The sequence below is a fragment of the Ochotona curzoniae genome, unplaced genomic scaffold, assembly GCF_017591425.1.
Source record: "Ochotona curzoniae isolate NIBS_2020 unplaced genomic scaffold, NIBS_Ocur_1.0 contig_2982, whole genome shotgun sequence".
NCBI lineage: Eukaryota > Metazoa > Chordata > Mammalia > Lagomorpha > Ochotonidae > Ochotona > Ochotona curzoniae.
In genome coordinates, this window is record NW_024465673.1 from 14,029 (window position 1) to 86,117 (window position 72,089).

The 72,089-nt window shown below is 40.5% G+C and overlaps 1 protein-coding gene and 1 pseudogene across 1 annotated transcript; both read right to left on the reverse strand.

Moving 5' to 3' along the window:
* Positions 1 to 7,520: 7,520 nt before the first annotated feature.
* On the reverse strand, positions 7,521 to 56,531 carry LOC121155660 (beta-galactosidase-1-like protein 3). Its single transcript, XM_040979099.1, has 19 exons — positions 56,347 to 56,531; positions 55,951 to 56,163; positions 48,256 to 48,324; positions 47,568 to 47,663; positions 45,863 to 45,971; positions 43,425 to 43,517; positions 39,476 to 39,557; positions 38,493 to 38,557; positions 24,512 to 24,596; positions 22,720 to 22,860; positions 21,962 to 22,042; positions 21,183 to 21,289; positions 20,226 to 20,366; positions 19,841 to 19,912; positions 19,282 to 19,360; positions 18,784 to 18,871; positions 16,339 to 16,450; positions 7,755 to 7,871; positions 7,521 to 7,601 (listed from the first exon to the last, which is right to left on the reverse strand). Exons 1-19 carry the CDS (start codon positions 56,529 to 56,531, stop codon positions 7,536 to 7,538), a joined length of 2,001 nt encoding a protein of 666 aa, XP_040835033.1. The 3' UTR covers positions 7,521 to 7,535.
* Positions 56,532 to 63,256: 6,725 nt separating this feature from the next.
* Positions 63,257 to 64,974, reverse strand: LOC121155661 (annotated as a pseudogene).
* Between the last annotated feature and the right edge of the window lie 7,115 nt (positions 64,975 to 72,089).

Below are 72,089 nucleotides of genomic sequence, written 5' to 3' on the forward strand. Positions count from 1 at the left end.
GGCCATGCAAGACTGGGCCAAACCATAGCACACTGGCCCGATGGGGTGTGGACCATGCCAGGCTAGGGTACCACACCTACTAGTTTACATGAAAGATAGAGATGGGAGTAGACTGGGTAGGGCTAGGCTGCAATACCCACCCTAGCCCAGCCTAGCCCATCCCAAGACCCAGCTCTTATGTGACTGGTCAGTGCTATGACATAGCCTAGCCAGTCCCACACCCATTTTGGCTCTCATTCAATTTAACTTTGTTAGTCACAGGTATCTGGCAGGTCAAATTATACAAAGTCACCAAGACTAGTCATCAGAAGTTCATTGACACTTTATGTAACTAACATAAGTTGCAATAAAGGAAGTTTACTGATAAATTTTAAGGGAAAAACGGGGGGGGGGAATACATTTTTAAAGATTTATTTATTTTTACTGCAAAAAAACAGATTTATAGAGAAGGAGAGACTCATAGAAAGCTCTTTTTTTTTTCTTGTGGTTCACTCCCGAAATGTCTACACAGCCAGAGCTGAGTTGATCTGAGCCCAGTAACCAGGGGCCCCTTCCAGGTCTCCTATGGAGGGACAGGGTCCCAAGGCTATGAGATCCAACGCTGCATGACAGAGGGTTAGCCAGTTGAGCCACCATGCCGGCCCTCACAAAGTTCTACTTTACAAAGGAAGACTTGTAAACAGCAGTGTCTCAAGTGCCAAAGGACCCACAGATCTCTGTTTCAAGAAGCAGCTGTCCAGGGCCAAGAGAAGGAAGTGTTTTGTGTTTTGGGCTGTAATGCAGGCATGAAGGAAAACAGGCTTCTGTGTTCTGGTGAGGTCTGCATGATGGCGAGGTGTGAAGAGTTCTACAAAAGAAGACTCAGAGAAAACAAAAATAAATAAATAAATAAAATCGTGGCCATGCGTAAATCTCTGATTTGAACAGAGGGGATCCTTTTCCATGAACAATTATTAAATTTGCTTCAGGCAGTAAGTCTTCAAAGTTTTAGGGGGGACTTTTCCCACATCACATTTTCATGAGGAGGAAAAATTATAAAATCGTGGGATGTATCATCTAAGGCAGACTATTCTTATCCACACAAAAGAAAGAGTGACCAAAATGAAAGGGGTGAACAAAGTCAGGGACACTTTGCTCCAACTCATCACACATTACAGGGAAGAGCTATAATAAGATCTTCAGAACATGAGTTTTGATTGCTTTGATCTGTGGAGCATAAACAGACCCCACTCAGAATCATTGCTGTGTCTTTTTTGGTTGTTGTTAAATTTTTATTTTGAATTTTTGAATTTTAGGATACAATTTTGTATAGACTGGGATTTCCTTCTCCCCCCAAAAACAATACTGTATCTTTTGTTCAGGATTTTTGTTTTGTTTTTCTTTTCTTTATTTATTTATATTTTTATTTATTTATTTATTTAATTTTTGCTCAAGGGGGAGCTGCTAAAGAATTTTTTGAAATCTCACATTTTCTTTCTTGGTTAGCAAGTTTCTTCTGCAAAACCTGTTACTGAACTCTTTTTTCCTGACTTATAAATTTCTGTGCTTATGTGCTATTATTTAATATCTGCATCTTGAATATCAGATATTCAGATATAAAGAAACGTGGAAGCTGTCTGGAAGTTTGGTGATGAAATTAGTCACATTCTGTCTCTTTTATAAAATTAAAGTTTAGTCTAGTTCTAAGTCCAGCAGGATAAAATAGGAATACTTATAGGATACTTACAGTTGTACATACGTGTATCATGCTTATGTTGCACGATTGGTTAGCTATTTGGAACATATTTTGAAGCACAAAATGAACAGGGCCAAGTGAATTTTTTTGTTAGAGAGATACAAAAAGCTTTTCTATCCCATGTTCCACTGAGCAGCTTGCACAACTGGTATTGGATCAGGACAAAACCATGAGCTGGGAGCTCTGGCAGAGGCTCCCTCTTAGGTACTCTATTCATAAGCTGCTTCCTCCGGGAAGGTGCATAAACAGGGAGCTGGAGTCAGAAACACGGCCAGGACTAACCTCAAGGCACTGTCGCACAGGGTGTGGAATCCCAACCGGTATCTTACCTCCCGCACCACAACCTTCATGACACCAAGAGATTTGGTGGGAAGAGGGAATTGAAATTCATTAAAAACATGAGGTATATAGAAATGCAGTGGGTTAGTTACAACAGGTAACAACCCTGGTTGGATTTCCTGCTCCACTCCTGATCCTGCTTACTACTAATTAAAAACCTGGAAGGCACCGTGGATGAAGTACTTGCATCCTTGCCTGGAAAATCAATCTGGGATTCCTTGCTCCTGCCTTTGATATGTCCTAACCCAATGCTTTCTTTCAAATAAACAATTTGTAAATGCCATTCTAGTGGCAGTTTTGGCTTAGTGATATACACTTCTGCTTAGGCTCATTCCACCACTCCCAGCTACATATGCTAGTTTCCTGCTAATTCAGACTCTAAGGGGCATTGCTAATGGTCCAAGTACATAACTTTCTGTTATCCAAGTGGGCAACCTGTGCCAAGTTCCCAGATTCCAGCTTCAGCCCAGTAAATAGTTGTAGGCATTTTTCGAGTGAACCAGCAGGTGGCAGTCTTATGTCCTTCTGAATTCCTCTGTCTCCTGCGTGAATGCATGAGTGAATAAATAAAGTCCAAAAGTTCATGCTGGCTAAACAGAGCAATGCAAACGCAACAGAGACTTAGCCAGGTACTTAGCTGTGTAAGAATTGAAAAAACTATATGATATTCTGTATAAAAAAAATAAGAAGTACTACAGGGCCATTTGAGGATAAGACATCAATGGAGTAATTTTCATATGCATCATAACGCTTCGTTGTTTTGGATCCCTTAATAAGAAAAGCTAAATAATCTAGAACTAGGTATGGTTAGAGGTAGCGTATGGAATAGGGTAAGAAATCAGTGAGATTACCCTTTGCCGGATATGACTGAACTAAGTGTGCAAATATTTGTCTCTCTTACAAGATAGTGAGAATAGTAAATGGTCTGAGAAAAGAACACCAATGCCTTCATTGACTGTGATTTCAGTATAAATCGAAGCATTGAAGTTTAAACTATTATCCATGGATTCTTTTCATACATCACACAGTATCTAATACCGTCATGGAATAGGTGGATATGCTTTGAAGATATAAGCTTCTGGGTGCAGAATTCCTTGGATTGGATTGGAATAGATCCCATCGGATTTAATTCTGAGGACACAATCAGCATCTGCAGTTACTCTGTGTAACAGGATCATAGAAGTTTTGGATCTAACTGTCATCTTGACCTTTTTGTAAACTTGATGATCACCCCGAGTTTCATAGCATAAATGAAGTGGTTAAGACAATTTACTATTCATAATTGATGCTCTTGTCTGAGGTTAAGATGTATTTTATCTTATACTGGGATTGCCTCTTATGCTGTTAAGTTTTTTTTTTAAAAGGGCCAGGCCTATTTCATCAATCAAAGAACCAATTTCTGCTATAAAACATTTTCTTTCTAGTGGCACCAGGGCCATATGTCCTGCAGCCACCCCAGACCCTACTTTACCCATGCATCCCCCAGTAAGCTGCATCATTTGCAGTCTCAGATTTATCCCCTTGTTGATCTCATGGCCCTTTGCACGATAAAGCAGGATTTCTGCAACAATTACTGAGTCAGCAGAGACACAGAGGAAATGGGCAAAACAAAGGAAAATTGCCGGTGAAATTACAGCTTGGCTGTTTATGTGGACCCCGTAGCTTGTCTGCTAGATTCTGAGTCCCTAGTTCACAAGTAAAAGAAACTATGCCCAATTTGAAAAAAAAAACTGAGTGTGTTCCCAATTGGGTGCACCTATCTCTTAGTTGCATAAGAGAGGAAAATAAACTCAGCTTGGAGATGCAGAAATAAAGCAGCTAAGTAGAAGACAAGCATGGGAAAAGCCTCTAGGTGTTTATGCTCCTCAGTGAAATATGAAGTGTGAATAATGCTATGTTGGTTGCTTTAGGGAAAGATTTAAGGAACAATCAAAAGTTATGATCTTCCCATCAATGAATGTGGGCAACCCTTGCAGATTGTTTCCCTGCATTCTCTTTGGAGTGGGTTCAGGTTTCATCCGAAAGGGAGGTCTCATATAGAACACAGGACAGCCTGAGGTCTCATATAGATCTCACAGTTGCGGGCTTGCGTGATGGCTCAATTGGCTAATTCTCTATCTATAAAATAAAATAGCCAGACTATAATGTATGAGCACCAGATCACCTCCTGGCTGTTTCATTTCCCATGCAGCTCCCTGTTTGTGGTCTGGGAAAGCAGTGAAGAATAGCCCCAAACCTTGCAAACCTTTACTCACATGGGAAACCTGCAAGAAGCTCCTTCCTCCTGGATTCAGATTGGCTCAACTGTGGACACTGAGTCCTCTAGGCAATGAAGAACACATTCATGCCTTGGGTGTTTCAAATGGAAAACAAGTAAGCCAAAATCTAATAACCTATTTTAATTGATGCTTGAAGACCAACACCACGCTCAGAAAAATAGGAAGAACCTTTCTATTTTTCCTAGTGGTGCTTCATGTTTATTTTCTATGCATAGAGAAGCTTCCATTACCAGTAATAATCAGTATATATGTTGTACAGTCACAAAACATACATAAGTTACACTTTGTAATATGAAGCATAAATGTTTTTCTGTCAATTCCAAGTCAGAAAGTTATTGCATGTTTGTGTGTGCAACCATTTATGTGAACTTGCACCATGAAAGGCCAACAGGACTGACACCAAACCAAAACTCAGGCCTCATTTTTGTGCTGTTTTCATTCTTCTTGTGAAGCCATTCCTTAGAGCCTATTTTGCTACCTATTTCTAGATGAAACTCTCCTTTCCCAAAGCAATTGAAATAATTAATATAATTTATTCTGATGTTTAAGTTATACATTGATTTTCTAAATTTGTTTTCATTTTATTTGGAAAATAGAGAAACACATAGAATGAAAGAAAAGAGGAGAGGAAGAGAAAAACATGTTTATGCTCTGATTCACTCTTCAAAATATCTACTGGGCCAGCACTGGGTAAGGCCAAATGCAGGAATGTAATTGGCTCTTCCTCTTGAATGGCAGGGATACTGGCAAAAGAATGCGTGCTAACAGGAAAAGGTATGTGAAGCAGAGTAGGGGAGCCCCAGATCAGGGACTCTGATATGGGACGCAGGCACATCTTGTAGCCAAAGGTCTAGTCACGAAGACCAAGGCATCTTAGCTATTATACCAAATGTTCCACAGGTAAAAAGTACAAAATTGATATCATCTTGCAGAAGTAAGAAACAAAATGGCCACATTTTAACCTTATAAAAAAATCGGATTTAAATAAATCAAGGACCTAAATGTGCACCCAGAAAACACCAGATTATTAAAGGAAAACATAGGAAGAAAATCTTCACAGAGTACACAACTGATAGAGGACTGGTATTTAGGACTTAACAAAGAGCCTCAAAAATTCAGTGACAACCAAACAACCCTGTGAGTAAATGGACAAAGGAAATGAGCAGGCATTTTTCAAAAGAACAAATTCAAATGGCTAACAGACATAAGAAAACTGTTCTGGCTCCCTAGCTATTAGGGAAATACAAATAAAAACCACATTGAGATTCCACCTAACTCTGGCCTACATTTGGAAATGTACAAACAACACCTACTGGTGTGCATGTGGGGAAAAGGTACCCTCCTCCACTGTTGATGGAAATCTAGGCTAGTGCAGCCACTATGGAATTGATCCACTATAGAATTCAGCTTTCCCATTTCTGGGAACATAGCAAATGGGAGTGAAATAGCTAAATCTACATTGTCAGTATGATACTAAATGTTCTTTCTCTATACCTACAATGCCATGATAAACTTAAATAACAGAGTATGAAGCTTGTAACTATTATACAGGACTATACTACTGTAACAAAATGGAGGAAATAATGAGAGGAGGAAATAGGGAGAAAAGGAATGGGAAGGGGGAATCCCTCTACCTACAAAAATGTTTCAGGGAAAATAGTAAAAATAATACAAAAACTCTTTAAAAATAACATAAATTCCTGATAATAATGGCAATACAGAATCCTTACACACATGCAATGCTTTATTTGCTTAAACTGGCATAGTATGTGAATACACTGATGTGCCTGCCTTGAGAATACAGGGTACTTTTCATGATCCTTGCTGAAAGACATGACTATTCTTCCACAGGTACAAAAGCTGAGAGCACACAGCAATTTAGAGAGAATTTCTATGATCTTAAAATGCAATATTACTCCACAGACATATTTTTGGATCTCATGGTTAAGGTTTTTTTGTTTTAAGGGATTTCAGGTAAACAATACAGTGGTACCTTAAGTCTGCCACCATTGTTATTATTTAGAGAGCATAAAACAAGTTTTGCCTACAATATGAAGAACTTGGATGCTTCATGTTACTGGAGGAATGGAAATGGTGCATTTTTGAGTAGTGAAGCCAATGCTTGTGTCACGTCTGAACTGCAATGTCATCATCAGCAGCATAAGCTGTTTTTCTCTTTCATGTTAGTCCCACAGAGTTCCTAACTTAGAAGCTACACACCCAGAGAATCAATATTTATGCAAGAACTGAGTGATCACATGGTCCAGTTCTTCAGTGACACAGCCATGCAGCTGAGGAAGTACAGAGAAAGTAATCTGACTCTGTTGTCATTTCTAAAGGTGATTCCTTCGTTATTGTAGGTACCAGTATTTTCTAAATAATCTTAAGTCCTACCACAGAACCATATTTACTAAAATATCATTCACTTGTTATTATACAATCATTTGAATTTCGAGCAAGTACTGTATCTTGTTTAGAAGAACTTTTTAGCTTCTTATGACCATTTGACAATGGCTTGATTACTGATATGAATCACAAATATGTGAAAAGTCTCAGTAAGTCTTGACTACATCCTGTCAACTAATGAGGTAAGACATGGAGGGCTCTACGGTGGCTTCGGACGTATCTTAAATGAAGTAGCAAATTTCACTGTCTTCTCTGATAACTTTCCACTATGTACGTTTGCAGAGAAATCCCTAGGGACTCTGTCCATTGTTCATTGTTCTCTCCATCCTTGCTCCTATATCAGGTGCACGCCTGCACACACACACACACACACACACACACACACACACACACACACACACACTTGCCAGTCATGAGGTTCTGTACTGTCCCTGGCATGAGGACAACAGCACCACTACTCTCCTCCACTCTGGAGACCTTCACCCATTTGTCCACTTGAATATCATGAAGCAGAATAAAATTTTTATCTTGTTTTTATTCATAGCTGACTTGACAGCACATTCGATTAAAGATAAGCAAGTAATGAGCAATAAATTTTCACTAGAAAATCCTGTCATTAATGACGCTGAAGCCTTCTAAAGTCTGAAAACAGGTACACGCAGGTGCACTATAAAGCACATTTAGATCTCATTGGTTCTAGATCATTTTTGCATTTTTCTTGTTATAAAAAATTCCAACTAGATGTCTTCTTCCTCAGAAACATTTTAAAAACACTCTTACACAACATGTTTATTTGTAAATTCGATTGATGTGCCGGCCTCTAATTTCTCCAGCAGTATAATCTAGGAACAACAACAACAACAACAAAAAGGTCAACAGTAAGAAAGGCTAAAGCTATTTATTACATGATGAGCAAGAAATAGAGATTCCCATTTGGGCAATGAAGGGCAATGTGAAGTTGTGTGCATCACTAGGTAAGGGTTCAGTAGCCTCACCTCGTTATCTCCTGGATGAAGCCAGACACCAGGAAGATAAAGTGTCTCCTGGGGTCCGATGTTCCAATATCGTCCAAGGTTCCGTCCATTGATGAACACAAAGCCATTATTCCAGTCCTAAAAACAATGGAGAAGAGTCATAGGACAGGATTCATTCAAGCACGGGAAAATGTAAGGCATCTGGGGAGAGGAAAGCAAGACTGAGGTGCTTTGCAACAATGAAAACTGGTACTGAGTTTAGAATGCGATGTAATCTAGAAATCCAGCCCTGCTGCTCACGAATAAAAGAGAGAAATGTATGTGGAATGAGCAAGGTAGATAATGGTACCGTTCTTCCTTCCTCTAAGTATTATTACCAGAGGTGAACAATGCTACTGATAAAAATCTAGACAATCTTTACTGATCAACAAGTAATAGCATGAGAAATTGCAGGAATACAGGAAGAACAGAGAGAAGAAACTAAGGAACCATCCGGGTGGTTAGGACCAGCCTTCCTTTCAGAAAGAGCTTTCTGAAAAATAGAGAAGAGCTACTCATAGCTCAGTAAGATTAAAGGAATAAAAATTGAATAACAGAGAAATTTTTAATTATGCCCTTGGTTATTGGTGGTAGGGAAGGCTTGAAATGCTGCTCATCCCCCAGGAAAGACAAAGTTCTATGCCCTGAATGGGATCCTGGGACAGATTCCCCCATACCCTCAGTCCAGGCAAAAGTCTTATCTCAAATCTGAGGATGGTGAAGGCAAGCTAGACAGCTGCAGCTAGGCTTCAAGCTGACAGCTCCTGGAACTAAAGGCCCTCATTTACTGAACAATGACATGTGCTTTGCTTAACTGGTGCAAACCACATTTTTTTTTTTTTACAGATTTACTTATTTTTATTGGCAAAGCATGTTAACAGGGAGCAAGCTCTTTTGCCTGCTGGTCCACTCCCCGAATGGCCACAATGTCTGCAACTGAGACAATCTGAAGCCAGGAGCCTGGATCCTCTTCCAGGTGCCCATGCAGGTGCAGGATCCCAAGGCTTTGGTACCTCCTCTGCCGTTTTTTCCCAGGTCATAAGCAGGGGGCTGGATGGTAGAGCAGGCAGGACATGAACTGGTGCCCATATGGGATCTTGGCACATGTAAGGATTTAGCCACTGAGCCATTGTACCAGGTTCAAACTACAAATCTTGTATTCACATTTTTTCCCGGTTGCTCTGTAAATCCTTTCTTTCTTTCTTAAACTTCAGTTCCAGTTTGATGATATTCTGAGTTGGTAACACTTGATTCTTTTGTATATTCCTTGTTATCTCATTTTGGGGGGCTTATTTTATTATTTTTATTCAAAAGATATACAGAGAGGAGAGATAGAAAGGAAGATCTTCCATCTGTTGATTCACACACACACACAAATCGCCAAGTAGCTGCAGTGGCCAAGATGAGCCGATCCAATGCCAGGAGCCAGGAGCTTCTTCTGAGTCTCCCACATGGGTGCAGGTCCCAAGGCTTTAGGCCATTCCTCTACTGCTTTCCCAAGGCACAAGCACGGAGCTGGATGCGAAGTGGGGCCTCCAGGATTAGAACCGGGTCCCATATGGGATCCTGGGCTTGCAAGTCAAAGACTTTAGCCTCTAGGCTACCATGCCGGGCCCTCCTTTTTAATCTCAATTTTGTGTTCTTATTTCAAAATAACTTGTTATATTCTAAAGAAGCTTTTGTAAACTTCTTGGTAGCCAGAAAAAAAATAGTAAAAATAAAAGCAAAGAATTAAAGTATGTCACTAATAATTCACTTGACTACATTTAAAGACAATAATGTATGAAGAAATAAGGAAAACAATAAATGAAGGAAGGGAGGAAGGAAGAGAGGAAAGAGACAAAGAAAAAAGAAAACAGTATCAAAATGGCAATAATAGAACTGTGACTTAAATGTCACTTGACCAAATGTTCCTACAAAACTCCGTAAAATGACTTGACGAATATGAAAGTAAGATTCACCTTGAGTTGATTTTTTTATATGGTGAGTTGCATGTAAATAATTTGATTCTCTTCATATCTGCATCCAGTTTTGTAAACCTCATTTGCTGAAGATTATCCTTACTCCAATGTATAGTCTCAGCACTTTTGTCAAAAATCAGTAGGCTAGAAAAATGATGGTGATATTTCTTGTCTTTATTTGTTCCATTGACCTATGTCTTCAGGGTTTACACCTTTACCATGCTGGTTTCATTATTAGAGTTTTGAAGGCAGAGACTGATTCCTCCAGCCTGATTTTTCTTGCTCAGCTTCACCCTGGGTTTGGGGGGACTCTTTATAAATCTTAGTTTGTTTCCCTAATTTTGTAAAGAAGTTATGTATCCATAAGGATTGCACTGAATCTGTAGATTTCTCAAAGTAATAAATACATTTTAATTAGCTTAACTTTTAATCTGTGAGCAAAGAACATTTTTTAAATTTTTTTGTTTCCTTGATCTCTTAACTCTTCATTTTCATAGTAAAGATTTCATTTGTTTAGGCAAATTTATCATTAGATATTTTATTTTTTCTGGCTATTCTGAATGAAATCTCTTCCTTAGTTTTTCTTACAGTGAGTTCACCATTAATGTATTAAATCTACAGACTGTGGTATGCTTATTTTGTAATCTGCAACTTACTATAATAACTTTCTGGTGGAGTGTTTAGGTTTTTGTATGCATAACGTTATGTGCAAACAGAGACCATTTGAACTTTCATTTCCAATTTCAAAGCCCTTTCTTTCATCTCCCTAAATGCTCTTGCTAAAACTCCCTATTCTACATCCAATAACAGTGACAAAGAGGATTTTAAAAAGTAGCAACATTTTCTGATCTGAAGAGAGATGCTCTAAATGTTTAGTCATTTACTGCAATATTGGCTATTGCTTTGTCACAAAGTGTCCATGATTTTTGATATGCATACCTCCTATATCTAACTTGTGGATGTTTCTATCACAAAACAGCATTGAATCTTATGGCAAGCTTTCTCTGTATGTATGGAAAGGAACCTAGGCCTTGTGTCCTGTTATTCTTGGTATGATTGACAAGGTCTCTCGATTGTGAATGCATTTCTTGGATAAATCCTGCCTGATCACCATGTATGATCTATTTATGTGACTTTTGGATTTGGTTTGCCTGCATTACTTGTAACAAAATGGTGCCAACAGGAAACGATTATGTTCCGTGAAGTAAGTCAATCCCCAAAATAAAAATAGCATACATTCTCTCTGGTAGAAGGCAACATTCATGCAAAATTCAAACCAAGTGGATATATAAGGGAACATGTATATACATATGTTCTTACAGATGAACTATATAACAGACTAACATCACAGGAAGTTAAGATAGATTGTTGAATGCATCTCTGCTCCTGAATAAAGGAGGACTCACAGTGCAACTGTTTACGGTACCTTGACAATATGACACTGGAACTTCTACCGCTGCCTACACCTACAAGGCCAGGATAAACTTGCATAGCAGAATGTTGGGCTTGTGACTCTTGCTGAAGGACTATACATGTAATAATACGGGGGAAAAGAGTGAGGGGAGCATGGCCTGGCGTGATAGCATAGCAGTTATAAAGTCTTCACCTTGAATGCACTGGGATCCCATATGGGCACCAGTTCTAATCCCAGCAGCCCCACTTCCCATCCAGTTCCTGCTACTGGCCTAGGAAAGTAGTCAAGGATGGCCCAAAGCCTTGGGACCCTGCACCTATATGGGAGACCCGGAAAAGACTCCTGGCTTAGGATTGGCTCAGTTCCAGCCGTTGTGGCCGCTTGGGAATGAATCAATGGACAGAAGATCTACCTTTCTGCCTCTCCTCCTCTCTGTATATCTGCTTTTCCATAAAAATAAATAAAATTTAAAAACAAAAGAGTTCGGGGGGAGAATGGGGATGGAGGAAAGGGAGGTGAGGGGGGAATCCCTACACCTACAAAACCACATCATGAAAAAAAATTAACAAAAAGAAATGTCTAAAAATGAGATGCACTACACACAAAAACAGAGAATAACCACCATCAAGAAAGATTACGAAAACTGAAAGTTTCCTAGTAAAACTACCTTTGAGGGCGCAGTGTGCTAGCGTAGTGATTCAGGTCCTCGCCTTGCACACCCGGGATCCCCTATGGTCCAGGTTCTAATTCCAGAGGCCCTGCTTTCCATCCAGCTCCCTGCCTGTGGCCCGGGAAAGCAGTCGAGGATGGCCCAGGGGACTCTGCACCCACGTGAGAGACCCAGAACAGCTCCTGGCTCCTGGCTTCAGATCAGCACAGCACCGGATATTGCGGTCACTTGGGGAGTGAACCATCAGACAGAAGATCTTCCTCTCTGTCTCTCTTCCTTTCTGTATATCCACCTTTCCAATAAAAATAAATAAATCTTAAAAAAAAAAAAACTACCTTTGAAATCCAAAGTAAGCAATGAGAATACATGGAAAATGAGAGGAACAATTCATTACATGTTAGCAGCAACTCTGAATGCGAATGTCTTAAATGATCCAATCTAAAGACACAGACTGGCAAGAAACATCTGCTTGCTAAACAAGGAACCCTTCACTAACAAAGATATATGAATGAACATGACAGAACATGTGAAAACTTAGTGAATACAGAAAAATCAGTATGAAGAGAGAAGTTCATGTCAAATAGTGCTTATAAAAAGAAATCAAATCAGGGTCGCTCCAGAGCCTCCCACCCCCACAAAAATTAGATTAGATGGACAAAGACCAATAAGGAAAGCTTAGAATCAGACAGGAAACAGCTTGGACTCATATATACCTTACTAGTTAGGACACAAAGATGAGTTACTTCTCACTAATGTATTGAAGATTTCTCTGCACATCCTTCCTAAAACTGTTCTGTGCCTCAATTGTTGACATATGCCTAGTTAGAGTTATAAGCCAGTTTGGACTATCCTAAAATTCACCAAGTTCAGTAAAGATTATGCTTCAATGCTATAAACTGCTATATATAAAAATGAAAATAGACACGAGACAGCTGAATATAACCATTCTAAGGTATATAGCAGCCAGTCGCGTATAAACCAAAATTGAAATGTCAATGAAGTAGTCACAGGATATGGTTAAGAACTTGTGTTTTTTTTAACATATGGGTCACTCAATACCATGTCAATTAACTCCATAATGTTGTAAATTGTTGTTGATGTTATGTTGTGGCTTTTAATTGATCGGGATGATATTCTGCCAACTCTACTTTCAGACCACAGACAGTCTCCCAAGGAAACTGTTGAATTTATCTGGACAATAAGATGCTGGACTTTCTGCATGGTCCACACCTGCAATGAAGGAATCATTGCTGAATATGAACTATAATACTGCAACAATGTGGATGAATCCACCATTGGGGGAGGGCACAGGGAGGGGTTGGGGGAATCCTATAGCCTATGAAACTGTGTCATAAAACCAAATTAAATAAAAATAATAATAATAAAACAAATATATTTTTAAAAGGAAATCAGAAAGGCATCAAATGAATTATCTATTCAAGCATTTCAAAGATCATGAAAACAACAAATCAAACCCTAAAATAGATAAAAGAAAAATACTTAAAATTAAATAATAAAACAAATTGAAACAGAAAGTATACATAACACCAGTGAATTCACTATTTTTTAAATATATATGAGCAAAATAGATGCACCATTGGCAGAACAAACCCAAAAAAGACATAGAAAACAGATACAAATAAAAGATGACATATAAAAGGAGATATAACAACAAACATTACAGATAATAAAAAAGAATCATTAGGAATTGCTACAAGCAGCTTTCTGTCAACAAATTGGAAAATAGTGAAAATGAATAGATTTCTAAACACATAAAATCTACCTAAATTAGGTCAGCATGACATAGAAAACCCAGCTAGACAAATTATTATGGCGATATCGGATCAGTAACAGAGAACCTCCCAACAATGAAAAGGCTAGTACTAGATGGCTGAATTTCACCAAAGTTCTCAAAAAGAAATGACTGTAGTCCTCAAACTATTAAAAACAACTGACAGGCAGTAAATCCACCCAAACTCACCTAATATTAATTCCCAAAACAAAAAAAAATATATGCAACAAAGAAAAAATATCCTTGATAAAAACAAGGGTAAAAACTATCAACAAAATTCTAGCTAACTGAATCCAGCAACACATCAGAAAGGTCATTCACTGAGAGCAAGTGGGATTTATCTCTGATATCCAGGAATGATCCAGCATATGCAAATCAATAGATGTAACATTAATTAATAAGTTGAAGAAGAAAACCATACAATTATCTCAATAGATACAGAGGACACATTTGGTAAAATAGAACAATCTTGTATGATTAAAAAAAAAAAAACCTTAAGCCAACTGGATATACAAGGAATGTTTCTTTACACAACCAAGGCCATATATGAAAAACATAAAATGCCAATGTCATATTGAAAGGGGAAGGTTTGGAAGCATTTCTGCTGATGTCCAGAACCAACATTCATCCCTGCTATTCAGGACAGTCTTGAACGTCTTAGCCAGATCCATTGGGCCAGAAAAACAAATTCAGCTGATATAAATGTAAAGTAGGAAGTCAACATTTTCCTGTTTCCAGATGACATGATTCTCTATATAGACCTAAAATTCTTCTAAGAAAATATAAGATCACTTATAAGAAAGGTTAGTAATCTTGGAGGATATAAATCAGCACACAAAATAAATAACTTCTGTATACACAAATAATTCTATGGTGAAAATCTAATAAGATCAGCTCCACATAGAATAGCTGAAAAAAATATAAATATCTCCGAATAAGTGAAACTAAGGATGACAGAGACCTCCACAATAAAAACCGTAAAATGTTAAATAAGGAAATAGACTAAAACATCAAATACTACAAAAATATCCCATGTTCATGGAATAGAATCTTTCCATACTATCATATGATCCGAAGCAAGCCCAATCAAAATACCTGTGGCATCATTTGCATTTCCAGAAAAAATGATGTTAAAATTCACTTTGCATCATAGATATCCAAAGTAGGTAGAACAACAATGTAAAGAAAGCAAGGCTCATCAAAACACCAGACTTCAAGATGTAATATGGTGCATTTGTAACCAAAAAAGCCTGCCACTGGTGGAAGTCACTCACAGACCAATGGACCAAAGATCTCAGAAATTAACCCACATTGCTACAACTAAGTTCAACAATATCAGTATATGTGCAGAATTTTATTTATTGAATATGAACATTGACTAAAATTAATAACATTAAATAAAATTGAAATTAAAATAATTTAAATTGCACTAACATGTGTAGATTATTATATCTAAGGAGACTCATGAACTCCAGTACACTTTCAGGAATGGCCAAACATCCTACGATTCCTCAACAAGACAGAGGAATGCTGTGAGCAATCATCAAACCGCAGAATTTCAGTCTTGACAGGCTTTTGATATCTTTACTTAAAGTAGTGTTAAACGTGCAATTGTGAAGTTAAATGAAAGTATGACACAATAAAAATTAAGGAAAATCAAGGAAGTAAGGAGGAGGGCAGGGGGAAACACAAGGAGGGGCGAGTGGGAAGTTCTACTGAAATTCTAAATCTATATTGTGACATATCTGGATTTTTTTTCAATTTATATAAGTAAAACTTTAAAAAATATGTAACTTCACAATTGCATCTTTCAAAAGAAATTTGAAAACAGAAATATAAAGTAAATAAATAAAACTTTAACTTGAAAACAGAAAATAATAAATAAGCCTTGACAAAAGCAGAAAATAATAAATTAAATAAGGAAAACTTTAAACCTTGAAAAAACTGAATTGACCTTTACAAATTTTCTCACAAAATACCATGTTTAAACAACTTGGATATACTGTTTCCTAAAATTTAGCAAATCACTACAGAAGCAAAATCAATACATTAAACAGCATATTATAAAAGAATTCATGCTTATGATTTAATTTTGAAAAGTGCTGAGCTGGAGTTTAGGATTTAAGTTGGTAGTTAGCTTTGGAGAAAAGAAGTCAGCTATCATAAAGAATCCTAATCATTGATTTCTATTTTACTCCATGAGAACTAAGTGGGATACTTTGTGGATCAGTTCATTCACATTTTCTAGATTTATATTTCTGTATTTGTTTATACCTAGAAGATACGCTCTCCTCTCCAAACAACAACAACAACAAGTTGAAGAGTGTAATTTATGGTATCATTCTAGAGAGAAAAGTGTGTGCGTGTGCTGTGTTTAGGGAAAATTGCACATAAAAAAACTGTAGGCAGTGTTACGATCTCAGAGCTGGAGATTAGGTAAAACATCAAGGATTTAAAGAAGAACATTTTTCAGCTCATTCCCCTTTTTGTTTTAGTTTCTCATATTTTTGAATTTTATCAATATAAAGGGCTTATGTGTTCCATAGATTACAGTTTCAAGATTAGAAAAGAGAAAGAAAAAGAAAGTAGAAAGGGAAGTATTCCCACCAGAAATCCTATGGTTTTGCTTTGAGATAATTTACACACACACACACACACACACACACACACACACACACACACACACACAGGTGTGCTGGTGCTTGAAGATAAGAGGTGGACCTGCTTACCGGGAGGCTCAGGAATGTGTCCTTGGGAGAAGAACCAGCCTTCAAGATCCCCTTGCAGAAAATTGGCCCCAGAGGAATACTTGCAGCAGGTCTCCAAGTTGCAGAGCGGATCCTGTGAACATCCAATACAGGAGAGGAAGAAAAAAGCATTCTGGCTCTCATCTCAATACTGCCCTTAGATTGCCATCCAGGGCTAGGATTCTTTCTCAATGAGATGGGAAGTATTCCAAGGGCAACAAGGGTGCTTGCTGTATATTTTCACATTCTGAAACATGGTCACTGGAGTCTATGTCTTCCCTTTGGATCTCGGGCTCCTCACTTGCAAAGGGAATGCTGTGCAGCCACAGTGTGAGTTTGCCCCCACCAGGCAGTAGAGCCTTGAGGATATGAGCCCTAAAACCTCCCATGATGAGGGCCTTACCAGACCTGACCATATGCTCTTGGGTATCCAGATTTGAGACCCAAATAGTTCTCTTTTTTTAAAATCAGCTTTGGGTATTTTGTCCCAGAAGAGTTAGGAAATAAGTACCCCGCTCTAGGGTTGTTAATATAAAGAGAACAGAAAACGCAGAAGTGGCATTGAAATTATGTATGTGTAGTCTTGGAACATTTTGTTGGAATAGGCTAGAAAGGGTTGGTATGATTAAAGGAGTTAGAGAGAGCTGGCATGGACCCAGAAGACACAAAGATCAGGGAAGGATTATCACAACTGCAAGGTTGGTTAACTGATTTTCACCATGGTACTAGTAGTAATAAGAACAGAAAAAAATAGTAAAGGTTATGCTGACAAAGCCCCCAGTGGAAATTAGCAATATAAATATAAACCAGGATACAAGAGCACCCTTGTCTCAAAATAGCAAGAATTTGGCTGAACTGTGCCCATGGATTTCCTGGAAGTCTGAATTTAATGAAACACTGAGTGAGAACAATTGTGCACAACAAAGTGTACAAGCCACTGCTTGATTGCATTTAATCAACGAAGTCCACTTATTGGAGGAAAAACTCAAATTGAAGACAAAATTCATAATCAAATACAAAACAGTCAAAGATTAGAACATTTTCAGACTGGCTAACAAGAATGGAGGAAAAATGTAGAAGAAGCACCCAGAGGCATTTTGCTAAGGAAATGAGATACAAAGAAGTCTGGTACTTTACTTCAAAACAATGGGACAAAAGCCCAGGTGACATGTCAGAAATACTCCAATGTGTCTCCCATCTCAGGCCCAGAGGCCTGCAAGGGACGCACAGTTCCAGGAAGCAGGGCTAGGCCACTCCTCATGCTCAGCCTAAGGCCATCTTAGGAATCAGCTCCCAGCTGTCCATCAAAGCACTCTATGGCCAGACATGGCTCCTGGTGCCACTCTGAAGGAAGGAAGCATAAAATTGTGACAGCATTCATGTGATGTTAACTCTGAAGTTGCACAAGGCAATTAGAGAACATACTAGCTTTCACTAAGCTTCCCAACAAAAGCCTGAGATGCGTCACATACAAAAAGCAAAGGGGAGCCACTGCATGAAAATGTCCATCGGAATGTTTAATGGAGTCAGGTAGAGGAATAGCCAGCACCGAGACCCCAGAACATCAAAGCCAACAGCAGCATGCAACACAGCTCTGGGAAAGCTACAAGCACTAGCACACAAAGCCAGCAGGACAGATCAGCCACTTGGGCTGAGAGCAGCAAGTCCTCAGATGTAGGGCTGTCTGAGGTCATGAGGCCACACCTTTCAGCACAGTGTGCATAGACCACTTGACTTAATTTTCACTGTGTATGCCTTGTTGCACATTGGTCTTGCTAGGAGCCTGTGACTCCTTTCTACTTCTGATTTCTCTCTTTGGGAATAAGAGCCCTGATCTTCACACCATCTCATGATTATGCCCAAGAAGTAATTTTTTATTCACCGGTGGAAAGTGTTTGCCATCAGATGAGTCACAGATAGATTTTTCATTTTGCCCTTCTGACTTATACTGGGACAAGTTAAGGTTTGTGGAACTATCAAAAGGGAGTGAATGCCTTCACATTCTGACAAGGATAGTGACCTTTGAAGGCCAGAAAAAGAATGCCAGTCTTCCCCAATTTTCCATATGTTGGAATCTTGTTCTCTAATGTGCAAAAATGAAGTGCCACACTCTTTAAAAGCTGGGTCCTAGTGAGAGATTATTACACGATGGTATCATTAACTTCAAAAGAAATTGATGTTGGTTCTACAAGGTGGATTATTTCAATGAGCTTGGATATCCAGCTCTCTATTTGTCTCTTCTACACGTGCTGCTGTGCACCGTGAGTACCTCGCTATAGTCAGTTCTAGGCTAGACCCATATGCTTGTACATTCAGGATTATTTTCTTTACAAACAGCCTAGCTTCCAAAATATCATTATAGTAAAAGAACATGAACTAAGGCAACCAACATTTAAAAATACCTATTGGGAATAAGAATGAACATACCTATTGAAGAAGTCCATTTTCATCTCAAGAGAATAAATGGTGAAATTACTCAGGAAAACATCGTTGAGGCGAACACGTCCAATGATTCCTGAAGGCAGGAAAGGAAATGTGAGAGAAGCATGGACATTTTCTAGAGTGGAGCAAAGAAATGTAAGCATGTAGATGCCATCAGGATCAGGAAGCAACCGAGAAGGAGACATTTGTCTGAAATTCTGTGGCTAAAGGAATTAAGGCTCACAAATTAGTATGAAACATTTCCTACGAATCCCAAAAAGAGATTGGGACTTAGGACAGGACAAGCCAGCACTTAATAGCAGCTTCACTCTCCTGCCCTGAAGAACTAGGCAATCCAGAGCAATGAGAAATCACTTGCATTATAAGGTATTGGTATCTCCTTTCTATGGAGTTAATTTCTTCCTCTCAAATCTAATGCACCCCAATATTACGTTCAAGCAATTGAAAAGAAGCTAAAGCCTGCTTCTCAAGACCAGAGCCCACCTTTATTTTCTTCCTGTAATTTCCATGAAAAATTGATTCGACCTTCATTCTCCACCAGAATCCTCAAAATCTGACAGTCCTGCTTGGAAAAAAAAAAAAGCTCATGGAGACTACACCATCAAGCACAGTTCTATGAATCATACTTTTCCCCAAGTTATAGATAAAAAGATAAGCAAATGAAAGAAAAGTTCCCAGAACCCCAAAGTATACCCTTCATCGTAAGGCCGCCATTGTGTTCTTCACTGCTCAGTTTTTCCTTTCTGCTCTGCTGCTCATATTATGAAAGACTGGCTAAGACTTGCCTTTGATCAGAGATCCAAACAGGGATTGATGACTGACTCAGGGCAAAACAGGGAAATGTGATTCATGTTTAAACACCTACATAGGTCCTCATGGACCAGGGACTAGTAGCTGCCTTAGGCTTGTAGCCATTCACTCTTCCAGCTAAGGTCCCAAGGCAGGAGAGCCAAGGGTAGTCAAGAGAAATGTGAAAATCTGTGTGAGTACCCAGTCATATTGGCATTTGAGGAGAGTATTTCCTGGCTCTATAATCACATACCGTAGATTCAGGAATTTCCACTTCCTGCCTTTTCTTATCTAGAAATCCTAATATTGTATAATTCAGAAACACCTGAAAAACAAAAGCCAATGTCATACTTACAGGGTCATGTGCAGAAAGGGGGGAGAATGGTTATTATTTAGGCAAAAGAAGGTTTTTATGAAGGAGCTCATGAATGCCTGAATGTTATCAGGTTGCAACAGAATTTAGTTTATTCAGGAAAAAAAAAGGATTTCTCTTTGTATCCCCAATGTCCCCTGCATTTCAGATGCTGTCGATATCATCAGATTTTGGTAAAGTGGGCCAGTAACTAAATACCTTCCCACACTGACAGAGGTATGCCAAACCTTATCCTGACCAATCAGAGCAACTCAGAAATACACACCTGTGCTGTATCTTCAACATGGACATACAGATGGCCTGCAGTGCAGACGGAAGTCTCATAGAGGATGAATCCAAAGGACTGTCCACTTCCATTGTTAATAGGAAGATTCTCCATACTGACTGGCATCTTTGATTTGACTGGCTGCGCAGGAGACATGGCAAGAGCCAAAATGATGAGAAGCCTGAATGCTTCATCCAAAGACTTCTGTCATTTTGTTTTGTTTTGTTTTACCATATACTTGTCCCCAAGGGTGCTCTGAATAAAAAATAAAAGGACTGATGCTATGTGAAAATGTGCTTGTGTTTTATGTGATAAGGTGAGTTAGGAGATGGTGGGTGCTCAGTGAACAGGGAACAATCACAAATAATTATCAGAATTGATCAAAATAGTAAATTGCATTCTAAAGTAATGCCAAACAAAAAATACTCATTTAACATCTTAACGATAACAATGAGTACATTTTAAGCAAGACAGTGTCAGTGGAGCTGAACACCATCAAAGCACAAGAGTTTTTTTTCTCAATAGCTCTCATTTTTCAGGGGAAACATGTAGTCTTATTTGAAAGGGAGAGCAGAAACCCACAGTTCATTGGCCTGAGAGACTGTCAGTGAAGACAGAGGCTCAGTATCGTGGATTCAGAAATGGGAAACACAGGACTTTTCTTACATGGATTATGCAGTGCAAAAAAACCAGAATGCACTAGACAGGTTCACCTGAGCTAGAAAACAAGATTTTCCACTACCACATATTCCTCTTCCCACACATTTGTGCTTCAAGCTCAAACTGCTTCACCGTCCACATGGAAGGAGCTGGTGGCTCTTGTGCACAGTTCTAATCTTGGACAAACTGCAGAGGATCAGTTTTCATGTTTTAAAGTCAAGTTTCCTGATTGAATCCCCAATCAATGTAGTAAATCCTTTTTCCCCTTCTTTCCAATGGCCAAACATATTTACTCACAGCATTTAAGAATGGGAGGATTTCCCACAGGGGCAAGCAGTACAATACTGTCACAGAAGGATACACAGCCTTGGGCTTACTCTCAGGTAGTGGGGGCAGTGGAGTTTCTGCAATGAAAATGGGCCACAGGATGAAAGGTGTCTGAAACAAACACCGTCTACTCCAAGACTTCCCACCCTTCTGTGACCTGTTGTATCCCAAAGACAACAAATCACATGAACAACATCCTGAAATGTGTATGCAATTCTCCAACAATGATGGTCCACAGACAATAACTGACAGCCATCCAGTTGTTTATGACTTACACACACCAGGTAGATTATGAAGTCCTCTGTGACAAAACATTAACCTGTTAGAGTGAGTGATCTCTGGGAGGAAGAAGTCTGGCTCACTTTTTTTTTTCATCAATGTCATATTTACCTTACCTAGTTTCTAGCTATTACTACATGGTTAAATATGTTTAAATAATTAAAATTAAATAGAGTGTTTTTTAGACTGTAAAGGGTTTACCCTGTCGCACATGGCACTGAGAGCTTTACAAATGAGAGCTTGTATAACCTTCACCCACAAGACAAGTTTTTATTTCCATGTTTCATTGAAACAAATAAGATGCAAGGACTAGGACTTACTCCTGCAAAAACTGCAGTTCTGATGTGGGAAACAGTGGTCAACTTAACTAGATAGCCCTAGTTCTCTAGAGCACTAAACTCTTCCCTTTCTCTGTTCCACAAAATGCCACATGAGGAAGATCAGCCTCCAAGTGGTGGTTGCTGAGGTACCTGAGACAGATCCAAGGAGTTCTCGAAGGATGAAATACTTCTCTGTGTAGTCTCCAGCCTCTGTCAGCACAGCATCATAGTCTGTAAGACACCCAGGGTTCTGTCATATGCCATGTAACCTCTATACACCATGTCTCAAACCACAGAAAGGGACAAAAGGGGAGGCATACACTCCTATCTGCAGAATGTCCCATAATAGGCTGACGCTAGACACGTAAGGGCAGCCTAGGAACACTCCCCACCTTCCTGGGGACCTGACCATGTCTGACATTGGGAACATCCCTCCAATTTCTTTTTGATCCTTGAATCTGAAATTCCTGACTCTGCTCTCTATGCCTAATAACCATCATGATTTATGCGTCCTCTCTTATTTTTTAAGCTATCCTATTTACGTAAGAAAAAAAGTGCATGTATATCAAATTTACAGATTACGGAGCACAGCAATACTTCCCATCCTACCATCCCTCCCACCCATTTTCCCATCCTCTCTCATCTTTATTAATATTTTAGAGAACAAAGGTAAGTTGTGAGTGTACAAGGTGAGCAAGGCAGAGCTATGGATCAGGGCAGCGTTTTGCACCGCAGTGACAGACTGGTGAGACATAGCTAACCATACCCCAAAAAACAGGAAGACAGACTTGAAAGTTCTCAATAGATCATAGGCTAAAGCTATAAGACCCCCAGAACACTAGCAGGACATTCTTTAAGAAATTCCACCCCATCAGTGTGGGGAGGCGACGACACAAGCAAAGACTTGCCATAGCTAGTAATGACACCCCTGTGTCTATCTTCGTCATATGCAGCTCCATTCATGAAGCCAAAGTTGGTCCCACCATGGAACATGTACACATTGAAGGACAATTCGAGCTTGAGGAATTCTGACACTGTTGTCTCAACCTCTGTGGAGGTAGAAGGCAAGAATACAGAGCAAACTGGAAATTAGTGGAAGGTGTCTTTTTTTTTAAATAAAGAATTTTTTTTATATTTTACTACTGTTTAAGTTGTATGATACACATTTTATATCAGTAAAAATTATACAGACACATACATGCTTGTGTATGCTAGCACACAACTACTATGAGAGAAAAAGTATTTCCTGAAAATAAAATCATTTTTAAATAGCTATAACAAGCAAATATGGTGCAGATGGTTAACAGCTCAGGAATAATCACTATTTTAGACTGACTTCTCTGGTTATCCCAATCTAGATCATGAAGAAAGAGTCTGGTCTTTTCTTCCCACCTAATTTTATTTTTATTATTATTATTGTCATTTTATGATACAGTTCCATAGACTCTAGGATTTCCCTTTCCCCCTTCCTAAGACTCCTTGCGGATCTATAATCCCCTATATTATTACGATAGTATAGTTCTTCATACACTGTCATATGTCCATCTTTGTAAGCATGGACAATGGCAGAGAGTCCAGCATCCTATTGTCTAGATATAGTAAATAGTTTCTTTGGGAGTCCATTTTTTATCTGGAAGTAGATATACATACTGTATTTTATCCTCACATCTGGATATGATAGTCTCCATTACATAGTTACTATACATCCCCTTAAATGAAAAGCCACAATACAGAATCAACAACAGGAAGAAAAACAGAAATTTACAATGCCATGAAGTTAAATAACATGCTGCTAGATATGATAGTTTCCATTACACAGTTACTATATATCCCCTTAAATGAAAAGACACAAAACAAAATCAAGAAAAATAAAAAAAATTAACAACACCAAGAAGTTAAATAACATGCTACTGAATGACTAATGTGTCACTGAAGAAATGAAAATCAAGAACCTTCTTGAAGAAAATGATGCTTCTGTATGATCTATGAGTCAGTGAAGAATTTAATCAGAAGAAAGTGTTTTGAAGGTATGAAACTAACAAGAAAATCAAAATTCATGAGATATAGTTTCTGTGTATCTTTGTTGTTGAAATGTGTCACCTGTAGGTAAAACAAAACAAAACAAAACAAAAGGATGTATTTTGTTTTGAATCCAGGCTACTGATCTATGATATTTGATTGATGAGTTTAAGCCATTTACATTTAGGGTTAAAACAAACAGGTGTAATTTTGTTCTGTCATTTTAGCAATGGGTTGTTCATTGATTTAGCCATCTGTTGTTATTTTACTGGAACATTCCTCGCATTTGTCTTTGGTTTTGGTGGGTACTATTCCATCATCTTTGGAGATGTGACTGTCTAAGATAAACTTCCATTTTGCTTTGTGCAGATTTCTTTTTCATCTTTTCCATAACTACACTGGCTTAGTATTTCAAAAGGCTGCATAAGGTGAAATCATATATTATTGGTTGTTTTGCATTTTAATGATCTGCTATCACCACTAAATTATAAGTTAACTTCAGGATAGGTGTGATGTACTTTATATTCACAAGGCTTATCTTTAGGGACTGAGTGGTGGCAATTAACAGGAGATTGATAACGATTTCTGAATGAATGAGTGAATTATTTAGTGAAGACTTGTGTGCATAATCTGTGTCTCAGAGGCATTTTTACATGGAGTAGAGCATCAGCAAACTCTTACCTTTCTCCCTCGGAGGAAACTGCTTATCTCCCCATTTCTTGTACCAGCCGACCCAGTATTCCATAATCATAATGGGTTTAGTTTTCTAGAAACAAATAAAACCCAACACTAAGTCCTGAGGAAATGGACGAGAAACACCATGAGCCCCAGTGTAACAGACCAGACCTTCATGAGGTCATGTTTCATGAGCTTCTCCCCCTTTCCAGCTTTCCCTTTTGATCCATCCTTCTCCTGTCATGTCACCATCAACAGCCATTGCTTTGGGTCCTCCTTTCTGCCATGTCTCCTAAGTCCTTCCAGCATCATGTGCCTCCATTCTGTATATGGAGAGCAGTGATTCCAGCATTGAAAGAATCTGAATACACAGAAACCTGACTCGAATTCTTCTGTGGAGCCTGAGGATAAAGGCTTCATGGGTCTCAGAGAACAACATTAGCACCCAAACCCCAGTTTCCATCCACCTTGCTGCATAACCACAGGTTCAAGTTCAGTTGAGATTCCTTCCTTGCAAGCACATACATAGCATAAAGTCCAGCATCTGGTAAATATTTAAAATAATTTAAGTGCACCATTTATCTTGTCTAAAAGATAAGAGTGAAGCTGGAGATTATACAACTGAAAAAAAAAACTCTAGAAATGGAACACATGGAAAATGAACAAAGAACCTCCTAGATGAACAATGAGTCATTTAAAAAAATTAAAAGGGAAACCAGAATATTCCAGCAAATGAACAGATGAAAGCACATGTCCAAACTTATTGGATACAGCAAAAGTAGTGTTAATACAGGTGATTATCACAATTAATGCTGACATCACAAAAAAGGAAGGCAACAAATAACTGAGCTGTAAATCCATCTAGGATCCAGAGAAAATGACCATAATCCAAAGCCAAAACTAGTAGGAGGGAAAACAATAATTAAGATTACAAAAGAAATAAAGTTGAGACTAAATCATAATACAAAAGATTGGTGAAAGGAAGGAGCTGAATTTTTTTTAAAAGTAGACTGATACCCCATTGGCCCATAAAAAGAGGGCCACAAAATAAAAAGAGATGAAAAAAAGAAATGTTACCACAGATACCAAAGAAATAAAATGAATCATCAGGAACTACTATAAGGAACTATTTGTCAATAAATTGGAAAGTGATGACAAAATCAACACAATGTTGCACTTATAAAGATTGACCAGAATTGAGTCATGAAGACATGGGGAACATAAGCATACCAACCACCAAAAGTGAGACTGAATCACAAAACAGAACCTCCAAACAAAGCAAAGCCCATGACCAGATGATGTCACTGCTGAAGTCTACCAAGCTTTTCAAAAACTATTCCACGTCTCCTCTAACTATTCAGAACCATTGAAATGGAGGAAATTATTCAAATATCTTCCAGAAGGCAAGAATCACCTTCATTCCAAACCAAAAAGAGAAACAATGAAGAGAACCATAGACCAATATCCCTGAGGAAGATAGATCTAAACTATCAAAGTAGAGGGTAAACAGGGAAACTAACAAACCTTGGCACAGATAGATTCTGGAAGATTCCAGAATCACAGGTAATTAAAAAGAAATCAAACAAAAGGGATCACAACAAGATACAAAGTGTTCTCATTGCCAAGGGCACCTTCAAAAATTTGACATTGCAGAAAACACTGAGAAAAAGGTTGGCTAACTACACAAATGATGAAATATTCCATTTAGAGCTCAAGAAATTAAACTAATAATTGAGTATCTAATTAAACTAATAAACCAATAATCCAGTTTAAAAAATCAGCAAAAGCAACCAACAGGAGAAAGCCTTTATGCACCACACAACTAGATAGGAGACTAATATTCAGGACTTACAAAGAACTTCAGAAACTTAATGACAGCGAAAACTAACAATCCTCTGAAGAAATGGGTGAAGAAAATGAGTAGGCATTTTTAAAAAGAACAAATTCAAATGGCTAACAGACATAAGAGAAAACATTCAGGCTTCCTAGCTATTAGGAAAACACAAATGAAAACCACATGGAGTTTCCACCTACATTCAGAAATCTACTAACACCTACTGGTGTGTATATGAGGAGAAAGGTACCCTACTGCACTGTTGCTGGGGGCATAGACTAGCGTAGTCATTGTGGAAGTCAGTATAGAGAGAGCGCAGACAACTGAAAATTGATCTACTGTAACACCTAGCTCTAACATCCCTGGGAATATATCCAAAGGAAGCAAAATCCACCTATGAGAAAGTGACCTGCAATGCTATATTTCTAGCAGCACAATCTGCAATAGCAAAAACATGGAAACAACCAAGAATCCCATAGAAAGGGGATTTATCCTTGGTATGTAAGAATGCTTCAAAGTATGCAAAATGAAGAATAAAAAAACCACGTCATCTTGATAGATGCAGAGAAACCATTTGATAAAATATACGTTCTTTCACAATTAAAAAAAAAACCTTAAACAAATCAGATATAGAAGGTACATTTGTTAAGACAATCAAGGCAATGTATATTAAAAAAGAAAGAAAGAGAAGAAAACACAACCTATAGTGCTGAATGGAGAGAATTTGGAAACATTTCTACTAATTTCTGGAACCATAAAAGGGTGCCAATTTCAACAAAATATTCTTCCATATGTTTCTGGAAGGTTTGGCCAGAGACATTAGGGAAGAAAAAAGAATCAAAGGGATACATTGGGAAGGGGATGCAAAGCTATTCCTGTTTGCAGGTGACATCATTCTCTGTATAGCAAAATCAAAAGAACTCATAAGAAAATTTGTTGTTATGGGATATAAAATCAACTCATAAAAATCAATAGTCCTTGTGTATGCAAACAATTCCATGTCTGACAACAAACTACTAGCTACAAAGAAATTCAAATAACTTGGAACAAATTTAACCAAAATGTGAGGGATTTCTACAATAAAAATTACAAATACTAAAGATTGAAACAAAAAAGAAAAAAAAGAAAAAAACGTCTCTGTTCATGGCATGGCAAAATTATATCACCATAACATCCTAAATGAAATTTATAAAACAGTTAAATATAACTTGACAATATGACACTAGATTTTCTATCCTTGTCTCGCCCTACAATTCTATAATAAATTTAATAGCAGAATGCTATAATTGCAATTTTTACTAAAAACTAAAAAAAATCCTGTAGTATTATGGTGGAAGAGGAAATGGAAAGAGAAAGGAAGTAATTTTATACCTACAAAAATTGTATTATGGAAAATAATATTTTTTTAATTAGGGCCCAGCACAGTGGCTCAGTTGGCTAATCTTCCCTTCACAAAAGGCCAGGATCCCATGTGGGTGCCAATTCATGGCCTAGCTGCTCCACTTCCCTTCTGGCTCCCTGCTTATGGCCCGGGAAGACTGTAGAGGATGACACAAAACCTTGGGACTAAGTCTCTATGTAGGACCCAGAGACTCCTGACTCCTGGTTTCAGATCAACTCAGCTCCTACCATTGTGGCCATGGAAGATCTTTCTCTTCTGTCCCTCGTGTAGACCGGACTTTTCAGAAATATAAAGAAATCTATTTTTAAAAAATAAATAGAAATAACTTTTTTTTTGTTTTTCCCGAGGAGACACCCAGGCCTTCTCCTGGCCCAGGAGCACCTAAAGCCTCCCTTCATGGGTGAGTACCCGCGGGAGATGGCTGGGAGCTGGGGGTAAATTCCGAGCTCTCCCCTGCCCCTGCCAGCCAACAGCTGGTGGCTGGACAGGTCGGGGTGGGTCTCACTTCTCAGGACAAGTGGCAGGCTTAACCCCCCTTCAAGTGCCCTTGTTGGGGCGCCCGGCGCGACGGAACCCCGACGGAGTCTCGGCCACAGTCCCCCCGCAAGGCGGGACAGAGACCCCGCCTTGGGTGGCCAGTGCATAATCCAAGTGGCCGCCCAGCAGCAAGCTCTGGGTTTTGATGATTATGAAATACATGCTTCGGGACACCCTAAGTGAAGACCAGCGATTAGCGTAGGTTGAGACAACTAATTTCTGAGATTCCCAGGAACCCGGACATGATAACTTAATTGCAAGTTGTGGGGACTGAGACCTAAATGTCCGACCTAAAGCAAACCTTACAGTCCACAACACGATTGGGAACCCAGGGTGCTGCTCAGGACAGGACCAGCCTGGTTTTGGCTCCAACTGGCCACATTAAGCACAGAGTTGAGGCCAACGGTTGGGGTTATTTTTTTTTTCTTTTTAAGGGCAGGGGTCGTGACAGGTGGATGGGGCCTGCGGTCGGTTTCTGGATACAGTAGTCGTCTCCTTGGCACAAGTGTGGACTGCAAAAAGATTGTACCAGGCCTGGCCAGAGCCGCAGCACCTTCTCGGCCTTTTGGAGTACCAGGGTAGATGTGGGACAGATCAGGCTAGGTCCCAACCCGCAACTGAGCCATTATACGAGCTATATGGGGAGTGGGGACGACGTGCTGGGCTGAAACACCGCTACAGCAAGAAACCCAGGATGGGATGACGGCCAGTTCGGAAAGGCCACTGTTTCCTGCGAGGGACAGGGGGGCGAACTGCCCATGGACCCACTGGTATGCACGAAAACCGGCAAACATGGAGGGGTTCTGATGGAGGGACCTCAGGCAACTCCCTGGCAGGACTCCGACCCCAGGTCAGTCGCATGGTAACATGGAAGGTAACCGCCAGAGGTCGTGGCAAGTGGCCACACTGGCATGCATTTGGCATGGGGTCGGGGCGACCGGCTGCATCTGTTCATGGTCATCCAAACTTGGTAATCCCGAACGCTCCAGAACAGAGTGGGGGTTCGAAAACCGGTCCGGTCGTGACTAAAGCAACACACAACTGGAAATGCCAAGGTGGAGGTAGCTTGAGCCGGATGCAGCCGCAGCACCCACCAGCACGTGTGAGACCCAGGAAGGGAGGAGGCGAGCTGGACAGGGGATAAGGGGTGGTCCCTACTGAAAACAGCATCTTACAACTGGGAGCGTGTGAGCTGGGGTAGTGGGTAGGAACCAGACCAGGCAGGGACACAGGCACCTGCGCACCTCATGTGAACCAGATTGGGTGAAAGCCAGGCTGGACTGACTTTTCCCACTGGTGCAAGCTACAATCAGAGTAAGGTGAGGGTTGTTGGGCTATGGCTCGTCATAGCAATCAGCTGGCAGATGTGCGTATACATGGGTTAGCCATGTCGAGTTGAACCCAGGGCCAACCCCTCCCCGGAGAGGGCACTACTGGGTGGGAGCGACCTGGGAGGGAAACTCGTGGGCTCCTCCCTCTTGGGTCAGTCACCTTCCACGGGAGGGCTTGGGCACTGGGACAGGGGCTGTGTGTGGGGCTAGGACAGACACCCAACTACATCCTTTGGGCCGGTTGAGTAGATGGTTGGATGCAAGTAGGTTGCAACACCCAGGTTGGCAAGTATATGAACAGAGGGTATTGGGTGGGACAGACTGGCACAGTATGCCCATACATATTGAGCAAGCCAGGGTTGGGGGTGGCCTGGTTGGGTAGTTTACTGGCCGCCCTGACTGGGCTGCAGCTCCTACGGTACGTGTCGTGGGTCCACGTGTGTCCAGGCGCGAACCCTGGCCCGGACTAACAAGAGGACAAACGGGTGGGTGGAGACAGAACCGACCCGCATCTGCAACCACCAGCTGATTCGGGGCAATGGACAAATGCCGGGCCTATGCTTACTAGACCACACAGGAATCTGGACTGGGAAATACCTCTAAAGTTCTTTGAGGATCGCCCCAGTCGAGACCACCGACTCAGAGTCCTAACCAGAAAAAGACAGAACAAGATCAAGCAACAACCTCAGCTATCTGTTTGGCTGCAAAAACTGGGCAAATTGGAGACTCTTGAGGCGACTGTGTCAATCAATGGACTCGTCAAACGACCACCATCGTGCTGGAGTGGCGGGGACCCTGGCCGCAACCCATGAATGGTGACCTCTCCGGGTCCTTGGCACGAGCTATGCCCAGCTGCACTCGGGACTTCGGGTGGGTGGGCAACTGGGTGGGGGCTTCTTCCTCTATATCCCCCGTTAGCTTGAAACCTTTTGTTACCCCAAAATTAAATATGTAAGGGATTGTCAAAATAAAAAAAACAACAACTCAATGTTGAAGTCAATCAAACTACTTTGGATATTCTTCCCACAGATCTATTAAAAAAATGATAACAAATTCACATGGAAAAACAAGGTACAAAAATACTTTTAGCAATATTATACAACAAAAACAAAACTGGAGGCATTGCAAAACCAGTTTCCTAAACATAATCCTGGGTTGTTGTGATCAAAATAGCCAAAATTTGTGCCAGCCTGGTAATGGTATAGAAATGGGCATGAATCTCAATGGAGCAGAATAGAAATCTCAGAAAGTAACCCACATATCTACAGACAATTTTTTAAAGAAAGCAAAAATCAATCCAGACAGAAAGCAATGTCTCTTCAACAAATAGTGCTGGAAACATTGAATCTACCTGTGCAAAATACATGACAAACATGAAACAAGAACCTCTACCCTACACCTCACACAAAAATCAATCAAAATGTATCAACAATATAAATACATGATCTAATACCAGATCATGAAAGGTTTGGGGGAAAACACAGGCATAAGCAAAAGACTTCCTCAAAAAGACCACAAAAGGATATGCAATTAAAGCAAGATAAATAAATGGGTTTATATAAGCTAAGAAGAGTCTGAGCTGCAAAGCAAGCTATCAACAAAATGAAGAAGTAACCAAAAAGTTGCAAGAGAGTATTTGCCAATTATACAATCAATCGAGAACTAATACAGAGCTTATAAAAACAGCTCAAGCTATGTGTTAAGAAATCTCACTTAATGAAATATTCTGTGATTTTGAGGTGAAATGAACATATGCCAATATAATTTGTTTCTAAGTGAAAGGAAGAAAATGTTGGGTGGGCAACAGGGGTACAAGACAAGGAAGGGTTAGAATTATCATTATGCTCCTAAATCTATACTGTCAAATACATGAAACTTATTCACTTACTTTAAATAAATAAGCTGTAAAGAAATAAACAACAATGAAACAAGCAGTCTACTTAAGAAATGGGCTATGAACAGGCGATATTCAACGGATGAAATCCAAGTGGACAACAGAAAAGCAAATAGAATCAGAAGTGAAGTTTTAGCCCTCCCCAGTCAGAATGGCTACTATTGAAAATCATAAAACAGTAACTACTGGCAAGGATGTTGGGAAAAGAAACACTAATACACTTTGGGTAGAGATATAAGTTAGTAAGATCTTACTGGAAGAAGGTATAGAAATTCCACAGAGATTTGAAAACAGATCTGAGAAACAATTCAGACATCCCACTTCTGAAAATTTCTCCAAAATAAGTGAAAGCTTTATATGAAAGAATTTTCTACACTCCATGTTTATAGCAGATCAATGCACAATAGTTAAAATATGGAACTAACCTAGATATCCATCATTGGATGACAGAATAAAGGAAATGTGAGAGGGCCTGGTGCAATAGTGTAGTGGTTAAAGTCCTCACCTTGCACACACTGGGATCCCATATGGGCACAGGTTCTAATCCCAGCGGCCCCACTTCCCATGCAGCTCCCTGCTTGTGGCCCGGGAAAGCAGTCAAGGATGGCCCAAAGCCTTGGGACCCTGCACCCATGTGGGAGACCCAGAAAGAGCTCCTGACTCCTGATTTTAGATTGGCTAAGTTCCAGCCATTGTAGCTGCCTGGGGAGTGAATCATCAAATGGAAAATCTTCCTCTCTGTCTCTCCTCCTCTCTGTATATCCGCCTTTCCAATAAAAATAAATTAAAAAAAAAGAAAAAGAAATGTGAGGAAGTACTTTATGCTATAAAGATACTTCTCAACCATAAAAAGAATGAAATGCTGTATTTTTTTCAATGATACTGATACAACTGTCTGCCATTCTGGTTAGCAAATTAATCCACCTTGAACAAGGTAATCACCAATTATTTCTATTAATGAAATGGTAACTTTGGGATATGACTGTCATTTTTAGCTCAGGTTTATACTCCAGTGTAAATGTGATCTGTGGTCTTTCTTTTTACTAGTTTAATACTATGATTAATGACAAATTAAGTCTGTGGATTCAGAGTAGATTAAAATCATGTGTTTACAAACACTGTTGAAGAAAGGGAAGAGAGGGCGGGGTTGGGAGTGGAGCAGGAAAACAAGGGAAACGTGATTATTTTCTTGCAGCTCTACCTGTGGGACACGTGAACTCTGTCCTCTTTACATTAATAAAAATAAAATGAAAATGATGTGTGAATATGCATGTATGTTCTATGTAAAGATTCATTATTCTGTCAAAAAAGTGAAATTCTGACACTTGCAATAAAATGAATGAGACTGGAAATAATTATGCTGATTAGAATAAAAAGACACAATGTGGTTCTATCATATCATGTTCAGAAAAATAAAACAGAATGAATGTTATTCATTGAAAAGTACAAACTACTGAAATTCATTGAAGAAGATATACCCAGGAGTATTCTGAATGTTCTAGCAACAAATGAAATTCTGTTTAAACTTAATGTAAAATCTAGTATACTTTCAATACCCTATGTTATTCCAAAATGGGTTGAGAGAGCAGAGAAATCTTCCACCTTCTGAGAATATGTAAGGAAGACATTAAGTGTAACCTATCAAGAATATAACAGGTAACTTACAGACAACAGACTCAAATCAGCATTAGCCATTAGCAAAACTATAAAGACATACAGGGGGAATCAAGAGTGATCCTGACAACCTCTTAACAGGAGGTCAAATGCAGAGAGGGGGTACCCCACAGTGGAGCAGGTGGACAGTAGGAGGCTTCTATCCCAACCCTGGAGACTCACAGATCCTCACCTAGGACTATCAGTATGGGCACCAAGGGCTATATCCCAAAAGCCAAAGAGACCACTGGGAATTGGACTGCCCTTGTAGGCCAAAAACTCTGAGGTCATCCACTCCTATTTGGATCTCCCACATGGGATGAAAGATGCTCAGATCCTTCCTCACAGGATGTAATGTCATCGGAAAAATAGCCAGGAACCATGAGTGGTCCTCAGAAACAGAAGATCAGTAAGCTTCCTTCAGGAGGCAGGAGTGGAGCTTTCTCTGGTCCTTCCTTAGTTCCAACTTTGGATCCCCTACCCTCTCTTGCAATGACTATCAGAGTCACTCTGGAACCACCCCCACAAAAAATTAAAATTAAAATTTGATTAGATAGAGACCAATAAGGAAAGCTTACAACCAGACAGGAAACAGTCAGCTTGGACTCACATACACCTTACTAGCTTGGACACAAAGATTAGTTATTCCTCATTAAGGTACTGAAGATTTCTTTGCACACAACTCCTCAATTGTTGACATATGCCTACTTAGAGTTATAAGTTGGTTTAGAATATCCTAAAATTGTCCAGATAAGTTCAGTGGCCTCTTGGGGAGACCTTCTATGGTCTGAAGATAGGTCTAACAGAGTAAAGATCCGGTCAGTTAAAAGCCCCAACAAGGCCTCAGTATGCTAGGCATGTGTTTACAAGCAATGAATCTCAACTGAACTTGAACTATGGTTATGCAACAAGGTGGAGGAATCCACCATGGGGGGAGGGGTATGGGAGGGGTGGGGGGAATCCCCAGCGCCTATAAAACTGTACTACATAATACAATGTAAGCAACAATAATAATAAAAAAAAAGAAAATAAGCATATTGAAAGGGAGTTGAAATATAGATGCTTGAGTTCCTATGTACAAAAAGGGCAGGGTTACAGATACTAGAGGGAAAGTAGAGGATTTTTTTTTTTTGCTGTTTTAATTTTGCCTTCTTAAGAAGAAAGGCAAAATTTACTTTATCGGTTGGAGCACCTCTTCTATCATTTGACATTCTGAAGAGATATGATTTCTATCAATTAATCTGTATTGCAGTTGATAATAAGTTTTACCTATGGTTTGCTTAAGTTTCAGAGGATAATTCAGTCTGTTTTCACCTATTTATGTAACGCTTTCTTCAGCTACTCAGGTCCAAGGGTTTAGTAAAGGGAAACATTTCAGGATTGTGTTTTCAAGCATTTAAGAAGAGAAGATCAAGAATGCCAATATGCTTCTTTCTGTGATGTCTGGGGCATATTGTTGTCTAAGCTCCATTCAGAAGGTCTAGAAACAAGAGTCCTTTGTAGAAAGTATATTCACATGGAATAAGTGGAGAGAATCCTCCAAACAGACAAAAAAAGCCAAACAAATAAAACTCTCAAGCATTCAGTCTTATTAAACTATTTCATAAAAAGCAAAAAAAAAAAAAAGAATATCCTAAAATTTGCCAAGTTCAGTAAAATTATGCTTCAATACTATAAACTGCTAAATATAAAAATGAAAATAGACACGAGACAGCCGAACAGTACCCTATAACCATTTTAAGGTGTGTAGCAGCCAGTTGTGTATAAATCAAAATTGAAATGTCCATGAAGTAGTCACAGGATATGGTTAAGAATTTGCATTTTTTTTAACATATTGGTCACTCAATACCATGTCAATTAACTCCGTAATGTTGTAAATTGTGTGGATGTTATGTTGTGGGTTTTAATTGATCGGGATGATATTCTGCCAGCTCTACTTTTAGACCAGAGATGGTCTCCCAAGGAAACTGTTGAATTTATCTGGACAATAAGATGCTGAACTCTATGCTTGGTACATGCTTGCAACGAAAGAATCATGACTGGATTTGAACTGTAATACTGCAACAAGGTGGAGGAATCCACCATGGGGGAAGGGCATGGGGAGGGGTTGGGGGAATCCCATAGCCTATGAAATTGTGTCATAAAACCAAATTAAATAAATGAAAAAAAATTGAAAGTGAAATTTCTATATGCTCCCCCAATACTATCAATTAATTTTATTATTATTATATTTGTTATTATGTAAAGTATTAATATGCTACATATTCATAAAATATTAACAATTCTATAAATCTCTTTCAGAAAATTAAAGAATAGTTTCACATTTATTTTATGAGGCCAGGATTTTCCAAATTCCAAAATTAAGTATTTTTCTCTTGTTAAGAAAAAGGCAAAGACCAATGCTCACGATGTGTGTGGAAGCCAAAATCACCCAAAAATAAAAATTGATTTCAAGAATATGTTCAAATAGAATATATGATAATTGAATAAGATTCATCCTGGGAATATGATACTGGTGTGACACTAAGACTCACTACATACGTGTAGTAACATACTAAATGAAAGATTACATGAGAAAGGCTACCTAATTTTCTATTTGTCTATTAATTTGTATGCATCACAAAGCAGGTCACAATACTCTCCTGTAAAGTCTATTTAAAAGGACATCAGGGACACACATTCAGGGCTAGAGTAGGCAGTGGGGGGAAAGTTGGGAGAGAGATGTTTCTACTCTCACTTTGTATCCATGGAGAGACAGAGGTGTCCGTCTTTGTTGCCTGACTTCTTGTGAATCTGGGAAGGGCAGGGTTACATACCACCCACAGCGGACAGGGGAAAGGGCTGCTACATAGGCCAAAAGTAGGGCTTCCGTTTCCTGACTGGTCTTGATACCTAACTGACCCATTTAACTCCCCCTCAGAGATTTCTGACCATTATTCTTTAGGTTTTATACAAACTGGGTTTTCTTTTTTTTTTTTTTTTAATTTATTTATTTTATGGAACACTTCCGTAGGCTCTGGGATTTCTCTCTTCTCCAGATCTCTACCCTTAACTGATTTCCCTTAGATTATTACAGTAGTATAAGTCCTTGATAAATAGTCAGAAGTCCATCATTCTGCTATTTAAATGTATCCTGGCATTATAGATATGGACAATGCAAGAGAGTCCAGCATCCTGTTGTCAAGATATATTGAACAGTTTCACTGTGAGTCCATCTTTGAATTGGGATGAGAGATGCACACTTCATTGTATCTTCACATCTGGGTGTGATAGTTTGATTTATAGAGTTCCTCTAGAGGATTATATGTTAATGCATGTTTACCTATATATCTATTGATCTTGTATTTCACATGAAGATTGCCCAATATCAAAGAGAATATATGCAATTCTTTGTGACTGTGAAGACTGTGGTTTCAACTCTTCTTCAGGTGATTAAAGGTATGGGTCTTATAAGTGGCAGGTTTGGAAATCTCAGCAAATGGGTCCATCTAATTTGTGCCTAGTCCCACATGACACAGGTCCAACCACAGAACCCTGCCCCACCAGGCCAGGCAACTATATTGGTCTGTGTGTTTCCAGCCTTGAACCCATTTGAGGGATCCCGGCCAGCCCACATAGCACAGTTCTAGCCCCAGGTACAAGCTCCAAGCCCCCTCCTTGCTGGGCTATTAGTCACCTTGCCCCAGCTTTAATAGATAAATGGGGGGAAAAAATCAAAGTGAACAAGTCAAAAGGAACATCATAAGGATAGGCAGCAGGACCAGTTGGTAGCTGCATTCCATGGTGATCTGCTCTCAAAAGCACACTACAAGGCCATTCTGACTCAGATGTGGAAGGCACAGGCAGTGACAACATAGCAGCCATGACTGAAACTGTTTCTGAAAGATCCTATCAACTCTGCTAAAAACTAGGTCAAACTGTCCCAAGCAACAGCTAACCTGGACAGGGCTGCTGCTAAGATTTCTATAAACCACCCCACCCAATATTTGGACAGGCCCTTGCCAAAGACATAAAGTCATAGGAGGAGAGGAGCAAAGTGAAGATCTAGTCTGATAACCCACTAAGAGTGAATTTTGGTCTTTTGACTAGCACTCTCAACTTTCTAACAGAATGTGGCCTCATGATGTGTAAGGAAAAGGTCCAATGAGGTAGCAGAAAGTTAACTATTTAGAGATCATTCTCACTTTGGGGGAACAGAGATTAGCTTCAGAAAGAATACGGGTCATACAATATCTGAGCCAACAACCTTGTGATTTTTCATGCATCTCTCTAACAAACAGGATAAATGGGAAAAAGAACAAGCCAGAACAGGGACTCCTCAATTGGAAAAACAAAGCAAAGCACAACTTTCACCAAGTGGAAGGTTGCCATTAATAGTGCAAGCACAGTGGGATTTCTAAACCTGGTCTTTCAAAAAAGCAGACTGTAGGCATGCTAATGACTGTCCAAAGGTGGAGGAGGGGAGGGAGACAGCAAACCTCATGCAGAATGTTGGTTTAGAGTCGAACTGTATAGGCATAAAAAAGAATTCACTGCTTCTTAGATGAGGCCAGGCAACTCCAGGACCAGACTGAACAGGGTAGGACTGCCGGGTCTAATATATTGGGTCATGGAAATCGTGTTTGTCCTCTCTCATTAATACCATATCTTTCACATTCTTACTTTTCCCCTTTGGAATATGTATTTTGAATACACTTGTTTGTCTCTAACAGAGCATAGGGCATTCAGCCACAGGTTATGAGACAAGGCTTCCAGCCAATCCTTTGTAACCAGACATCTGGACCATGCAAGACAATTTTTTCCATAATCTCCCTCAAATAGGACACAGAATAAGAATACTCAAGTACAACGTCATAGGCTAGCATGAGGACAATAGGCAAGATGGTCCTTCACCAATGCTACTTCCTTCACTTAATGGATTAATTCTCTTGTCATAGGACTTCTAAGTAGCAAGGTAGACTGGGTAAACAGCAGTTTATGTGTGTGGATAGAGTCAAAGGAAATGGGAATGCTATGTGCTAGAATGAGGAAAACATGCAGAAGCAAGTATACTCAGTAATTACATATCCTACCTATCTCATTCCACAATTAGGCTTTACCTCAAATAAGCCCATTCCCTTCCCACCATCCTTTGTAAACTGATCAATCCAGAAGTGGAATTTCTTCATTTCCCAAAAGGAAAACACACTCCCAACATGGTAGTGCACATTAGACGCACAGGGTGGAGAGCTGCAATATTCCTGCCAAACATCTTGTTTTTACTGCATGTGCTGAGCAGGGCCAGGGGCATGGCTTATGGCAGCAAAAGCACACAACTCTCCTTTGAAGTAACTTACCTGCACAAGTTGAAGCTGATCAAAGGAATTGTCATTAATTTCTTTCAGATTGACAGTGGCTAATGCTGTAGAAAGAATAAAAAGATCTGTTGGGTCATTGTTGAAAGTGTCATCCAGGAATGGGTGTCAGACAGCCTACACACAGGAGAATTTGGAGGCATGCTGAATAAGAAATATGAGATACTACTTTCAATTCACTTTAAAGCCTTTGTAAACATTTTTCTTCCCTGACCACCAGTAGGGGCCATTCACTTTCCTGAAAAGGTGAATAGAATAGAAGCATACTAAGTACAGAGAAACCGGCCAGGACAATGCCACTGACTTGAATATATCTCAGAATTATGTGCAGGTCTCTTTTTGTCAGTTTCAGCACACATTCTAGTGTGCTACGTCATTGCAGGGAGGAACCACTAAAAGACAAACAGCCACTGGCTGCAACAGCTGGTCTTTGATAAACGTTCCCTGATAGATGCTCCTGACTCACCTGATTGCTCAGAGAGATCACTCCCCTCATTTTTGTCACCTTCCAATAATGTGCTGAACAGTCCTCTTACTTCATTTCCTAAGATGTACTGAATACCATTACTCATTATCAAGCTACAGACCCAAGGCATGGTCTCTGCCAGGCAGTGTTCCTTATACACCTATTTTTGTCTCTCTGCTGTCTTAATGGGGGATAGTCAGGATGATAAACATGCCCAGAGCTTATCAGAAAAATAAACATGGAACATGGAAAAAAAACAGACTAATCATAAAGAATTCTGTTGTGCTCTGTTAAAGATGATGACAGCAGTAAAAAGCCATAGCACCGGGCAATAGTGAGCTCTCAGCTGCATGCTGGATCTTCAGGTATCATAATCTCTGGCACCCATTTCAATTGGCATATGAAAGAGAGGCATTGGAGAGCCACATGGATTGTTCAAGTCTCACATCACCTGGATAAAAGGCTCATTTCTCCCTTCACATAACACTATAACTTGTACCTCCTTCGGTTGCGCCTTTTAGCACTTGATTTTCATCATCAGAGGTCAAGAGCAGCTCCACAATCCCTCTTTTCACTAGAGCCTGTTGAGAAAATTGAACAAAATTAGCTCCTGTCCCTTGTTTCCACAGGAGAAAAATGCAAATCAGTTGAGAAATGACACATCTGGATTCAGGTGGGCCGATGTGAGCTAGAGAATTTGGAGTGTGGCTATTATGACTTGCTGAACTCAACCAGTTAGTTAAAACCCAAGACACAATTTTGTGTTACTAAGAGGATGAAACTTGAATCCAATTATGGTGTCCATGTGGCGGGCCCAGTGACAGACTCTAAGACCATTGGTGATATATTCTTGGACGATAGCTCTTGGACGGAGCTGTTTCATGTAGTGGCAGGAGTTACTCCAGACACTCTGCTTCCCAGCATGCCATGTGATCATCCCTCTACATGTTCTCTGCTATGCCACTTTGAGTCTTCTCCAAATGACTGCACCAAAAAGGCCCTCCAATCTATGAAATTCTAACATCACGTGACAAAAGAAAACTCCTTATTTCATAAGTAGCTTATCTCAGGTATTTCATTATGGTACTACAAAACTGACTAATACAGAAAAACTGATATTTAAGGACATTAAGGGATCATTAATACAACGAATACTTGAAATAAAGAGACAGCTTTGGAGTAAGTGACCTGGCAGACATCAGAATATTATTGGACTTTAAAACTAGAAAAATTCTAGAATATTATTGTCAGAATATTTTGAGGGTTGCTGGTGAAGGCTTCAAGGACAAGTGATCTAGAACAGAGTCAGCCTTTCTCAAAGATTGGCTAAGCTGTCATGACCAGAATGCTGAGAGAAAGCCCTTGTGAGGTTTCAGATGGTGATCAGAGTTACATTAGGAACTGAACTAAAAACTTTCCTTTCCCTAGAACAGAACCTATCTGTTTGCTCTCACTTCTGATATCTTGTGGGAGGCTGAACTTACAAATGACACTCTAGTGTTCTGGGAGAAGGAGAATTCAAGCAGCAAGGTACCCAGGCTGCACCATTAGCTTTATGTAGCTCTCAGTAAAAACTGCACTGAGAATTAGAAGCAATAATGAGCGGAATGGATATACTTAAATTTTACTGTGCAAAGTAGAGAAGGGTCATAGGAAATGCCTTGATAGAGAAATTAGCAGGAAACAATATCCTAATAAATAATTGAGAAAAAGAGTACAAAGGCATTTAGGAGACCCTGGAGCCAGCCCTTCCCATCACAGCGTCACTAGAAGTCAAGAAGTACAAATTTGTTTCAAAGATCTTTCCTGGAGAGATTCTTTCAGGAAAGAGTCCTAATGCATTCTTCTACCCCAGGGCAAGCTCCAGATTCTCCTTTGCCAGCAAAGTGCTCTGTGTCTGTGGCAGTCCTGCTTCCAGCACATACAGACATAACTTGGGCAGGAAGACTTTACACTTGATCTTAGCCAAAAGGCCGAGAAGCGATGGCAGGAAGACTTTAACATCACTTGCACAATACTGCTTTTGCAGGCATGCAGAATGCAAAGGAACAAGGTCATGATACTTCTGCCAAGATCCAAAACGAAATACTGGAAAACCAGGCAGAATCATGCTATTGGATTGGAGCTTCCGCAAGGAGCCTCCGATGGAGAAATATCTAATGAAGCTTTAGTAGTAAGCCTAATGCGAGCACCTCAGGAAAGTAAGCCAACTAGCAGCATATGCCCACTGAGAAAAGTTGTATGCATCAACTTTCATCTTCAGAGGGTGACCATGCCAAACAGCAATAAAGCGACAGAGGCATAGAATCCTCCACTCTTGTTTTAAGAGATGTCTCAGACCCCTCAAGAGGTTGCGCAGAGACCAGTTACAATGACAGAACCACTACCAAGAAACACAACCAGGACAATGCCAACCATAAATGAGATCTCTACTAGGAAAGCAGTTTGTGGACTCTCAATTGCAAGACTTCAAAGGGTAATAACTAAAGTATAGGGTTTAACCAAAAAAGGTATTAAGGGCAGTTTTCAAAGTCATTGAGCCCTCTTCTACTACAATGTCCCCCTTTAACATTTAATGCTTGCCCTCAGGGGTTTTAGTCTTGTTTTGATCCAGTTAATCCTCTCTATTTCCCTGCTATCAGTATTTGGAATAGAATGTGTGCCTTGTGCTCGTCCCGCATTGTATTTTGTAATTTGGACTTTTGGACTTTCAGCTGAAGATGTGTAACTTGAGTTTCAGCCTAAATCAATGCTGGGATGAGTTTGAGATTACGAAATTACTGGGGAGGAAATGATTGCATGCTGTACATAAGAACATAGAGTTTGGGGGAGCTAGAGGTAAAATAATAAGACTTGGGTAAATTCTGTATCTTGTGCCCATAAATTAAGTCAATTCATAAATTCATGGCACTGAAAGCTTAGACTCTTAATCCAAGTCTGGTGTCCAGTTAATGGGACTAGTAGGAGGTCCACAGGTGACTAGAGAAAGCAGTTGCTGTGAGAAGGTAGATTATAATCTCCTGAGATGTACTGGGCCACTCTCCACTTCATGGTTCTTATGAGCACTTCCTCTGCTCATGTTCCACTATTGCAATTTACTGGCCTCCTTAGACAACTAGACAAATTGGACATGCCTATCTTGGACTGTGCCTTCCAAAACCATTAGTTAACATAAACCTCCTTGTACCAGATGTAGGTTGCCTTGGGTGTTTTGTTACAGTACTGAACTTGACTGATACAATAGCTATCTGCAAGCTAAGCATTGGGAGAATTACAGCATCTGTCAAACCCAGTGTTTTTTCCTACCCAAACAGCAGCTGAGCATGGGCTCTGACACTGCACAATCAAACCCTCCAGGAGAAAAAATAAGAATTTGTCAGAAAACAAAAGGGGGATATAACTCAAAGAAATAAATAAAATATGGGAGCTATTTTGTGCTTGAGGACACAGACTGAAGCCATGGGTTCTAAGAAGGAATAATGATCAGTGTTACAAACATTGGCTCCTGACTGAACCCTGTGAAATGAATATTACAACTGTGGAAGAAGGAGTTAAAAATCAGCTTTTCTGAGAGTATAGGAAATAGATAGACGGTGAGGGTTTCAACTTTCTTCTTAATGTATCTCATCTATTCTTCTAGCTGTGCCTAATTGTGTCTGGAAATATAGTCAAGTGGAAATTTCAATGTAACAAAAAATAATAATAGTCCAATTGATTTGACTAAGGCATTTAGCAGTCCCTGAGACAAGTGTGAGTGAGGAATTCCTCACAGACCTTATCCAGTTCCACAACTGTTGGTCAGGGACCAAATCTATGGAGTCCCACAGTGTGCTTGCCCACCTCTTCTTGCCCAGTTGATGATTCCCCAGATCTTTCATCTTATGCAAAGAGCTAATCACAACAGCAGTCTAGTATGTCAGGCCAGATTGTGTGGTCTCCTCATCTTGATCAATACCTCAAGTATAGAACAGAACCTAATCAGCACTCGATATGGTCATTCAAGGACAGGGGGGGACCTGCACTATCAGATAAGACAACAAGGTGTCCTTCAGGTAATTTCTGAGCTGAGAAGTCCTTCAAAGGAGGAGAAAACAAATCTGAAGATGAAATATTCATAATACCATGAAACTTCAAACTACTATACTAGACATCACCATCATGCCACTGAAACACTATTAACTATAAATGTACATTCACTAATATCTAAATTTAATTTTAAAAACATGGGTCACAGGGATGTGGATATAGACAATAAACAAAAGGCAGTAATATACAAAGAATGTCCTTAGTTATCAATTCATAAAGAAATTCAATTTGATCTTAGATATCTTGGTAATGCACAATGCCTCACACAGTGTTCTCTATGTAGGAAATCAGAAATCAGTGCGGGACAAAGACAGATTGAGGAAGTATGCATGTAAGTGTGGATATACAGCAAGTGTTCTTACCTGGTAAAGGTAAGGCATATAACGCCTATCCTTATTATATGAGCCATATTCATTCTCTACTTGAAATGCAATGACAGGGCCTCCAGAGAGATACTGAAAGACAAGCACAAGAGAATTAAAGAAGGAAGCTACCAGGAACAAATGCTGAAGTGTCAAGGGTCCCTGGAGAAAATAGCACAGCTTGTCTGGAGGGTTGGAGTCCAAATCCTTTGGAGTCTGGTATCTCTTTCGATCCAAATAATAAGATATATGTAGGAGCCCTGCTGTCCCTACGATGGCCAAGATAAGAGCTACCACAGGCTCCCTCTGTTTCTAACTTGACTATGACACTTGGCTACGAAGTCTCAGACCCACAATCACTTACTTCTTGCCCATTCTGCCCACACTCCCACCTGTAACAATTTCATTATAAACCAGATTTCCCAGTGTTGCCAACAGCCTGCCAGTCCTCTGGTAGTGCAATTTAAAGGTGGAGGTTTAGGAATGAACTAAGATTACTTGAAGTTAAGGAGGCAATCATCCCTAATGATCTGAGCAGATGATAGAACCATACTCTGGGACTTCTTCATAACTAAGAACCAAATAAACTACCATTATCTATCAACTATCTCAAAATGATTATTCTTTTATTTAAGATGAAACAGTGAGGGCCTGAAGCAATGACTCAACTGGCTCATCCTCCCCTTGTAAGCACTGAGATCCCATACTGGTGCCAGTTTGTGTTGTGACTACTCCCCCAGCTCCCTGTTTTTGGCCTGGGAAAGCAATAGAAGATGGCCCAAAACATTGAGGCCTAGCACCCATGTGGGAAACCCAGAAGAAGCTCCTAGGTTCAAATAGGCTCAGGTCTGGCCATTGTGGTCGGTGGGGGAATGAATCAGCAGATGGAAGAACTTTCTCTCTGTTTCCCTCTTTCTGTAAATCTGTCCCTCCAAGAAAAATAAATAAAGCTTTAAAAAAAAAAGATCCAAGAGTGAAACAGTGGTTTCATACTTTGAAAAATTCTATGCAAAAGAGTAAAAGCAAAGGCAATCAAAACTCAATCCAAACTCAGTCTCTGTTTCAATTTCCTGGATTGCAATATAACCAAAGAAGCTGGAAGCAGACAATGTGTGGAAACCAGAAGAGACTTCCCAAATTCCTGCTTTCTCTTTGGATGATGTTATGATTTCATGCCGGGTCCCACTGCTCCTGTCTGCTTAAGTCCTTGGCAGTTTCTCTCCCTCATGCGCCTTTGACCTCTCCTTCCATTTCAGTGACCTCCACCATTAAGGACATTTATCCAGGATCTTCACATCACACGGCAATATGGTCAAGTTGTCTAGGATGTGTCGCATGGTTTTCTCACTCCATCTTCCTAAGAAAGCCATAAGTTCTCTGCATTCATATTATGCTTTCTCACATTCTAGCTGCTTTTCAAGCTGTGTTAGTAAAACCTTCACCCAGTCTCACTAACATTGAAGGCTTATGCTAAAGCACAATTCCAGTTCATTGGATTTATCCACGTAGAGTCCTTACACTGCGAGCATATCTCTACCTTTTTGGACTCTGAAGACACTGGCAGCAAAGTATACTGTCAAGAACAAAAGACTGATCTCTTTATTCCCAATATACAACCCAGAAAATCCCATTGTCCATAACAAAGATGCTAACCACAGAGGGGCTGTGCTTTTTCAGGCAAGGGGATAGAGTGATGAAGGAATGAAAAGGAAATGAAAATGTTTTTAAATTCTCTATTATAAGTCACATTTGACTTCTCTTCCTTCTTCACCGCCCAAGCATGGTGGGCTTCCTGTCTCTATGCCCCTCGTTCCATTTCTTCCCATTTATTACTTCTCCTTTATTGATACTCAGCACCAACACATCTGCTTAGCTAATGGCCTGCTTAGCCTCCAGGTCTCCATGGAAAACATGCCATGGAATTCCTTACCAGCCCAAAACTTTGTTCCATGCCCTACCTACCAGTAGAAGCCCTAGTCTGATCCATTCAAACATTATGTCTTTAATGCAGTGTCCATTGACATAGGTCTATAACTTGACTCTGTTTACAAGCAATTTGCTCTACAATTTCCTAAGCAAGTTGGCTGTCTGCTCCAAACAGCTCTGTGCCTTTGGTTCAAATGAGAAGGGAGCCTTGATTTTTTTCCCAACCACTCTTTGCTGTCATGCAAGAATATTTGCAAAATTTGCATTAACTGTAAAACAGCAAAGCTGACATAATAGCAGAGACAGGTTAGATATATGCCAGCACATTAGTAAATTCCAAGCATCCACCAGGATCCAGGATAATCCCTGGTATAATTCCATAAGCCCCAGTGAAATGGAGGTGAAAGAAGTCCTCACTGATGGTGCGGAGTCTGAAGGTCCAGAAACGTCAGGCAGAACAAAACATGTTCATTTCGTGGAGTGATGGGAAGATGGAAAACACAAAATCTTACCTGAAGAGGAATCATTCGTGGAACCAGATGATCAAAATACCTGTCAACTGCGTCAATAAAGCCTTTTTCAGTTGTCCTCAGTTGGGGCTTGGGATCTCGCAGTAGACGGCTGTGGGGAGGAAGGACAGGTTCAATGAAGAGATAGGAAGGTAGGATAAAGTATGGGGCCACTGAGCACAACTTCTATGCCCTCCTAAAAGCCGCTTTCATCAGCTTTCACCTCTACACATCCAGCTCCTACTTAGAGCCCTGATGTGCCAGGGAATCCTGCCAAGATCTGCTCCAGTTCTTGGACCACTCCCACTCTGGTGGGATTTACAAGCAAACATCACCTGCATCCCCAAAGCACCTTACAACCTACAAGAGTTTTCAGATCCGAATGGCCAGTCTAAGGGACTGAGCCTGCCTGGTTTTATGAATTTTTTGTTTTCAATGAATTGACAACTCATCTCCACTCTTTTGAGTCCTTAAGAACAGTTTCCTGAACACAGCATCTGTTCCTTGTGGATAGGGTCACATTGCCCCTAAGACCTATGTGCAGGATGGGAGCTAAAAGTACACGGTCTCCTCCCCTGCTGGCCGCTGAGGTCCCCAGATGATCAGCAAAGGAAATGGTCAATTCTCTAAAATTCTACTTAAGGCCCAGGCTTTTCATTTTTTTTTAAGATTTATTTATTTATTGGAAAGTCAGATATACAGAGACGAGAGACAGAGAGGAAGATCTTCTGTCTGATGATTCACTCCCCAAGTAAGCGCAACCGCAAGGACTGCACCGATCCGGAGCCTGGAGCCAGGAACTTCTTCCGGGTCTCCTACACTGGTGCAGGGTCCCAAAGCTTTGGGCTGTCCTCCATTGCTTTCCCATGCCACAAGTAGGAAGCTGGATGGGGAGTGGAGCTGCCAGGATTAAAACCGGCGCCCATATGGGATCCCGGTGCATTCAAGGTGAGGACTTTAGCCACTAGGCCACACTGCAGGGCCCCAGGCTTATCATTTTCTTAAGCTGGAGTAGAGAATGAGTTGATCATGGGGGAAAAAAAAGGTCCTCCATATGAATATAAGAAAAGTGCTCATCTGGAAACACATTAGGACAGAAACCAGGAATCTTATCAGATGGCAGAGATAAGAGAATAGATTCTTGATTCTCTCCCAAAACTCACCTCTGTGTCAACAGCCAACATCTAAAATGAGTAAATTAGATGCAGGAAGTGAAAATGAAAGGAATTAGTCAAGTTTCATAGCTTCAGGAAGTAGCAAAAACATAAGAGAAAGACTAGTAAAATGAGACCTTCTTTGCAGGCCCAAACTTTGCATTTCCATTATTTATTTATTTATCTATCTATTTATTTATTTATTAATACTGCATGGGAAGAGAGAAAGGTCATAGCTCCTTCCTGTGGGAAGGGATAGGGACAGTATCCCTCCTACTCTTCTCAGTTCTCCTTAGTCCCTGACAAAGCCACAGGAGTAGGAACAAGACATTTCCACTACTGTTCTGTACAATAGGAGTGACTACGGAACCATCCCATGACCATAGCTCTCAGGTGGCAGAAAAAAAGGGAAAACAAGTAAATCCCAGGATCCAATGCCAGACACACACACTCAGGCAATGGAGTTGCTCTCATCACAACTAGGTTTAAATTTTACTTTTGACAAATTAATGTAGTTTACTAAACCACAGCTCTGGTGTCAGAACTCAGCTTACCTGGGCAAGCCTCCAAGGTCAACCTCAGCGCAGATGTAGGGGCCTGGACGCAGGATCACCCACAGCCCAATCTTCCCTGCTGTCATCACAAAGGCTCTGGAAAGATAAAACCCTTCAGCACTGGGCTTGAGTCCAGAGCAAAGGCTGGGTGGATGGGAGCATGAGTGCCCTGCATGTTACAGGAGAGGTCTGTCTCGTTCCCACTTTCTCACCACCAGAGACAACAAAATGAAGGAAGTCTCGGCTATACCCCTAGCAGATCAGGGTGTCCCTACACCAAGTCACAGGAATTGTAAGCTATCCAGCTTACTCTGGAACTTATCTCTCCAACTGCCAGTCTTATGACCACCCATTAACCCTTCTGGGAGTCTGAAGGATGTCAGACAGTTAAAACAGAGTTACAACAGTGAATCCATCTGTCCCATCCTAAGTTGCTGAGTCTTACTGCAGTGGTAGGTCCCTCTCCCCAGGCTGTGGTGCAGACAGTAGCCTTCCATCTGCATATACAACCCAGGTGGGTCATATCTGTGGAGGAGAAACTCTTACATGGTGCTGAGGAGAGGCTTGAGCCCTATACCTCATAGATTTTCACAGGAGACATAGCAACCTGCCTCATTTTCCCTGTGTAGGCATCTCTCTGCCTCTTCCCTGCATCCCCAGACAAGCTCACAGCAGCAACATCACATACTCTAGGTCCAGATTCCCAGAAAAGTCAAATTTGCCGCCTTCTGGCTCGTGGAGATTCCAAGGAATGTACCTGAAAGACATAAGAGAGAAGCAGCATAAGATTCTTCGTTCTCTTCTCCAAACTGTTAAGTTGTTACAAGAATGTAGAAACCCACAAGCAGCTGAGGAGGAAGCACAAGGGACCACTTCCACTCAGAGACACCAGTTTGGACATATATTTGTGTACCTATTAATGTTCAGAACAGAATCAAGATGAGAGAAAAGTGTCTCTTGTTAGTATAACTTCCCCAAAACACATTGAATGAAGCAGGTGTCAAAGTCACCTATGTCTCTCTTCACCCAGATCTATATTGTGCAACTTTCCAGTGTCACTTCCTGCTGAAGAGAGAAGGAACTGAAGCTCAATGCCAGGACCACTGTCACTGCACTTAGAGTCATAACCTGGCTTCCAGGCTCATCCTTGCAGAGCATTTGAACCCCACATTGCCAAGTTTTGTCCACTACCCCTCCATCAACCAGAAAGCAGAACAAGGCTTCTGCTGCTGCTGCAGAGAGGACAAAAGAAGGAATCTGGGACCTTATCTTGGAATCAAGAGCCTGGCCAACTGCTGCTCTGAGCCCCCACACTGGATCAAGCTCATAGACCTCCAAGCCCAGACCAATGCCTACAAAATGACCCTCCAGACTTGCCATGGGGTTAGACAGAGACTTGTGCTTGGTGGTACTGGCTCAGTTTTGCACATGCCACTACAAGCATCAAATTGGCCTGCCATGAATACCAGTGACTAATGGGACCCAGATGTGACTCAACACGGTAACAATCTGAGCAGCTAGAGGGCTGCCTTCATTCCAACCACATATGGCACCATGCTTGACCATGGAAGCCTTCCAAGCTTGCTCTGTTTTACTCCTACCAGCAGGGCAAAATCTGAGGTAACTATGAGAGCTTGGAGCACTAGCCCAACAGCTATGTTTGCTCACTACATGAGCAAGAGGGAGTAACCTTAATTTCTGGAAGCAAACACTAAAAGCAGTCAATTAAAAGATCCACATCATTGTCAGGAGCCGTGTACTATAGCCACACTGAAGCCATTTTGAATATAGAACTATGGGCCAGTGGAAAATCCCTGGCTGGCTAGATGCTTGGGAAAGAAGTTATGAAACTAATCACATGCTTAGCTTCAATTGTTTCTAGCAACTGTTTTAGAATGTGATTTATGCTGTACCTGCCGACATCTTGTTGCTGATTACCTATGCTATTGTTGATATGTTGGTTACTATGGTTGATATGGTGGCTGCTCAAGAACAATCGGTCTGGAGACTATGGTTTTCTCCTTTCCTCCCTGAGCCTTAGTTACTGAAGAATATAAAAACCCTTAATTAAAATCAATAAACTGACAGCTTGATCAGACATCCTGTCTTGCTGTCCATTCTTCGTGTCTCTTGTCCCCCAATCTCTCCTAGGTGGTTGCGACCCCCGTTGATTGTCCTGCTGGACGAGACACATCATCATTCCAACCACAAGGAGTGGCCTGAATTCATTCTAACTTTCTTGGTGCCGCTGAAAAGCACCCAGTGGACACAGGTTGGAATCTACCTGTATTCTACCTCTCTGGACTCACAGCGTCTGGAGCAAACCAACTTGTATACCTTGTAGTCCCCCTGTAAGAGTCCTCTAGCTGTCATATTATGGCTATTGATATTAAAAGCACAGCACCCATTGAAATCTAACAGGATATGAGGACATATCCATCTGTGTCACACAGTACTACTACTAATGTAATCGGTGCCACACATGCCAGCATCACTCAGGCTTCCCAGTAGGACAAGGTAGCAGTCAAATTTCTTTCTTCAGCATCAATAATAAGGTCCAGGATATCACATTTGCCAGGAACTGACAACAAACTCTGTTTGGATCAATATACATACAATTTGGACCAAATATAGACCTGCAAGAAAATACTTATTCTTTTCAAAGCTATACTTCCATCCCTCCAAACTTCAACAGAGTAGACAATTGTGCATCTTAAAGACACAGTTGACAAGGATGAGAGTAAAAGAAATTATTCAGAAACTACATTCGCAGGTTCACTGAAAACCCAGCAGAAGCAACAAGACAAGTGCACTTCAGCTAAACCATAAACTATTTTTTCAATACGGTCTATGCTATCAGGCCTGGCCCAGTGGCCCAGTGGCTAAATCCTGGCCTTACATGTACAGGATCCTATACAGGCACCCATTCATGTTCTGGCTGCTCCACTTCCCATCCAGCTCACTGCATGTGGCCTGGGAAAGCAGTAGAGAATGACACAAAGCCTTGGTACCCTGCACTCATATGGAAGACTGAGAAGAAGCTCCTGGCTCCTGGCTACTGACTCCAGATCAGCTCAGATTCAACACTGCAGTTACTTGGGGAGTGAACCAGCAGACAGAAAACCTTTCTGTTTCCCCTTCTCTCTGTAGATCTGCCTCTCCAGTTGGAATGAATAAATCTTAAAAAAAAAAAAAAAAACCTGTGTGTATTGACTACATGAAATTTGTCCCCCTTATGTAAGTAAAATATTTTAAATGAAGAGGAGTAAAACTAAAATCCCTACCTTTTATCGTAAATATGAGTAAACTCAAAATGGATTGAAATCTAAATCTAAGGTACTAAATTTTGAAATCTTTACAAGGCAGAGAACGTATTAAATTGGAATGCAAAGGGAGTCCATGATATGACTCCAAAAGCACAGGGAACAAAGGTGAAAACAGACACACAGAATTTCCTGGAATAAAAGTCCTTGTACAGGAAAAAAAAAGGAGAGCGAGCACAAGAGAGAGGAATTACAGAGTGAGTGGAAAGCTTTTAGAACTATACATCTAACAAGGAGTTAATAACCAAACTATCTACGGATATCAACCAAGTATTAAAGGAATAAATAATCCAATTTAAAACTGAATAGGGGTCAAGGTCGTGATATAATGGGTTAAGTCACCGCCTGCAGCACCAGCACTGAAAATGGGCCCCTACTGGAGTCCTGGCTACTCTACTTCTCCTCTAGCTCCACAGATGTACTTGGGAAAGCAGCAGCACATGACCCAAATGTTTAGGTCCTTGCCAGCTACAAGAGTGACCTGGATGAATTTCTAGGCTTGTGGCCTCAACCTGGTGTGGCCTTTGCCTTTGTGACCCTTTGGGGAGTGAAATAGCAACTGAAATATCTCTCTTTGTGTCTCCCTTCCTTGGAACCTGCCTTTCAAATAAATAAATACTTTTAAATGCACACTAAATAGGGATGTTTTTCAAAGGAAGATACATAGCTGGTCAACAGGTTAACACAAACAATGTTCAAGGAGATCAAAACAATGTCAAGGAGATCAAAAAATAAGCAAAAAGTAGATATTCCATATAGACAAAATATGAACAAGCAATTTTAAAAATAATTAATAATGTCAGAAAATACATGAAAAGAACTCAATATCCTTTTCATATGAAAGGGGAGTGAGCCAGCACATGGAGATTCTCTCTTTATTCGGTAACTTTGATTTTCAGATGAATGAGTGAATTTTTTTTTAAGATTTTTTTTTTTTTGGAAAGGCAGATGTACAGAGAGGAGGAGAGACAGAGAGGAAGATGTTCCATCTGATGGTTCACTCCCCAGGAGACCACAATGGCTGGAACTAAGCCAATCCAAAGCCAGCAGTCAGGAAGCTCCTCCAGGTCTCCCACGCACGTGCAGGGTCCCAAAGCTTTGGGCAGTCCTCACCTGTTTCCAAGGCCACAAGCAGGGAGCTGGATGCAAAGTGGAGCTGCCGGGTTTAGAACCAGCGCCCATATGGGATCCCGGCTGGGAAGGGAGTGGTGGAGCAACAGAATGAGCCTGGATAACAGGTACAAATCCACAGATCCAAGGAACATCCTATTTCAGATCACAGTGGGAAGAGGATGGACTGCAATGAACTTTTATGGAGAAGTATAAGAGAGGAACTTAACGTCTCTAAATATAAAGAAATGGTAAACAGATGAAAAGGCTAATTACTATGACATGCTCACCACACACTGCATAAGTGTTTTGACTTACATTGTACCCCATAAAGATGTGCAAGTATTAAATGTTGGTTTTTTTTGGAATAGGAAGCTCTTATGGGAAGTAAGAAAATATGATTTCATCAACATCAGAGGCACAAAATATAATTTAAAAGTAAATGTAATAGCAATTCTCAATAAAACTCGTTTCTTAAGATTAAATTACTTGCTTGTGCCTGAGTCAGCAGTCACAGGGCTGCCTTTCTCTTTCAAGCAGCTCCCTCAGTGCCTAGACAGGGCCTTCCAGGCATGTCCTCCTCTGCAGAAAGGAACTTGGTCAGCAGGGGAAAAGCAGAGGGCATTCAGAAAGAAGCAGCTCATTCTGGATTCCTGGGTCCTGAAGGACCACAGATCAGCAGAGTAAATAAGGGAGAATCATTGTGATGATTTCGTCCAAAAACTTTTATACAGAAAGGAATACCTACAACAGCTAATGTGGAATTCATCCAGGAACACAATATTGACTTAAACAGGCATTAACACAATTAACACAACTGCACCTGTGCACATTTATATTCCTCTTGGCATGTTGCTAATACTTCTCTGTTCTTTCTATTCAATGTGACAAGTTTGAGAGTTCCTGCTGTGAATAAATCCCATGGTTTGAACATGAAGCTTTTCCAATTGTAGGTGGCAAAAATCTTTAGAAACATATATCCTGTGTCATAAAATGTTCTTACAATGAAAGTGTAGCATTGCCAGCATGGTTTCAAGAAAATGTTTATTATATAAGGAAAAAGTGATTTTGGCATTCCACAGGTATAGTCCCAAGAAGACAACTTCACATCCCTTACTCTCCTGTCCCCCCAATTCTCCTCTCTCCACCCCCTCCCCAGTTTTGCTAAAATGTGATTTTAATACACTCTACAATTACAGGCTTAATTTGCCACAAATATTGATTTTGAGCAAGTACAAAGACCCCTGTTCCACAGTAGTAAAAATGAGGGCTAAACGGTCATGTCCCCAAGTAAATGTCTCATGGTGTGGACAGTAATCTTCAGACTCCACCTAAAGAGGCTGCATTCCCATGAGGAAGCTGTCCCAAGCCCCCTGGCTGTAAGCAAGTTTTCTGCTCTTGAAAGCTCTGGGCATTTGTCAGTGCGACCTGAGAAGAACATCTTGTCCTCTCTGGGACAGAGTTTTCTCATTGTAAAAAAAAAAAAATCTTTCTCAACAAGGGTTTGCAAAAAGCAAACCATAAATTAATATTTTCCAAGTCTCAGAGCATGCCTGGCTATGTGTAAGTAGTAGGTAAGTGATCACTGAACAACCGAAATTGTTTCTATTACTTTGCAGTGGTGAATACATCAGAAAGAGCATCTGAATTCTGGCAATGGCAAAACCCATCTACTGAAGGGAACTTCCCTGCCATCTTGTGCCATTATGGGCAACTATTGTCATGAAGGAAATCACACATCATGATACAGGTGTCTTTCCCAAGGCTTAGCAGCTTCAGCTTTCAATACATGTTTAATAATTCTAGTCTTGGAATCTTTTATTTCTGGGCTCAGCACAATATCCTAATGGCTAAAGTCCTTGCCTTGAACGTACCAGGATCCCATATGGATGCTGGTTCTAATCCCAGCAGCTCCACTTCCCAACCAGCTCCCAGCTTGTGGTCTGAGAAAACAGTTGAGGATGGCCCAAAGCCTTGGGATCCTGCACCTGCATGGGAGACCCAGAAAAGGCTCCTGGCTCCTGGCTTCAGATTGGCTCAGCTCCAGCCATTGTGGCCACTTGGGGAGTGAACCATTGGACAGAAGATCTTCTCTCTCTCTCCTCCTCTCTGTATAAATAAAAATAAATAAATCTTCTAAAAAAAGATTTTTCTGATGGCTAGTATGTTAGTAACAGAGCTTCACTACTCATAACTTCTTTTCGTTGTGTCTGGTATGTATCTGTCTCCTCATCCATGCACATGCAGCAGCCCATGTCCGTCCTAATTTCAGTCTCACATAGTTGGGCCACACTGTACAGATGTGGATTTTTGTTTCTAACTCCACACAGCTGGGCTGCATTGTGAAGCAGACATCCAGTACTCTCCTACGTGAGGCTCCTGAACCCCCAGCACCCCATTTCTTCTGCAAGTGGGAATTGCACTGCTCATGTCTCAGAACAGTTAGGAAAGCAACATGATGTGTGAATATACTTGCAACATGCCTGAGAACCAGCCTGCCCCTCCTTCACAGCTCATCAGCTCTGTCAACTATGGCAACTAACACATCGATCCCCATGACAGGCCCTGGTTCCCCCTTGTTTTGGCCACACACTCATATGTGCCAGGAACACACTAGTTTGAATGCCTGGCATGGTGACAGAAATTTACAGAAACCATAGAAAGTTTCCCTCCCCTTGTGCCACCATGATAACCCTTATGAAGCAACTGGTACAGTCAGGGACACTGGGGACATGATGTGATGGTAAGAAAGGCAGAGGCTGGGCAAATGGCCAAGCCTGCCAAACCCTTCATACATTCAGTTACCACAGATCTCACTCCCTATAGGCCCTGCTTCTCCACTGAAGCTAAATTGCCCTCTGCTTTTTAAAGTTCTCTTTCTGATACTGCTGTCAATAGTTTACATGGCCCTTTGAGCAAATAAAAACTGTTTCATCAAAATTTATTCATCTGTAACAGTGTGTTCATCTGTAGGCAAACCTAGAGAAGACAAGGAAATTTCACAAAACTCGAGGAAAGCAACGTTAAAGTAGGAGTTTGTTTTAGTGCAAAGAATGTTGAAACCCATGCACAAGGGAAAGGGACTCAAAAAGTTTATAGAAGATAACTATTCTGAAAACCTATACAGGGCTTTCTTGAAGCTTTTCTTTCAATGTAAAGTTAACTTTGGGGCCCAGCTCAATGACTTAGTGGGTGAACCCTCTCCTTGAACAAGCCGGGATCCCGTATGGGTGTCGGTTTGTGTCCTGGCTGCTCCACTTTCCATCCAGCTCCCTGCCTGTAGCCTGGAAAATCAGTGCAGGAAGGCACAAAGCCTTGGGACACTGCACCCTCATGGGAGACCCAAAAGAAGTTCCTGGCTCCTGGCTTTTGGCTTTGGATCACTTCAGCTCTGGAAAGTGAGCTAGTGGAAGGAAGATCTTTCTGTCTCTCCTTCTCTCTGTAAATCTGACTTTCCAACAAAAATAAGTAAATCCTTATTTTAAAATAGATTTTTAATTTGTTTTCCACACACTTGATGGAGAACCACACACTAGATGTCATTAAACTAAATGCACCTAAGGGAACTAAGAACTCATTTTACAGAGAAATTCCTAAGGAAATCACTTACACTGCAAAAGATCAGGCAATGCACATACTGGAAGAAAACTGTGCATGAATTCCAATCTTTTTTGCATCAAAACTATAGATCTTTTATTTTTTTCAGTTTTACACAATCCTATTGTATTACCCCTATTTATCTCTTATTCCCTCTCCCCAAAATCTTTAATCATAGAGGAAACATAAATGACAATTGAGTGCCTGAGCATGCCAGACACCAGCAGGAAGCCTAGGCAGAAGGAAGGTCCTCACTCTGGGTCCCAAGCAGAGTCAAGGCTCAGAGTCAGGTTGCAGCTCCAGGTGCTAGCTCCCCAAGGGTCCCGAGATGAGGGGGCTGGGGCTGTACTCACGTGGTGACAGTGTTGAAGCCACAGGCCTTCAGCTTCAGCAAGCGATCCCTCCAGTACTCTCTTGGAACCCGGAAGTAGTGGATGGAGCCACCAAAGATACAGAACTTGTGGCCATCCAGGGTGAAGTATGCATTACCCGTTCTTGGGTTTTCAAAGCCAAGGCCCACAGATCGGTTCTTCAGGTCCAGGGGGGTCAAATGAGACCAGTTATGTCTGCAGAGGGGATGAAGGGGGAGGTCAGAAAGGGACCAAAAATGGGAAAGAGCGGAGACTACTGAGCCCCCAGAGAAAGGTGGTTCTGCTGAACAGGACACGATTTGCACCTGCCTGTGCACATCATTTTCTCTAGGAAGAGACAGCATACTGCCTCTCGCCCTGCCCCACCTCCATGCAAACCTGGCAGGAGTGGCAGGTGATGATGTTGTTGTTTGGGACGGACGATTCCCTCTCAGTTTCGAGCGGGGAGCAAGTCCTGATGAGATAAGTGGCAGGAAAATGATGGCCAAGATTCTTCTCCAGGAGAACCACAGGCTGTCAAGAGATAGAGACACAGGAACAGGGAGCTTATCAGCCTCCTCCATAGAATTCCTATCCTGCTCTGCAGAGAAGGGAGTCATAAATTGACCCTTTGATGAAAAGTACTGTCTTAGGGGACATTAACAAAGGAGGCTGGGCTCCACCTACTCCATAAGGCATCCCATTCCCAGGATGTTCCCCAGTTTTCTTCCATCTGAACCTGAGCTTCAGTATATCCTAGAGCATGATGGAGCTGGACATCTGCAGAAGATCCGGATCTGACAGAGGAGGAGAGGCCCTGTGCATCCCCTCAGGGTCAGTAGGGCACATTGTCCTGAGGAGGAGCCTGGATTTCTTCCACCACGCACTGGAGGAACTCTCAGCACAGCGGGGCCCAAAGTCTACAGAAGAGCTGGCTCACAGACATGAGGAGCCAACTCCAGCAGGACTGAGGGCCCCCAGAATGTGTCCAAAGTCTCACACAATGAAGACGAATTCCCACCCGCAGAACCTGAGGATAGTTAGGAAGCACCCAGGAGAGCACACAGGGACCAAAAGGATCCAGGTGGGACAGGAGGCAGGGCAGCACCTGCCAGGGCCCCTGGAGGAGTCTGTTACCTGAAGATGGACCAACTGCTCATGGTGCTGAGACCAACGCAGCACGCAGCTCCAGCTCCTGTTCAGCAATCTCAAACTCAGCACCGGGATCCAGATTCCACAGGGCAGGCTCACCAGTGTACTCTGTAGAGAGAGAAACGCTTGAGCAAAAGCTGAGGGCACGTCTTTGAAACCAGCCAGCAGCAACGCCACAGCCTGTCAGCACCCTCCACTGTGCAGAGTCTGAGATCTGGGAACCTCCTGTGGCCCCAAGCGGGAGCTTTCCAGCTGCGGACCTACCCAGCACGGAGCTCCAGACTGTGTGCTCTCAGTCAGGATGGAGGTGCCCTTCAGCCCTGGGAACCTTGCGTTATCAGTTCCAGTCATGCACTGTGGAAGTGCATGGCCAGCAGGCAGGGAACACGTGGATGAGTGGGAGGAAAGGGGGAAGAGAACTCTGCCTTCTTGTACTTGACAGAGCAAGAAGTTCTGATATCTCTGGGTCCCATTATGTTCAGAAACAGAGCTTGTGATCAGAAAAGGATGAGTCTTTCTCAATGGACAGAAGTAAATGCTTCCTTAAAGCACCACAAAGCATAGACAAAGTGCAGGAGGATGCAGGCTGCCCTGAAGGGTTCCACATTTCCAAACTGAGTCATGACAGGAATGGGAATCGCCTTGAGAACAGTTTAAAAGTGGCTACAAAGCACAGTACGTGTCAGGACTGCTTTGGAATTCTTGAAGTATAAGGTAGCAGGGGCCAGGCAGAAGGAAAATTTAGCACAGCAAGACTGTGGATGCAGTACTGCATTGCTCTGTATCTTTCCAGATGTCAACGTGAGGGAAGGAGGCCATTAAACTATCTCAAAGAAAAACCAAGTGGCATTTTGCTTTTTGCAGATTGCTTGATGCAACATGGAGGCTAAATGGGAAACAAATCATTCTCATAGACCTGGTGACCCCAGAATGAAGGGAGTGGTATGATTTGTGATTGAAATAAGAAACAAGAGCAGCATATAGATTCAGGGAAGACTAGTGCAGTGAAAGTGGTAGCCCTTGAAAATTGTGTGGGCCAGAGACCACCCTGCTTCACACTACATAGCAGTATTGATTGAGATCGAGGAGACATGATGGGCCCAACTTCAGAAATACTGGATCTAAGATCTCTAGGCCCATGAAAGAAACCTTTTAATGTTTTCCCTTGAATGCCTTTACTTCTCCTCCACCATACAAAATAAGGAACATCAAAGCCCAGAATGTAATCCTCAGAGATTTTGTGTTGTCATTCCTCCTTCTTTCCCACTTTAATGTGTGTGTTTTCCTCTCTGAGCCATAAGCTCCCCAAAGAGTTTGTGGATGGTTTATATCATCTTCATTTGCAGTGTAAGCAATGTGTTATTGTGACCATTCTGATTTTCTCTATAAGTTGGCTTTATAGTCTCATCACAATCTTTTGTCAAAATTTTTTTTAACTCTTCCAGGACTTCTGCCTTGCCATACAAAATTTAGATTAATTTCTGTCTCTGCCAGAATACTGGAATTTGACACCAGATTATTGAACGTAAGTTTTATTTTCCTTTGAAATATTTGAAATGACATTATATTTTTGTTAGTGTGTTTACTGTTGGTCTATAAATATGTAAAGAGTTTCTTGTTATGACTTACACCCTGTGAATGTGGTAAACTCACTTATTATTTTCAGGAGGTAGTAGATTTCTTGTTTTTTTTTTTCTACGTAGATAATCTTGTGGACTGAAAACATGGGAAATTTTATTTCTCATTGGGGGAGGCGGGGAAAGTAACTTATTTGCATTGTTTGCATTTTCCTGCTGTAGTTTTAGGACTCAACATAGGCATCACTCTTCTATTCCCTATTTACAGTTCACTTGGAAAATTGCTACAAATACAATATACAATTTTTTAAAAACTTCTGGGGAACTGTAGTTTGTTTCCTCTCCTCTTTACAAGGCCATTCAATTAAACAAAAATGCATATGGACATTCTCTGTACATGTCTGAAAGAGCACAGGTTTCACTGAAAAAGCAAAAAAATTTTTTACAAATACAATAAAATACAAAAAGCAGAAAGTACAGATGATGTCATTTGGGGCCCAAATATAAACAATACAGTACCATTTCAGTAATTAAACAAAATAATACCCACAACTTGATAGAAATAAAACTGCAAACCTGGAGAATGCTCTGACAAGTATTAAACATTATATACACAATGAGGTAAATGTACCTTGATCTCTTGAGAGGTAATTTAAGTTTAAAGCAATTGACATTTTGAAGCATCTCCTTGACATATAAAGAAATATCAAACATCTTATTCCACTGGCACAATGTGAACAAGAGATACCAAAACATGATATTCAATACACAAATCTTGTTAAAAAATAAAAACAAATTCACTTTTGATGTTTGAAGAAAACAGGCTGAATGTGATTGGCCATGTGTGAGAAAGTTTACAAGTTGGATTGCATGAGGGATTGAGAGGTTGGGTGTGCTGCCAACCTTCACGAGGTTCTAACAGTCCAGTGTTCCCCAGAGGGGCCTGGCAGACGCTTGCATTCCCAAACAGACACAAGAAGCTGCATGACACGACCCCAGATATTCTTTATGGTCTCAAGATAGTCGAATTGGCATTTGGCATTTTCTATTGAGCTGTAACAGAAACATTATTTGGAATCTCCATCATTTGGAACCCTGAAACTGTAAAGATCAAGACACCAAAGAAAAGAGCTGACTTGAAATCATTCCTTCAGCACAAGGACACAAACAGACCCCTGGCAGTACTGGTTCTGCTGGGATATTGGCTCCACTGTTTCTCTATGCAGTACCTTCCCATCTTGTTTCACAGAGCTGTCTACATGTGACACTGTGAGACACAAAGAGGAAAACAGCAGTGCGAGCATGGACCTCACTAAGAACCGAAATATGGAGCTGTCAACGGTCCTGGCACTGTTCTCCGTCTCGAGGCTCTACCTGAACAATGTCAGGACAGCAGAATGCAGGCCTTCACTCTGCCCTGGAATGGACACAGACAGTGCCTGTGGTCTGGCTCTCATTGTATTGCCATGCTACTCTTCCTCCATGGCTCCAGCAGGAGCGCCCCCACCCTCATCCACCCAGTCTCAAAGCTTAACATCTCCAACTGCAATCGATTCAAAAGCAGCTCTTCACCAAAAAGGCAAGGAAGGACACGATTGCCTCTGAGACAGAGACCAGCAGGAAGGAGGATGGGCAGACTGGGGCAGAGCTGAGGCTCTAAAGGAAGAACCTGGGTGCCAGCACCCACTGAATTCCATGTTCTCTGCGATGCTGACAGAATGAATGGGGACAGGTTATTTGCCAGTAGGTACATTTTTTTTTTTTGTCAAGTTGAGTCTTAGCATCTTAGGATAGGCAAGCATAACAAAGACTTGTGTTTTGAAATGACTTTAGTCCAATATATCTGCAGTTACAGTCACAGCAATCATTGCCTCTTCTTTTATGTCACTTTCACCTTCATTATTAGCCAGTTGGAGCTTATCAAACCATCCCTATGTGCTCCCCGACCCAGAAGAAAAAGAATTAGCTACAATAATCTGTAAACTGATTTTAGAACTAATTCCAACTTAAAAAAAAAATTCCCTGATTCATCAAAAGTACATTTTTCCCACTTAGACAAGAATATATAACTATAAATCAACCTTTGATTTAATAAAGAATATTTTCAGGAAAAGCTGATTACCTTATATGAAAGTAAGAAACCATGTAATACAACTTCGAATCAGATAACTTTTGGTATGTTCTTAAAATTATATAAAAATAGTTTCAGTGAGGAAATACATTGGTCTCCTGGATTTTTATAAAGCAGATCTGCCAAGCTTAGAAATGGCCAAAAGAAGCAAGTAATTATAGAGCTAGATAGAGCTTATTACACAAGTAATAGAATGTAATTAGAAAAACAAAACTCCTAAACGTATTCATTTGCTTCAATGGAATCATGATAGCTACAGAAAAAAATCTCAAAACTGTAGTCAAAATATTAACTTCTTAACTTCTAAACACATTTTCCCATGTTTCCAAATGCATGGAACTGACACTAACTTCCCATGTGATATGTCATTCATTCTAAAATTACTTTGGCTTTGGGACCAAATAGTCTTTCAAATTTACTCTAGGCATAAGAGGTATATCAGAGCACCACTTATTCAGCCACTTTTTCCTCAGACCAATCTACTGTCAAGGTTGTCAGACCCTTCTAAGGGAACTGCTAGGACTTTGAACTCAAAAGTCTTGCCTCACAGATACAATAGCTTCTTCTCCCTTCAGAGTAAGATCACAGTGATAAAAAGAACTTTGAAAACTCTAAGTGTCCTGCAAAAACTCAATAGTAAGAACCATTTACTGGAAGCTGCTTTCAACCTAATGTTAATGGACCATGACAAGCCTTGCTCTATACATTTGATTTGACCAAAAACTGCTGTAAAAGGAGTACCTAACTCAGAATGTTTACCCAATACCGCTCCCCAGTCTCAAGGGTGTACTGAACTCATCATGTGGCCATGTGAATGACCAAGCTGCAGTATCCACATGCAGAACAAAAACCAGGTGGAAGGTGCCTTCCTCAAAGCTCAGTGAGACCTCAATACTACATTAACTTTACCTTTAGTCAGAAACAGAGAAAACACCCCCACATAACAAATGTGACTCACACACCTGTTGTCTAGTAAAATTATCTACCTTTTCCTTCTCAGTAACAGGCCTATTATTTAACGTTATGTTAAATGTATTCCATTTCTTAAAAAAAATAACACTGTCTTTGATCAGAAAAACAAAAAATGGCTTACAGAATAACCACACCACTTTTTACAACCAGCCAGATGAATATTCCCTTTAGAAAAATTAGTATGTATGCTACAAACTTTAAATTATTAAAGTACTATAAGCATCTAGAGTGCCATTTGATTCTTTAAACTATACTTAAGACAAATACAGTTATTAATACAAATGCTTAATATGAGAATATTCAACCATGACCATGATAGCAATCTGCTAACTTATTACCACTTCACTGCTTTAGTGGTTTAAACACATTCTGGTAGCAAAAAGGCATTTCCAAAATGAATAAAGAACAACATACTACAGAAATCATTTCAAAAAACAAAACAGTGAAAGTTTGGGTTATCCAGATAAGTAAACTTTTTGAATTTGAACACTACAGATTCCAACACATTTAAGGAATTCTATTCATTTGCCTTAGAAAGGTGCAGAAGTGGCACTTACTGGTATAGTACAATCCCAGTTTGAAGGCATGTATTGTTCTGAAAATGTGAACAATATACAAAATACAGTTGCATAAATTATGTTCCTCACCACCAAATGAGGTCATTTTCAGACTCAAGCTAAGAGTTTTATAAGTGTTAGCTTTAAGATCCTGAGGAGTTATAGAGCAGTACAACTTGTAATTTTTGTTTGGTTGTTGGTTATTTTTTGAACCTGTCATTGATACTGTCTCAACCCAGATGTTTCGAAGAATGGAACTTGCATTATTTTTAACATATTGTTTACCCAATACTATGTCAATTAATTCCATAATGTTGTATATTGATACTCAGGTTTTGTTGGGGCTTTTAACTGACCGGATCTTTACTCTGTTAGCCCTATCTTCAGACTAGAGAAGGTCTCCCCAAGAGGCCACTGAACTTATCTGGACAATAAGACGCTGGACTTTATGCTAGGCATGTGTTTGCAAGGAAGGAATCTCAACTGAATTTGAACTGTGGTTATGCAACAAGGTGGAGGAATCCACCATGGGGGGAGGGGTATGGGAGGGGTGAGAGGAATCCCCAGGGCCTATAAAACTGTATCACATAATACAATGTTAACAACAATTAAAAAAAATAAAAATTAAAAATTTAAAAAATAATAATAAAATAAAAATAAATAAATAAACAAAGTCTGAATCAAGGAAACTTTATAGTGGTTCAGAATTCTCTGAGAATGTACTAACCAGGAGTAAGTCACGTTCTTTAAAAATAAGAAATGTCTTTGAGACTCAGCGATCCAGCTCCTTTACCCTCCAAGATGATTTTCAGCACAGCAGAGTCACCTAAATTTAAGACCAATAATCATTTTAAAAAAAAAAAAAAACAGTTTTGTTAATTAAAAATAAAGGTAGACTACACAACATTTTGTAGCCGTCCTGGGAAAGAAGTGTTCATAGTGCACAGAAAGGCCCCCAGTGGCTGTTTCCTGGGTCCCAAGAAATCCTGGGAAGCTTTTCATTGTCATTGTCCTGTAGCAAAAGGAAGGGCTATCTTTCTGTTCCCTCTCAGTGAGGTAGAACAAATGACCTCCCAAATTAGAACCCGGGAGCAGATCTGAAGAAAATGCAGAGTTCAGGCAAAGCTGTAGCATTACATTTTGATGCCTTCCTGTTGACTGAGCTGTGACAATGTTTTCTTAATCTGTAAAGCTGTGAGCCGAGCGGTTCCTTTGGCGTACCAACATTCTCTCATGATTTTAGCCATTACTCTCAAGGCTTCACAGCTCTGCCATCTGTTTGGAATATTTGGTCTTAACTTCTGTTCACAAACAACTTTTCTCATTTCTTCAATGGATGGATCAAAAGGTACAAGATCATAATAAGGCAGCTGGTAATCTTCATATATTCCACCAATGGAACATTGCGGTGCGATTTCCCAGAATACTAAGCCCATGGCATAAATGTCAGCACGCTTGAAGGATTCAAAATGCTTTATATTTATGGAATCATCAAGAACTTCAGGAGCCATGTACCTTTTCATTCCTACTCTGTGGTTTGGAGCAATATCTATAGTATCTGTGGCTGAATCATGTCTTACTGCCAGTCCCTAGTCTGCAATGCAACAAGTTCCATTCTTCTTTCTTTAAGATGTTCTTAGATTTTAAATCTCTATGAGCAATGGTTGGTTTTCCTTGGGTACCAACAATCTCCATGTGAAGCTGTGCAAGACCATTGGCTGTGGACAGAGCAAGTTTGATCATGCCTTCCACAGTCACTGTGTATCTGTTCAAGTAATCAAAAAGGGATCCATGTTCGTGGTAAGCTGACACTAGCCAGAGTTGAGTCCATGTGCCATTGTCTTTGTTATCCGCTGCAATAAACCCCAGAATGTTCTCTTGGCTTAGCATCACAGTCTGGTAAATCTCCGCCTCCCAGAACCAGGAACGCTCCTCCCTGGAGGAGAAAATCTTCACAGCCACCTCTTCTCCCCACCACTTCCCTCACCAAACTTCTCCAAAGCGACCTTTGCCAATGTTTTCTTGTAACACGATGGTTCTTGCAATTGTCTTCTGAACAAGCAATGGTAAACTTGATCCCGAGCCTGATGTTGTCATATCATAAATCAAATCTTTCAACGTGGTGCCCTCTGAAATAAATGGGTGATCTAACGCAGGATCCTTCTTGTTGGGCACTCGATGGTGCACGACTGTGCGGTTATGGCAGATATAGACCATCAACATAAGTGAGACACAAACAAAGCAGACAGGTCCAGCGATGACAGCTGCTGGTTCAACTGGACCAAGGCCAGTTGACTGCTTTACAGCAGTAGGGGGTTCAATTTTATTGCAGTGGTCCTGGTTGCAGCAGTGTGTTGTAGTAACAGACCCGGCTTTTGAAGAGGATGCACATACAAATGGCCTGTCTCGAGGAATTAGGCCAGTTTCAGCTATACACATACTATTGTGTATAACTTTGTCTGTAGTCTCTGTGACAGACACAAAGCAGAGCCCATCTGTCACACATGTAAAATTGTCTTTTGTGCAGAGGTGGCAGAAACACTGTAATGCCATCGCCCCCCGGCAGCAGTGTCACAGCCGCCACAAGCATGAAGAACAGCAGCCAGCGGGGACACGGAGCAGGGGCCACTGCCTCCATGGTGCCGCTGCAGCCGCCTGTGGCCCAGTCCAGCCTGGCCAGCGCCTCCGGGAAATTTTATTTCTATCTTTCAGATGTTTGTAGCATTTTTGCCTTATTTGTTATTATTACTATCAATATTATTATTTTTTATGATACAGTTCCATAGGCTCTGGAAGTTCCTGTCCCCTTCCCCAAGTTTCCTCACCCCCTCTACTGATTTTTCCTCTAGTATTACAATGCGTAATCTTTCAAGAACAGTCATAAGTCCATCTTTCTGCTGTTTCCTGACATTGTAGACATGGACAATGTCAAAGAGTCCAGCATCCTACGATCAGGATACATGCAACAGTTTCACTGGGAGTCCATCTTTGGTCTGGATGCACAGATGCATACTGCACTATGTCTCCACATCTGGACATGGTAGTCTCTGCTACACTTCTATTACACATCTCCTTAATTACAGAGTCAGAAAACAAAATCAACAACAGGGAGAAAAATGGGAAATTTACAACAACCTAAAAACAACTTGCTATAGAATGACCAATGTGTCACTAAAGTGATGAAAAAGAAAATCAAAAGCCTTGTAGAAACTGATGCTACTGCATTACCCATGTGGCGCTGAAGAAACAACAATGAAAACAAGAATACCTATGTCCATGAGATGCAGCAGAAACAGTGCTGAAAGGGACATTTACAACATTAGGTGTTACAAACAATCAAAATGTCTCCTATGAATGATCTATTAATGAGGATCTATTATAAGGATGGAGCAAGATACAAATGAATAGGAAGTGGAAAAAGATAAAATACACAACAAAAATAATTGAATTTGAAACAAGAGGTATCCATTCCCTGAGGGGATGAGCATCACAACCCTCAGCCACATTAGCAATGAACATCTCTAGAGAACAACTACTTAAAATTAGAGATGAAAGAGTGATGGCTGTTTATGTGGGTCATGACACTGTTGGCATAGGCAATAGCAGGGATTCTAATTTTTTGTTGTCTAAGTATATTTAGAAAATTCATTGGGAGTCTACCCTGAGTCCTTAGTAGAAATGCATTCTGTTGATTCTCCTTGATTCCAGGTACTCTGGTCTCCATTGCATCCTTCATTTGGGGGTTACACATGCATGTTGATTCTTCTTTACTATTTTTTGTTTTGTATTTCTGATGGAAGTTGTCTTGAAAATAATGAGTAAAAAGTTTCTCTGAAAAAACATTTGTTCCTCCTCAGCAAAAGACTGAATTAAGGGGCATTTGCTTTTCTCTTTATTGTTGTCTGATCATTGCCTTTGGAAACCGATAGATTGCTTATTGCAATTTTGCTTGTTTTTAAGTTTCTCCAACTCTATTGAGCACAGATATGTAGACTCAATAGACTCTACCAAATAGGAGGTCTGGACATTAGATTTTCATCACTCTAGCAAAATGCCACCTGAGGATTAGCAAGTGTTTTTTTTTTCTCTCTTTTTCTTTAGTATTTTTTTTTTCTACTTACTTTGTATGGATATTTTTATTGGTGTGTTAAACTTATTTCACAAAATAAAATGAAAATATGCCAGTGGAGTTATCAAATTAAGACGGGGAGAGGAAATAAGGAAGGAGAGGGTGAAGTAGGATGTGTTGCTATGGTTTTAAACTTGTGTCATGGAATATGATAAATGTATTCATTTTATATAAATAAATAAAATTAATTTCAAAAATTGTTTATATACTTCATGGCTTTGTAGGATCAGATCTATTAGAGAGGTCTCAATGTTTGGGACTGCTATTCAGGGTGACAGTAGTAAAATTACAATATTCTTTTAAAATCTAGAAAAGGTGACACAAGAAATTCAACTAGAAACAGAAGAGAACATGTGTATTCTACACAACCAATAGGGGACCGTTATCCAGGATTTATAAACAGCTTCAGAAACAGCAAATCAAACACCCTGTGAAGAAAGAGGTGAAGGAAATGAACAGGCATTTTTCAGAAGAATGAATTCAAATGGTTAATAGGCATAAGAAAAAATGCTTAGGCACCCTACCTGTTAGGGAAACACAAATGGAAACCACATTGAGGTTCCGCTAACTCCAATGAGAGTGGCCTACATACAGAAATCTAACAACTTCTAACACACCTGCTACTTTTAGAGGATGTGGCAGGGGAAGCTATCCTATCCTATCCATAGTAGGTGGGAGTATAGGCTGGTGTAACCACAATGGACCTAGGGGAAAGGCACCCTACCCCATTGTTGGTGGGAGTGTAGGCTGGTGTAACCACAATGGACCTAGGGGAAAGGCACCCTACCCCATTGTTGGTGGGAGTGTAGGCTGGTGTAACCACAATGGAACTTTTTTTCCATCTTAAATATTACACGTTTATTATCGTGTATCCCAGGAGGGTGGTTTATCCAGAAACCAAGAAGAAAATACAACCAATCAGGAAAGGCACGCTACCCCACTGTTGGTGGGAGTGTAGGCTGGTGTAGCCACAATGGAACTCAGTATGGAAAGTACTCACACGATGAAAATTGACCTACCATATGATAGCTATCCCATTCTGGGAATGTATTCAAAGGAAATGAAATCTTCATATGAGAAAATGATCTGTAATCCAATATTTACAGCAGCACAATCTAAAATAGCAAAGACATGGAAACTACCCAGAAGCCTGTCAAAAGAAAAGTGTATAAAGAATCTATGGTACCTACAATATCAGGATACACTTAAATATCAGAATGATTTCTGAAGGACTATACTATTATAATAATACAAGGAAAATCAGTGGGGGGAGGAGGTTTGAAGAAAGGAGAGAAACAGCCAGAGCCTATGGAAGAATATCATTAAAAAAAAAAAGAATTTATGGTACATCTACTCCATGAAATACTACCCAGCCATTAAAAAGAATGAAAATCTACCATTCACAACAATATGATCCCAACTAGAGGCCATTATGCTCTGTAAAATAAGTCAATCCCAAAAGAACAAATATCATACGTTCTCTCTGATAGAAGAAAACTTCATGTAACATAAAAGAACAATAGACATATAAGTAAACATGTATCTTAGGAACTGTATAACAGACTATAATTTTGAGATATGAAGCTCTCATGCAGTGCACATCCCTACCTCCAAAGCAAAGATGGACTCCCCATGAACTGCTAAATGTATCTTGACAATAGGATGCTGAACTCTGCCATTGTCCATAGCTACAATGTTAGGATATATAAGATGGGGCAAATCAGTGAAGAGAAATTCTGGAGCCCATGGAACTGTATCAAAAATAAATAATTTTTTAAAAATAGAAGTAAACTTCTTCAGAAATTTTTCAGGCTATAGAAGAGAGAGAGAGATTGAGAGACTGAGGTTATTGTCTTTACATGCTAACAGTATAATTATAGCTTATGGACCAAACAAAGTATAAAAGTGAATTTATAGAGAAAAGAAACAAGATATGACGATCATCTCAGCAGTGCAGGTGTCCCTATCAGAGCAGGAGTCAGCATCAAACGAGCCCTCCGTGCTCCAATGACTGGAGTAATTAATTGGTTGCCTTTTTTGTGACTCCTGCAACAATTACACAGTTGGATTTTGGATCTGGGTTTGGGTTTTGATTTTGGTTTAGTGGTGGGTTTGTTGCTGTTGTTGTTGTTGTTGTTGTTGTTTGGTTGATTAGTTCGACTGCACTTGGAACGTTTGGCTCCTCGAGCTCTGGTTCCATTGGGGAAAATGTAGCCAGCTCTGAAAGTCCAGGAGACACCCTGAACCTTCTTATTCTTTGGAAGCCAGCACATACATACATCATGTATGGTCTTTCATAATAACTAGAGACTCTCCAATCAACTGGGCTTCAGGTCAAAGGGATTTGGAGTAGAATAGATGCTGAGCTCCTCATAGTTCACCACAGAGAAAGAAATCCTCACACACAGAAACAGAGTCCTTTTCCAAACAAAATGCTCCTTCTGAAGGGATCAACACAATAATCTTAGCAATTAATCTGCCAGTCCTAGTGTTGTAAAACAGCAGCTAAAGTCCTCACCTTGCAAGTTATCCAAGGCAATTTGGTGGAAAAAAAGGAAGACAAAAGGAAGAAGGTCAGGAAGAGGGGGCAAGAGACAGGATTAGCTACATGTTGGCCTCCAGCCGGGTGATCAGGGGCTGGGGTACTCTAGCCATTGCCAGATTGCATTGCAAACTCACTTGAGTTTCTCAAGGCCAGTTTCTGGGATGGATTCTTGAGCAAGTATTATTGATCTGATGCCTTAAACGTAAACCTGGTTAGTCACAAAGTCGTCAGCTAAAGTAATTGCTTCTACCACGGAGAATGAAAGCAAGAACCTAATCTGTTACCTCCACAATTGCTCTAAGATGTTTCTCTTTAATCATAAGATGTATTTACAGCTTAGCTTGAGGAGTGAAAAAGTTAAGACAAAGACCAAGTTGTTTGGTTTTTGACAACCTTGAGCAACAATAATGGACTGTATTCCACTGAGGCCTTAGGCTACAGCACACAAAGGGCACCTTTCACTTTTTATTACATTAAGCCTGAAAAAACAGCCCAACGTTGTTTGCTGTCAGCAAATATTTCAATATTTCATGTTACATTGTGTTCCCAAAAAAGTCTCAGCATTCTATCATCAACAAAGCAAATGTTTCAGTATGTTATCTTATTTGTGTAATTGAGCAAGTTTGAACTGGTTCTGCAGTTACACGTTTGTTATTTTATTTTATTTTATTACTGTTTATTGTGTGTCAGCTACTTTGTAAGACAATAAGAGAGCAGCAATAAGATCTGACATAGGTTTTCAAATAGCAGCTAAAAGTCCTCACCTTGCATGTGCTGGGATCCCTTAGGGGCACCCGTTCTAATCCCGGTAGCCCCGCATCCCACCCACCTCCTTGCTTGTGGCTTTGGAAAGCAGTCAAAGATGGCCCAAAGCTTTAGGAGACCCAGAAGAATCTCTAGGCTCCTGGCTTTGCATTGGCTCAACTCTGGCCATTGCAGCCACTTGGGGAGTGAGTCAGCAGAAGGAAGATCTTTCTCTTTGTCTCTCCTCCTCTCTGTATAACTGACTTTCCAATAAAAATAAATAAATATTTTAAAAAAAAGAAAATTAAATACTTGCCATGCTTTCTTAAACATAATTAGGAGATTATATTTAAGATACAGTAATGACATATTACTTTATTCAAAAATGTGTTTCTGGTCTCTGAAAATCAAAGATTAATGAGAACCTATTATTTCTCTCCAAGCTGAAGCCTGAGGTCAGACTACAGAAAAAGAACACAAAGTGATCATCAAAAAGTTCATGTAAAATACATATTATGAAAAATTATGCATAGATTTCCAAAAACGTATGCTCAAAATGAACCTTTTGTTAAGAAAAAAAAAGGCATTTTTTTTGTTTTTTGAAATGCAGCATGACAGGGAGGAAAAGAGAGAAAGAAAGAAGTGTGTCTTCTATCTACTGGGTCAATCTCCAGAGAGCCACAACATCTAAGTCTGAACCAGGTTAAATCCAGAAGCCAGAAACTCCAGCCCAGGCTGGCTCCAGGTGCTAGGGCCATGTTGTAATTCCTTCCCCAGCAAGTTAGCAGAGTTGAATTGCAAGAAGAACAGATAAGACTCAAAACCATCTTTCTATTCAATCATTCCTATACACTTTGTGGATTTTCTAGCCAAGAGTGTATATCTTAGGCAAGAAGAGGTACAAGAACAGGTGCAGGGAATATAAAACAGTTCAGTGTTTGAGCTTGTTATCAGAAGATATTCCAGGTAAAATTATTCACACCATTGTGTTTGGAGGAACCCACACCACCACTCGATCAATCAAAGCTGCAAGAAACTAATTTAAGTCAGATCTTAAACATGCAGTGTATGAAGACCTGGTGCTACAACACGAAGGGCCTTCCTGAACCCTCCTGGGCCCTCACCCCCCACCACAATCCAATCCTTACTATACATGCCCTTACAAGCTGCTTCTCAGAGAGGCTACTCTTGAGATAAGTAAACCTTCACGGTTTCTCCTTCCTTACCAGAAAGCTTTCCTCTGAGCAACTTCCACTCAAACCCTATTATTTGGCACCACTCCTTATTGAAATTGGTGAACCCCAACACAACTGGAAATGAAGCAATTGGCAATGGCAGCTTGTCCATGGCTTGCTCCATCTTGTCCATATGGGATGCTTGATGTGGCACCGAGCAATCCTGAAGTGCTTACTCAAAAGTCCAAGGGGTGAAAATGACCAACTGAACCACTTTCTATCTAACACCTCATGAAATCATGGAGTGAGTTAATTGTGACTGCTTCATAACAAATCTCTAAGACATGATAAAAATCAAAACCAGAGAGGAAGTACACAATCAGGAAAGAATTGACAATTAAAAAGTGTCAGACTTTTCCCAGGACAGTGGGAACATGTCAGGTCCATTCTAGGATTAAGGATTGCAAAAGCAGCAGCCCAGGAAATGCCCAGGCTTGGTTTTCTGGGTTATTTGACCTTGTTCAGGCCGAATTTCATAAGTTTGACACCATTCAAGTTTAGAGATCTCTACAGGGAACAGTTAGAAAATAATAGAAAGTGTTGTCATTTGTGGAATTATGTCTGAAACTTAATTTTTCTGCATTTGTGCTCTCCTTCATGGTGCGTGAGATTTACCACTTTTCTATGTCTGTTCAGTTGGAAACAGATCCTTACTTCCTGTGTACTGGGTCACCATTGCTAAGCACTGGTAAACTCCCCCTGTGGGGAAGCCTGATCGCCTTCTGTGTCCTCATGGTCCAATTAGAAATAAAGTGTAGTCCTTCCAAAACCACCATACAAAAAAAGAAAAAGGAAAGAATAGCTTGAAATAGTTTGAAAGAGAAGCTCTTCACACATGTAAGGAGAGGTAAAGAGAAAGGGCCTGAGAACCCACAAGAATGCTCAGCCCATTACCAGATGCCACAGCCCTCCGTCTGTATGTAGAAGCAGCCTGCTAACAGGTGTGCTAACACACCAGGCATTATTCGTGCAAGGACTAGCTATGAGGAAAGGGGGAGGTGAGTTTCCTCTCTATCCTGTTCCAGGTGGAGAGGAGGATTAAAATGGTGCATCTGGCATTCACCATCCTTGTTTAGCTCATTGGAAGGCACATGTCGGAA

Excerpts from the sequence above, each read along its gene's own strand:
- LOC121155660 (XM_040979099.1), bottom strand. The coding sequence starts at position 56,531 with ATGGAGGAGGCTGATAAGCTCCCTGTTCCTGTGTCTCTATCTCTTGAC. Across the intron at positions 38,558-39,475 it reads AAAAGGCGCAACCGAAGGAG|CATTAGCCACTGTCAATCTG; the intron begins GTACAAGTTATA and ends TTCTTTCTACAG. Across the intron at positions 20,367-21,182 it reads TCCTCCCATTCTTAAATGCT|CCAGTCAAATCAAAGATGCC; the intron begins GTGAGTAAATAT and ends TCTCCTGCGCAG.